The sequence below is a fragment of the Amblyraja radiata genome, chromosome 26 (genome assembly GCF_010909765.2).
Source record: "Amblyraja radiata isolate CabotCenter1 chromosome 26, sAmbRad1.1.pri, whole genome shotgun sequence".
NCBI classification, from domain to species: Eukaryota; Metazoa; Chordata; class Chondrichthyes; order Rajiformes; family Rajidae; genus Amblyraja; species Amblyraja radiata.
In genome coordinates this window covers 2492736-2548622 of record NC_045981.1, presented here as the reverse complement: position 1 = coordinate 2548622, position 55887 = coordinate 2492736, and the positions used below count along the sequence as shown (strand labels likewise).

The 55887-nt window shown below is 42.4% G+C and overlaps 2 long non-coding RNA genes across 2 annotated transcripts; both read right to left on the bottom strand.

The window, feature by feature from the left end:
• Positions 1–20017: 20017 nt before the first annotated feature.
• LOC116987809 lies at positions 20018–48523 on the bottom strand. The gene is made up of 3 exons (XR_004415800.1): positions 48434–48523; positions 44143–44203; positions 20018–20190 (listed from the first exon to the last, which is right to left on the bottom strand). It is a non-coding gene; the product is annotated as an uncharacterized LOC116987809 (long non-coding RNA).
• Positions 28976–39159, bottom strand: LOC116987810. The gene is made up of 3 exons (XR_004415801.1): positions 39033–39159; positions 32249–32251; positions 28976–28986 (listed from the first exon to the last, which is right to left on the bottom strand). It is a non-coding gene; the product is annotated as an uncharacterized LOC116987810 (long non-coding RNA).
• Positions 48524–55887: the final 7364 nt, after the last annotated feature.

Sequence of the window (55887 nt, the reverse complement as noted above, 5' to 3'; positions counted from 1 at the left end):
CTCAGTATTTTAACACATAGATTTAGACGTAAATACATTATACAATAAATTAGATTGGAATATACAGGTATCCAGAGGCCTGATTGAGAAATGATTGCGAAACATAGAACATAGAAACATAGAAAATAGGTGCAGGAGTAGGCTATTTGGCCCTTCGAGCCTGCACCGTCATTCAATATGATCATGGCTGATCCAACTCAGTATCCTGTACCTGCCTTCTCTCCATACCCGCTGATCCCTTTAGCCACAAGGGCCACATCTAACTCCCTCTTAAATATAGCCAATTAACTGGCCTCAACTACCTTCTGTGGCAGAGAATTCCACAGATTCACCACTCTCTGTGTAAAAAATGTTTTTCTCATCTCGGTCCTAAAAGACTTCCCCCTTATCCTTAAACTGTGTGACCCCTTGTTCTGGACTTCCCCAACATCGGGAACAATCTTCCTGCATCTAGCCTGTCCAACCCCTTAAGAATGTTGTAAGTTTCTATAAGATCCCCCCTCAATCTTCTAAATTCTAGCGAGTACAAGCTGAGTCTATCCAGTCTTTCATCATATGAAAGTCCTGACATCCCAGGAGAAACCTCACCTTTGAATGCGTGCTGAGTTTTATTTTGAAAGTATGGCAATCATGACTGACCAGAGGAAGAAGGCTCTCTTGTGTTCTTCAATGTCTCCAGAAGCTTTTGCACTGCTTCAACATTTACTTACAGAAGAAGTAACTGAAGCCTCATATGCTGAAATCACAACGGCTTTGTAGCTGCATTTCGCAGAAAGTCGAAATTTCCTCGCCGCTCGCTTTGATTTCTACAGGACGGTGGAACAGGAAGGCAATCGATTACTGAATTTCTTGCCGAACTTCACACCAAGGCAAAAGCATGTGATTTTAAAACTCTTTGCTGCATAAAGTGCCAAGACAATGCGTTGGTGGATAGACTGGTCATGGGCTACAGGCACGGATTCATCCAGCAGGCGATTCTCAACGAATCGGACGCCTCATTGAAGAATGTGCTACAGTGTGTTAAGATGGCTGAGCGACTGAGTAAAGAACTACACAAAATGGCCGGCGAAACAGCGTCGAAGCTCCCTCAGGAGGTGCATACAGTTCGTCAGACTCGTCCGCAACGCCAGAATCCAGTTGATCAACCCAGAGCAAACCCGGAGAAGGTGGGACAGTTTTAGAAGAGCTGTTCCCCTGTGGGGGGAGGATTGAAACCCTGCTACCGGTGCGGCTCGACTGCTCATCATCACCGTGAGTGCCCGTATATCAAGTCCGTTTGTTATGTCTGTTACCGAAAAGGTCATCTCCAGGCAGTGTGTCAATCCGTAGGACAGCGGAGAAAGGGCAAGAAAGCGTAAAACACAGTCGACCAAATCGCGGAGACCATTTCTATTGACGTGCTCGGTGTGGCCACGATCACCGACAAGCCGAGGATTTCGCTGCCGGTCTCGATCGTCGATCTACGGTTCCAGGGGGACACTGGTGCGGCTGTGTCGCTAGTGGGTCAGGACATCTGGGAGAGGATTGGATTGCCGAAACTGAAACCGGCCAACATCCGCCTTTTCGGATACAGACGACAGCCCATTCCCACTGTCACCGTTTCCTGAAATGGTTTGACACAGATGTTGCCGCTGATCGTCGTTGGTAAAGAAGGTACATCCCTGTGCTCCATCGAATGGATCCATGCTTTCAACTTGACATGAGGCAACAGCTCTAGCAGCTGTACAACTGTGCCACCCGATCCACTGAGTATTGAGAGGCCTTTCATTGAGGCTGAGCCTGAAACTATATCTGATCATGTCTTCATCTTTTCACTCCATATAATAATAATAATAATAATAATATAATAATAATAAGCTTTATTTATATAGCGCATTTTAGGACAATTTGCATTGACCCCAAAGCGCTTCACATAATTTAAATAATAATAAGTTCCATAGAAAAAGGTTTTAAAAAAAAAAATGAATAAAAATGGACACAACATATTAAAGAGTTCAACACAAACATCCCCCCACAGCAGAATCAAAACATTTCCACTGCGGGGGAAAGGCACCAGAAAGTCAAGTCCTCTTCCTCTGTGAAACATCCCGAGGTCAGGGCCCATCCGTGGCCGTGCAGCCAGTCCGATGAACTTCAGGGCCCTCTTGCCGTAAAGATGAAACATCGGCGTCGGGTGAAACACTCCTCAGCGGCTTGGAAAAGTCTGGAGCGGCTGTCCCCTCCCCGGAGACCGGAGACCGCGGCACTCGTAGTCCTCCGGCCGCGCCGGCTGGAGCTCCGACCCCGGCGAACTCGAACCCCGGCTCTGCGGCGCTCCAAATCCAAATCCAGCGCCGCCCGCGGCCGAACGCCCGCTGCCACAGCTCCGCGATGTTGGAAGTCGGCGACCAAAGCGCTCCGGAGCTTACCGCACGGCGACCCGGTAGGCATCGCCCGCTCCTTGTTGGTATCCCAGCGCTGCGCCACCGCCGCCGAAGCTGTAGTCCCAGCCGGTCCCGACAGGAAAACGCCGCTCCCCTTTCGGTGGTAGGCCGCGAGGACGGGGCGAAGAAACAGCACGGAGGGATGCTGCCTCTCCGACCAGGTAGGGGACTAAGAATAAAGTTTCCCCCTTCCCCACCCCCACCCCCCACACAGAAGACCTCCACTAACACAAAACAAAATAAAGAAAGGTGTAGAGGCGGACTGCGGGCAGGCTGCCATACACAGACGGCGCCCACTCCCGCACATCCGCCATAATGAATGAATGAATGATACTGTATTATCACATGTGACATGTCACAGTGAAATTCTTTGTTTTGCGTACAAGTATGCAAAGGGCCATGTGAAGGCCGTTGACAACGTTATGAAGTGTTCAATGAAGCTCCAGTGGTTCCTCTTTGTTCTTGGCGGCCCCATCCACGACAGGTCTCCCCTTGTTTTCGGCCCCCCCCCCCCCCCCCCCCATGCCTGGTACCTTGGACAATGATGTAGATAGGTAACGCAGACCCCTTTTCCCCATCCCAAGTGCCAAACAGTAGATCGTATTGTGGCTCAGCTGACAATAAGCTCAAGACTGAATGCAGCATCTTTGGATAGACCTCTAGTAGTCTATCCAGTTCACCTGCACTCCAGTTGCATCACTCCCCAACTGCTTAGTAATATGGGAGCATATATCTAAAAGCCAGGACTGAAGCTGAGGTTGAAGGCAAGTTTCAATGCACTAACATATGCTTTAACAAAGACAGTTCTATCGAATGTAGATGAAGTCAAACCTTTAAAAACATTTCTGAAGCCCAGTTGAACTTACACCAGTTTGTATAAAGTGGTCGGCCTCCTATACAAATAAATTAAGTTTAATATAAGAATGCCACTGTTGAGAATGTGGGTTTCAGCATACACTGACTCCTTCCATCTATGTATTTGTAATTGAAATGGATACCAGCTGTAATATCTCATCAATATACATTGCACGCAGTTCCTGGCTGGTGCAACGGTAAAATGTCAAGTGTAGGTTTCAAAGAAATCCGGATTTATAAAATGGTTTTAACAAAAATATTTATAGACTTTCGGTTAATAATGACATCATCACATGCATCAGACAGGGCAAGGAGGAAACCATTATGACATCATTGATTTAGCAAGAAGGAAAGACCTGCTAAGTGATATAATCTGTTTTAGGAGGCAAACCAGCCATTTAGCAATATTGGTGTTAGAGGAAAGCTCTCCAACACAAGGCGAGCATTGTCAGACTGCTCACTAATAGTTGTAAAACCACCTATGGCTAAACTGCACCAAGATTATCGACCTCTTCGATTCTATGCACTTAAGTCAGGAGCACCAAAAATAAGCAACAACAACGATGTCCGCCCGTAATATAAGTGACCTAAATAATGCCAAAGTTCCAGATTTGGAACTTAATGCTACCCCCACATGTTCTGGTAATTGTTGAAAGCTGCCACTAATAACTGCAGATTAACCATTAATCATTTAAAAAAATGTATTCCTTTTGACAGATTTTTCATGTTTTACAAAATCCCTTTTGTAAAAATATTTTCCTTTCATCAAAGGAAATTATACTTTCTTTCACTTCATGCCTTTTCGCTACCTGTTTCCAGATTTTCATACGGTTAATTTAACTCGACCAACTTCTACGACATTCACAGTACTTGAAAAATGCAGGTTCTTATGTTAGGTAACTTGACCCTTGCATCATCACTGGAGGATGTTTGAATAAATCACAGCTACTTTTTAAAACATTAATTAATTGTAGTTATTAATATAATCAACCTCCAGCTCAATCCTGACAAGTGTAAGTTCCGGGATCCAGCGGTTTCCTACGCTGGCCACATCTTTACTCCTGATGGCCTTAAACCCGATCAGAAGAAAGCTGCTGCCATCACAGAGATGCCTGCCCCCACAGACATGAAAGGCCTGCAACGTTTTCTGGGCATGGTAAACTATCCCGGAAAGTTCATACCAAACCTCAGCGAATGATGCTCCACACTGCGGCAGCTGACCAAAAAGGACACTGCATGGTCATGGTTCCTGCAACATCAGGTTGCCTTTGATGTTTTAAAATCCAAACTGACCAGTGCACCGACCCTGACTTTCTTCGACCTGAAACGTCCGGTGACGATCACCTGCGATGCCTCAAAATTTGGGCTCGGCGCATCCTACTTGCAACCATCTGCTGATGGCACCCTACTACCCGTCGCATATGCCTCCCGCACCATCAATCTACAATTATTATTAGCATTTAATAATTATTTGTATAGGGTTGGGTCATATCTGGTTAAGATCTACATTTTGTGTCAGAATATATCCTTCAAGCCCTTATTCATTCATAGACAAGTTACAAAATGTAGTTAAGTTTATTTCAGAGATACAGCACGGGCTCGGTGGGCCATTTAGCCCACTGAGTCCGCACCAACAAGCGATCTACACACGACAAGCGATCCGCACCGCACACTAGCGCTATCCGACACACACTAGGGACAGTTTACAATGACACCAAGCCAATTAACCCACAAACCTGTACGTCTTTGGAGTGTGGGAGGAAACTGGAGATCCCGGAGGAAACCCACGCAGGTCATGGGGAGAAAGTACAAACTCCGTACAGACAGCGCCCGTAGTCAGGATTGAACCCGGGCATCTGGCGCTGTAAGGCAGCAACTCTACCACGGCGCCACCGTACCGCACGTGGTAAGTAGTAGGTAGAAAAATATTTCCCTGTCAGTGATGAACAAACCGTGGGTTTACTTCTTGATCCAATTCACATTAGAACTGTTTGCTTGTCATTTAAACATAATTCCGAGCCTAACATACCATAACATATCTACCGCAACAAACTACCTCGAGTTTCCCTCAATCTAAAAAATAAAAACTCTCCTATTTTATATTATTTTCATTCCATTGCTTAACACACCTCAAGTGTGGTTCAACACTTTAGCACCCTTTTCAGTTCTCTGACTCGAAAAGGTCGCAGTGAAAACTAAAGGGTTCATAGAGAGAAGGTAGGTACAGGATACTGAGTTGGATGATCAGCCATGATCATATTGAATGGCGGTGCAGGCTCGAAGGGCCGAATGGCCTACTCCTGCACCTATTTTCTATGTTTCTACAGTGTAAGGTGTATTGATACCAACATACCAAAGAATACAACATGATTATCCACTGCCATACCCTGTTGATTATGTTCACAAGACATAGGAGCAGAATTAGGCCATTCGGCCCATCGAGTCTGTTCTGTTGTTCGACCACTGGGGATACATTTTTTCTCTCAACAATATTCTCCTGCCTTCTCCCGATAACCCATACTAATCAAGAGCCTATCAATCTCCAACTTGGCCTCCGCCACCACCTATGGCAATGAAGTCCACAGATTCATTACCTTCTGGCTAAAGAAATTCCTCCTCATCTCCATTCTAAAGGTACACCCTTTTATTTTGAGGTTACACCCTCTGCCCCCTTTCCCAATGACGGACTCAGGAGGTTAGCCACAGATTGTGGTGGGGGAGGGGGTGTTTCTTGGAAGTTGCAGGAAGGCACAGGTAGGAGGTTGAATCTACGGTCTTAAAGACCAGCGTCTCTCAAAGTTTCTCCATAATTTGTAATATTAAATTAGTCTGACACTTGCCACACGCACTGCACGTTAGATAAAAGACAGAACTACTCTCACTGAGAATTTGAGAGTTCAGCTATAGTTGTTATCAAGGGACATAAATACTACACAAATATATAAAACCAAGACATTAACCAAAGAGTAATCAACATTTTGTTGATTTAATCTCAATTGCCATGTAACGGCTCAGATTTTCATTGAATAATCAATGCAGAGAAAACATGTTCCTAATTATACGTCGATGTTTACTTACAGCCAACTTGCCCATTTCTTTTGCCCTCCCCACTTGTTGAAGGTGCAAACCCATGCAAAAGGTAATGTTCTATGGCTAATGGTATCTCAAACATCTGCTCCCACCCCAACCACGGATGCAAGTTGTTCGCCTTTCCTAAAATGTGTTGTACAAAACAATTTTAATCTTTTCTTTATCAGACCCAGAAATAAATTCAAATGAAAAAACGGAGTCTGGAGAAACTCAGAGGGTTTTGCTCCGATCACTTATAACCGTATGACCTGATGACATGTGTAAGCTACTTGGGACATAGTAAACGTGATGCTGTTGGGGCCAGAGGGATGGAGGATGGATCTGAGTGGTGGAGGGGCCTTGGTGAGCTTGCGTTTCCTCATATTCAATGACGTTTTAACTTTCTGTATTAGGAAGGAAGGACTCCATGGCACACCATGGAAACAACTAGGGGGCCACTAATGCATCTCAAGGCACTAAATGACATGCCTGAATGCATCAAAAATGCTGTTACAATACCAAAAACATAATGTCCGAAGGTATCTTAGAAAGTGGAAGATTCTTCCAGCTCTTGAGAAATCAACAATTCTAGAAGCGAATCCCTTTGATCTTACCAAAGGGGCTGACGAAACAGACTACAATTCAATTCCAGTTGAAGCCTTGTGTTGGCAACACTTTAATCGTGCTGCAACAGACGATTCTCTTCAGAAGCAATTGGATTATCTGGGTAAGTCTGGCTGGGTTCAACTCAGGTCTGCCTGAGTGCCTCCATCTTCACTTTGAATTTTGAGACGAACAACAAGGGAGGTTGATGTTCAAAGGATATCAATGTGGTAGCAGCTGCATTGCATTAGGCATTAATGTCAGCAGCTTATTCAGGGAATATTGGCATCGACGCTCGTATCTGGAGAGACTGTGACCGCATTTATTGGTCCAGGATTCCAGAGGAGTTTAAACAAATCATTGCGAAGTGTGATATCTGTCTGGATTATTGCAGCAATCTCGATGAGATTGGAGTCAGGCCTTTTCACAGTTTGGGCTTGGCCTTGTGAGGCAAATAGACATAACCTTCATGTTGCGTGTGACCATTGGAGAAACTTTATCAAAGTTACTGGCCTCACTAAATGCGTAGTGTTACATGGGATTATAGAGATGTTTGTAAGATGTGTGATACCCAGTGAAGGGCAAAGGTCCAGTCTTTGCATTGTCAGGACATGCCATATTGGCCAAGAATTGGGCATTGAGCCAAATGGGGTGATTCCTCACTAACTGCAAAACAAAGAATACCCGCAGAAGGGTTAAATGATGCTTCACAACATCCCAGGAGCTGTAGATTGATGCAGCTCCTCGAGTAATAGCGTAGTTAAAAGTTTTACTCAGCTACATATGTGTCAAAGATGTAAGACTTTACTTTCCAGAGCAGAAGACTATCACATCATTGATAATTGCTTTGGGGACACCCCTTGGTGCTCTTTGGTGCCATCGGTTTTATGGGGCAATGTTAATCAGGAATCACAATGTTCGTTCAATATAATGGGATAAGTTTTAATAATGAAAAGTAGGCTTTTGGAGTAGGTGGATTTTAACGTAGGTGAAATTATCATGGAGGGATTTCCAGTTAAATTTCCTAAGCTGGTGGTATGCAAAGCAGTGTGGGCATACTTTCCCCAACATTTCCTTGGGAATAGTGGGTTGCCACATGGAAATGCCTTGATTAGATTAAGTTGGACACACTGTTTTCACTTTAAAATTATGTCTAAGACCTCCTCAAGCTTGGCTGTACCAAGTCAAGTCAAGTCAAGTTTATTTGCCACCAATTGTATCAGCGAATTGGTTCCTTTCAAAACCTTGATGGCTTGGTCAATGATGCTCCGGTTACTTCCTGATAGACGCCAGTAATTGTGCCCAAAGTAACGGCTGCTATAGAGAAAGAAACAACAGTAGGGACAAATGTTACATTATGCCTTCACCAGGATCTGTTCTATCCTTTAGTAAAATGCTCGTATTCACATTAGGTTCATTGGTACTTTAGTTGTCACATGTACCGAGGTACAGAGTTCAGGGCAAGTATCACTAGGCATATGCATTTAGATATATCTTAGATAAGCATATCAGATACAGTACAAGTGTACAGCAGTAGTACAGAGATACTGTACAGAGTCGCCACAATTTCAAGTCCCAGTTTGAAGAGCAGGGTTCTTGACCTGGCCTTGAAGGCATATTGTCCTTGCAGCGTTGCAGGGTTGGCCTGGCCAAGCGTTACCGTTGGTGTCCTCCACCGCTGTTGGCCGTGTGCGCGTGGCTTCGTTCTGAGTCGTGTTATAACGAGTCATGGAGTGGTACCATTTCTGAGCTAATCCGGAGCATGCACTGTGGCCAGCCTACATCTTGACAACATCCTCAGACCCAGAAATACTTGCTGCTAAAATTGTCGTGTCACCCTAAAGGGGCAAAAAAACACTTGTATTCTTCCTTTTACATTTAGGAAATGTAATTGAATTGAAATTTTACCACCCGGTTTAAGGGGTGATAGCTCCAGCTTTAGTAAGAGGCTTGCAGTTTCTTCTCTCTCCATTTATCCAGTCCATCCAGTTAGAATTTTATCTAAACACCTTGCAGCAATTGTTAGCGGCACAGTTTCTTGGCTCGGCTGGAAATATTCCCAGAAAATGAACAAAATACTGGTTCCATCTGCTTTCATCAGATTATATTTGTATGCATTTATAAGTATATTTGCTAATACAAAAAAAGGACCATGACATCATAAGACAGTAGAAAAAAGCTAAGATGTAACCAGAGTGAAGTGGTCGTGGTCTAGCACGATATCACACGATATAACGGGGTGTAGATAAAGAGTTCCCACGGTACTCAGCATTTCCGTTATTTGTGCGAGTGACTTGTCCGTCTCCCGAGCTTTCCCGTTAAATCTTGAATGAACATTGTGAACTACACGTGGCACAAATGATGTCACTTTTTTTTTCACACACTATAAATATCCTCCCTTGGTTGAATTGGCTCATTTGGAGACATGCCTATACTAAGTAGTTTCGAGTACAGGATGGTGGGTTTTTTCATTGACGCGCTGTATGCAGCAGCCCACTATGTGCATCGAGGACGCTTGCGTGAAGGCAGAAGGGAGAGATTAATTAAAAAGAGAATTAAGAGGAAGTCTCACTGGGTGTGAAAGAGCAAAGAGGCCATCTCTGCGCTTACTACAATTCACAATTGGGGAGTGTGCCGTGGCAGAACAGCTCTATTGATGGGTAGCCGACCACAGGAACACTACTGCATGTTAGCAGAAATGCATAGCAAATAAGCTGACTTTCTAGTGTTGTCCTCTGGAAAGTGCTTCCTATAAGATGTTCGTCCGCAAAACCTGCCATTCAGCACATTGCATTGTCCCTTTTAATGCCTGAGTTTAGGCTTGTTGCGGAGGTTAATGAATATAATGTGTTTAAAATGATCTAGCGTGCCTCATTTGTTGATTTTCGTGTTTGCGAGGCCCTTTTATAGACTAATGTTTGGTGTGATGCACTTTCTCTCAATATGTGCAAGAAGTCGTCTTTTTATATTGTCAAATAGGAATAAAGACTTTGTCTCACATTTACCGTGCTGATTGGCTTATTTTATTTTCTACCGAGAGGTGAAACTTTCAAACGTTTAAATAGCTCAACAATTGATGGACCTGAACACTCAAAAATGAAACTTAATGAAAATGTGATTATATCACCTCCCTTCAACTATTTTGTGTTTCAGCATGAGAGGGATTATAACATTCGAGACATTCATCTTGTAGTGATGTGTTAATGAAGAATTGCAGACATCAAGCTGATAGTAAAAAATATATTTATTAAACAATGAGGTAAACAAGCACTGACAATCAAACTGCTGAGGTAAAAGCTTTATCACACTTCAGGCTATCATAAAATGTGGAGCCACCAACAGAAACAAAGTAATGCCCAAGAGGAAAAGACACACATATTAACATAGACATTTATAAAGGATATTGAGAACACCTTTTTTACTCACCTTCTGTCCCCTCTGTCCAGCTTCCGGGTTTACCGTTCGCAGGAGTTCCCACGGTAACCGCAAGAGTTATTACGGATATCGCACTGGCCACTACGTTCATATAATGTTGCAATGCTCAACCACAAGTGTACAAGTCACTCTTGGAGAAATTCAAACTTGCTTGAATTTTATCCCGAGTCACCAAGTTACACGATTACCTGCCGTTAGCGCCACGGTGGTCCACGGTGGTCCACGAATGCCGTACTGTTATCGCACGAGGTTCCCACGATGTTAAACTCTGGTTAACTCATGCGTCAAGTCGCCCCGTGAAAATGCCCCATAATTCACACAGCAATTAAAATATTCATGCAGTTTAAGATCATTTGAAGCCATTAAAATCTAATGTATTCATCTGTTGTGCAATCTAGCCCAATGGAATAATGACAAGTCACATATGTAATTCTTTGTAGGTAAGTACTGTTTGTTTCCTTTGAGTCAAACATTTATCTGCCTTATTGTCAGGTATTTCTCTGAGAGATCTTTGTTAATCTGGCATTAAATGTAACATAGTGGAAGATTGCTTAATACATAACATTTCAAATTGTTTTTCTTCACGTATTACAAATTATGCAAATGATCTTGAAAGGCACTTGGGGCTTAGCAGAGATTGAATGAAGTTGCTGTGGTCTACTTGTGGTGTTGCAGTATCATATTACAACCTGTTGTTACAAACCTTGCTCTCAAATTACCACTTATTGCGTTCCTGATGGATGACCCATTATAATCAATGGAAACAATCAAATCTTCAAGAGATTGACTCTCAAGACTCAGTTAGTTATAATGAAGCTTCTCTCCTTCAATGCATTAACATTGTGGAAATTTTTCCTCTCCAAGTATCTATATGCAAATGGTGGTACTTGCAATTCATCCTATTTACATTGCATAGATCACAACAACATCAATAAGATTGTCACGTTTATTGCTTCAGTTTAAGCAGAATGGCTCATTCCCATTATACTGCTTTCTGATGCAGGAAAGCAAAACACATTGAAAAGCAAAGAGTATGTTACCTCTTTGTAATTTATACAGCTTTACACAATGTTTCATACAAATTAAAGCACAAACGTTTCCAAACTGGATTTAAGCGACACACAAATCTCTTTGAATGCTGTTTCAACTAATCCCATCAACTAAGCCGTGTGTTTCTTTTAGCTTCACATTTTTACCTATCTTATAAACCCACAGTGGTGCAGCAGTAGAGTTTCTGCCTTACAGCGCCGGAGACCCGGTTCAATCCTGTTCACGGGTGCTGTCTGTGCAGAATGTGTACGTTCTTCCCGTGTGCTGTGTGGGTTTTCAAGAAAGTACATCATGCTTCGGCGTCCGAGAAGATTTGGCACGTCCACAAGTATTCTCTCAAACAACCACAGAAGTGCTGCAGAATGTATTCCGTGGGATGCATCTCAGCCTGGTATGGCAACTGACAGTCTGAACATGCAGAGAGTGGTGAACACAGCCCAGTCCATCACAGGCTCGTCACCTCCTGCCATCCTGTCCATCTTCACAGTAGGCTGCGTCAGGAAGACTGAAAGTATTGTCCCATCCCCCAAAGATGTGCGGGTTTGTCGGCTATTTGCCCTCTGTGAATTGCCTCTAGTGTGTAGATTAGATTAGATTAGACTTTATTAATCCCCTTATTCGGGGGAAATTCAGATATCCTTGGAGCGCACTAATAAAAATACACCATAGCATTCAAGAAGTTCAACACCAAAACACAAAAACATCCCCCCACAGTGGTTCCCACTGTGGGGGAAGGCACAAAGTCCAGTCCCCATCCTCTTGTCCACCCAGAGTCGGGCCTATTGAGGCCTCCACAGTCGCCGCCACGGCGCCCGATGTTCTCCGATGATGATACTCCGGCGTCGGGAGAACCCCCAGCGGCTTGGGGTGCCAGGAACGGCCGCCTTCCCACCGGAGACCGCAGCTTCCAAGCCAACAGACCGCGCCGGACGGAGCTCCGCACACTGGCGATCTCAGCAAGAGATCCCAGGCTCCGGGATGTAACGTTCAGCGTCGCAGCTGGCCGCTCCACAGAACCACGGCTCCACAATGTTCTTATCGGCCGTCCCAGCATACTGGAGTTCCAGCGCGGCGACCCAGGAAAGGCATCGCCCGCTCCGCAATAGCGCTCCAGCGCTGCGCCGCCGCCAAAGCCGATGTTCTGGCCAGGTCCCCTATAATGGTTCATTTACATTTAATACCAGCACCAAGCTCTCGCTGATGTTTCCTTCAAATATCCACGTTAATTTGATGATCATTGGTCATTATAATGCACTGCCAATTTTGTTCATCTCTCTAGTTCAAATTGCGAGTAAATAGAACATAGAACATAGAAAAGCACAGCTCAGGAACAGGTCCTTCTGCTGACAATGTCGAACATGACAAAATAAACTAATCTCATCTGCCTACACATTATCCATAACCCTGTATTTTCTGTATATCCATATGCCTGTCTAAATGCCACTTAAACGGCACGATCATATCTGCCTCCGCCAACACCACTGGCAGTGCGTTCAAGGCACCCACCATCCTCTGTGTAAAAATCTACCCCATACATCTCCTTGAAACTTTGCCCCTCTTACCTTAAAGCTAAACACCTCTAGTCTTTGACATCTCCACCCTCGAATAAAGGTTCCGTCTACTCTATCAATGCTTTTCATAATTTTATATATCTCTGTCAGGTCCCCCCTCCGACACACCTTCTTGATTAGTACAGGTGTCAGGGGTTATGGGGAGAAGACAGGAGAATGGGATTAGGAGGGAGAGATAGATCAGCCATGATTGAATGACAGAGGAGACTTGATGGGGCCGAATGGCCTTAATTCTACTCCTATCACTTATGACCTTATGACCAGGGAAAATAATCCAAGTTTATCCAACCTTTTCTTGTAGCCAAGACTCCCAAATATAGGCAGCATAAAAACAAAAAGTTACTAACTATTTCAAAACTTCTCTGTTCACCTAACAGAGAGATTCATCGGTATTTCTCAGTAAAATTAAATTATCGTTCTAGCGACTATTGCCCCATCAGAAAAAAAGACACAAAGTGCTGGAGTAATTCAACAGATCAGGCACTATCTCTGGAGAACATGGGTAGGTGAAGTTTTGGGTACCTAAAGACTCTTATTTGCCATCAGAGTGTGTTCTTCGGCTGATGTGTACCTCCTTTTTTACCTCTTTACTAAAAAGTATTTGTCAGAAGCAACAAGGATTATTAAGTGTGTCAGTGCTGTAACAATATCATCTGGGTTCAGGTGACGTCCTAAACAGCCAAACTAAAGTTTAAGCAGTTTACAAAGTTATCCGAGCCTCCTGCTTGTGTTTCAGGCTTATGTTATACACTTGACTACCTGCTGTTTGGTGCAAAGTGTACAATGAAAGGTTAATGAGATCATAACCTGCTGATTGTTGCAAGATGTGCAGTGAAAGGTTAAAGAGATCACAGCTTTGAGATAGAACCAGGCTGTTATTAAAGCAAAACAGCATCTTGCCTTTAGTGTTACCCTCATTGTATTAATCGGATAAAAGATTAAAATAAAGACTTGGTAAATTGACCCTGCAATGCAACTTGACATTGAGTTCTGGGTGTCCATTAGTAAATTAATAATACATTATACTAATTATAAACATTGAATAAAAATACGGGATAGAATTTCATTCACAAAACTCCAATAAATAAATTAGTGTGCCATTGAAATCCAGTTTAACCTGGACTAGAAGAAGATTACACACGTAATCAAGACCATTGAAAAGTCTCCTCCGCTTCAGATAGGCTTTAGTTACACTACCACAGGTGAAGTGGCAAACATAGCATTTGCTTGATATTAGATTTCCATTCTCACAAGGAGGAAACATTACATGACTTATTTATTTACCAAGTTCACGTACCTTGCTTTCCTCCAGCCACACTGTTTGAAGTCCAACGCTGAAACTATAGACTGCTGGGTATATGGAACGAGCTGCCACAGGAGGTAGGTAGTTGGGGCAGGTACTATAACAACATTTATCCAAATTATACTGCATCTGCCATGCATCTGCCCACTCACCCAACCTATCCAAGTCACCCTGCATCCTCAATGCATCCTCTTCACACTGTCACCCAGCTTTGTCATCTGCAGATTTGCTAATGTTACTTTTAATTCCTTCATCTAAATCATTAATGTGTAATGTAACTAGCTGTATGTATAATAGTTATATATATATATATATATATATATAACTTCCGCTGCGCCACTGATGGCCCTTTTGAACCATATTAACTTCTCCTTACGTATGGTGTGCACAGCCTAAAGTTGTAGGACAACTTGTTCTATTTGATCTTATTTGATTGTGCACGCCGGGTTGATTGCATTCGTCAAAACAGGGTGGACCACGTGAAGGTTGCAATCTTCCACCTCACCTTATTGACTGAATAACTGCAGGTCTGACTCATTGATTAGGTACATCACTAGTAATTGAAAGTGCAAAATCTGTTCTCTCATGATGATATGGCACCCGGGCTAAAAGTCATTTCAAGTACTGGTCCATAACGACACGCTGTAGTGTTAGAATATTAACTTGGAATAGTAAAAATGGTAATATTTCTTCAAATGTTGCCTACTTCACATGCTCTTTCAAATGACAGTGGTATTTCCACACAATATTCCACAAAGCTGACCCACATCACGGGATGGGGAGAGTTTTCTCTACAGATCATGAAATAATCTGGTAAGCAATAAATCACAATACTTAAAAACACAGCTTGCGGCTGTGGGAAATTAAAATCACCTCCCTTGAGCTGACTAAAATCATACCATTGTCTCAATTTGTAGAAGTCAAACAACTTACACTGACATTATATGTGGTTGATTGGAAAGTAATTTGGGTTCAAATAAGGTACAATGTACCCAGGAGTTAACATGAGTCGCAATGGTTAGCTGCTAAATTGGTTATGAGTAATAAATGAAACAGGTCTATTGCTTGTTTGCAGATAATGACCATACGTTCCAACCAGTTTTGAGAAAAGAACAAAAACATTCTTTTATATGTGCAGTCCCTTCAGGAAATTACAACATAGTGTAAAAGCCCACGTATAATTTAGTCGGTAATTGACCTATTTAGTACAAGGATCATTAATTTTCATTCAGGACAGTAAATGCCTGGTTTGCAGAAACGTTTCAGCTGTCGTAGTATTAAATGTGAGACCCTCAGAAGCAAAGTTATGCCAAGTTATGACTAATCAAGGTGTTTTAGAAAGAACTGCAGATGCTGGAAAAATCGAAGGTAGACAAAATTGCTGGGGAAACTCAGCGGGTGAGGCAGCATCTATGGAGCGAAGGAATAGGTGACGTTTTGGGTTGAGACTGACCTGAAACGTCACCTATTACTTCACTCCATAGATGCTGACTTATCAAGATGATCAACTTTAATAGTGGCTAGCTTTAATTTTGATATTATTTTCAATTGGTTACGTTTTAGTTTTAGTTTGGGAGATACAGCGCGGAAACAGGCCCTTTCGGCCCACCGGGTCCGCGCCGACCAGCGATCTCCGCACATTGACACTATCCAATACCCACTAGGAACAATTTTTTTTTAACATTTAACAAGCCAATCAACCTACTTACATGTCCGTCCTTGGAGTGTGGAAGGAAGGCGAAGATCTCTGAGAAAACCCACAAAGGTCACAGGGAGAACGTACAAACTCTGTACAGTCGGGATCGAACCCTTAAGGCAGCAACTCTACCCCTGGCGCCATCGTGCCGCCCGTGTTTGCAATTTTCATAAGAAATTATGGTAAAACATCTTTGTGGAGAGGTAGAAGCCCCAAAATGCTTAAAAACCATAACTGATACAATCAGTTATAAAATATAAGAGCATCCAGTAACGTCGTTAGTCAAGACATTGTTTTAGAGATATAGCATGAACACAGGGTCTCTTTGGCTCACACAGTCCACTTCGACCAGCACTCAATTATACACAAAACCTACAAATCTGCACATCTTTGGAGTGTGGGAGGAAACGGGAGCACCCGAAGAAAACCCACGTGGTCACGGGGAGAATGTACAAATTCTGTACAGACAGTATCTGTAGTCAGGATCGAACCTGTGTCTCTAGCACTGTAATGCCCCTGTCCCACTTAGGAAACCTGAACGGAAACCTCTGGAGACTTTGCGCCCCACCCAAGGTTTCCGTGCGGTTCCCGGAGGTGTTTGTCAGTCTCCCTACCTGCTTCCACTACCTGCAACCTCCGGAAACCACCTGCAACCTCTGGGAACCGCACGGAAACCTTGGGTGGGGCGCAAAGTCTCCAGAGGTTTCCGTTCAGGTTTCCTAAGTGGGACAGGGGCATAATAAGGCAGCAACTCTACTGTTGCGCTATTTGATATTGAGGTTTATCTTCGAGTGGTAATTTATTTTCCCCTACTGTGACAGTAGGGTGCCGCTCTGATCCCTATCACTGGCTGACAGGCCAGGAGAGGCCAATTGGTAGCAGTTGGGTCCAATTAGCTAACATCAGATTACATTTAACCTCATCAGCCTAGTCCTTACAAGCCTGAGACACCAGTGCCTCTTCCTGCCCACAGGCAATGTGGGATTGTGCCACACACAGAGGCAAAGACAGACTGAGCCGTCAGGACAACGCAGAGACCACCAGCGCCACCACTTCAAGCCCAAAACTGAGCTACCAGGGTAAACCTGAGACCATCAGTGTCCTGTCTCGAGACAAGGGTGAACTGCATGGAGAAGACAGAAATTGCCACGCCTCCTTCATTGAAGACCAGGACTGAGCTACTGGGACAAGCCCAAGATCGCCAGCTCCACAGTACATGCTCCCTGACGCCACTGACAGTGCCCCATGCAGTCTTCGACTTTCTTACCATCGTAAATAATATAATAATATATATCATGCGAGCTCACCCTATTGTGAGTCTCTGGCTCTGTCTACCAGCTGACTGTCTCATTCTCATTTACATTTCGGGGTTACATATCGGGGTTTAGTTTAGAGATACAGAACACAAACAGGCCCTTCAGCTCACCGAGTCTGCACTGACCAGCGATCCCCGCACATTAACACTATCCTACACACACAAGGGACAATTTACAATTAGGAGAAGGCAATTAACCTGCAAAGACCTACAAGGAAAACTGGTGCATCCGGAGAAAACACATACAGGTCACAGGGAGAACGTACAAAATCTGTACAGACAGCACCTGTAGTCAGGATCGAACCCGGGTCTCTGGCGCTGTAAGGCAGCAGCTCTGCTGCTGTGCCATCATGCCTCCCATGATATAACAAATTCTGTAAGTAACATTGGAACTTGTATATAAAATAAATCAATGTTTGTAAATTACTAACATAGGCCTTGTGATAAAAATTGTGAACCATGCCTCGTCTATCTTTGACCACCTTGCTGCAACTCTGGGGTATTGTTTGATAATAATGTTCTGCTAGATTGTCTTTTTGGATATCCTGATAGATTATACATCTGTTGTTTTGCCTTTTCACAATGGACTGTTGGTTTTATTGCAATCAATGAGCTGATGTTAGCAAACTACAAACTAAATGCTCTATGCAGAGACAATTTATGCCCAAGTCTATTTCCTTAACTACTGGAAGAATTCAAACATTACTTCATTATAAAATGTTATTGGTTTAAAATTACTCTTTGGCAATTTAATCTCACATTTGTTTTTCTGCCATCTTCTAACATCAACGATTGAGCAACAAGCGCTTGGGATACTTTAAGAAACAAAGCACAAAATGTGATGGTTCATCATAGTACATGGTACAGCACAGGAACAGTTCATTTAGACCACAATGCCTTTACTGAACATAATGCCATCTCCTGTGCCTGCACCCCCTGTATGTGCCTAACCAGAGGCTTCTCAAATGCCCCTGTTGTATCTGACTCCATCACCATGCCAGGCAGCATGCTCCAGGCACCCACCAATCTCGACCTTAAAAAAAAATCTTACCTGGACATCTCCTTTTGACTTTGCCTCTCATATCTTAAAGCTATCCCCACCAGTCTTTGACATTTCCACCATGAGGAATAATATTCTATCTATGCCTCTCATAGAGTTTACATCTGAGAATCCTGGGAGGATCAACTATAGGAGCTCTGGAATATAATCTTCCAAATTAAATCAAAGAGAAAAATTGCCCGAGACTTTGGCGTGCACGACAACATCCTTCCTCGACCATCAGTATATTTCACGAGTTTTCAGAACCAAGGATAACCGACCGGTGATGTTAAATGCCCGACAAACGTCACAGTTGTGTATCTCTGGCTCATTGAAAGTTGTCTGGCTTCTTAAAAGTGTCTCCACTCCTTCTCCCCCCTTCTACCCCCTCCCCCCTCTTCTCCCCTCCACTCCCCTTTTAAAGGACTTACCGTACACTATGCTAGCTGTCTTAACCTTCCTGTTCATTGCGGTGTGTGTCTGTATCACCTTGGCTTTGCACCGTGTGAATTTCAGACAGCGCTCCCCCGCAATTCCCTGCCCCCCCCCCCCTTGCGGTGTGTGTGCGGTGTGTGTGCATGTGCGTGTGTGTGCGTGTGTGTGTGTGTGCGCGTGTGTTCCACTCTGACAGTCGCAGTTTCAGTTCCCGGTTTTTCAGGCGAGTGCCGCGAACTTGACAGTCGCTGACAGTCTGCTGAAAAATCACCTAAGTGGGACAGGTCCTTCATTGTTCTTTATCCCTCCACATCACCGTCTATAACTCTGGTTTCCCTTATCCGTTACCAGTCTGAACAAGGGTCTCAACCTGAAACGTCACCCATTCCTTCTCTCCAGAGATGACTGCCTGTCCCGCTAAGTTACTCCAGTTTTTTGTTTCTATCTTCAAATTTTATCAATAGGTATATCAACAGTATTTTTTTTTTTACTGCAACAAAACATCTCATCCAGGCAAGTGGAGAATATTCTATCATAATCCTGCCATGCATCTTGTAAATGGTGGAAATGGTAGATTTAATTTGCAAATCTAATTTGCAAATAAGGCTGTATAACTAATTGACATTTAAGAATATCTTGTAACCAAGTGACATGCCACCACAGGGGGATTGTTAGTGTTGAACATCATTAGTGCTAACCCATTAAATAATGTGATGCTATTGGAAAGCAGACAAGGAAGGATAACATGTCAATGTCTTGGCAATGATAAATCTTCACTGATGAATGATTTGGGGCTTGATAATCAGAACAGAACTATTTTTCATGTTATTTACAAATTGCCAAGTTGCAAAAATTCTGGGCAGACTTGTTTGAAAGTAAAATAAATAGACTAAATGAGGCTCCAAAGTTTTTTGCATTCCAAATGTAAATAAAGCCGTTTCAAATAAGATATGGCTGGTATTTGAGCCTCTATGAGGTTCAAGTGACAAATAAATTGTATTGTGTATTGTGTATGTTGTACTCACATACAATGTCACATAGTGGTGAGTTATAGTTTGCAGTTGTAGTTTAGATCAGTTTAGACATACAGCGTGGACAAGGTCCTTCTGCCCACCAAGTCCGCGCCGACCAGCGCTCCCTGTACAAAACGCTATCCTACACATTCGGAACAGTTAACAATTTTTTTTACTGAAGCCAATTAACCAACATACCTGCACGTCTTTGGAAAGTGGGAGGAAACCGGAGCACCCAGAGAAAACCCACGTGGTCACAGGGAGAATGTACAGATTCCATTCAGGCAGCACCAGTTTTCAGATATCCTGCACCTGCAGTTCTTTGCTTGTGGATTCTTGTTTGGTTGAGGAGATCTGCTCTTTCCGATATTGACATCTTCCTGCTAAGAAACAGCAAAATGGAAATACGTATTTTTCTTGGGACTAATTCATTGATAGACATGTCTAATTTAGTTCCTATTTTACTTTTAACTGGATGTTTATAATGAGAAAGATCATTTGTCAAAGACCAGCTAATCTTCCCTGTCACTGGGTATCAAATAATGATTCATATATTTCTTAAAACAGTGCCTCTGCAAGCCTTCCTTGTAACAAAGAAATTCAATCAGAGGAATAAATCTTCAATCCTGCATTCTTAGTGCAGTTTTAAATGAATGACTCCACATCACTGGCTGCCAACCAGAGTAAACCATCACTTCCTCTCATTATATTCATTCAAAATGCTTAATTTAAAAAAACACTTCAATCAAATCTTGTCCCTGGGTGCATCTGGGCATAAGCCCCCAGCTATTTACCAATACCTTCCTGAGAAATTTAAATTCCCGGACTGCATAATATATGTATGTCTATAATATTAAATTATAGAACATTATTGTTTGCTCTTTAATGTAAGAGATCTTTGAGCTCCAATTTTGGGAGCTATCACCCAGATTCATGATGATCAGGGCTCATACGCAAACACAATGTGCGTCGCTGGATGTCTGAAATATATGTAATGTTGCTTTAACAACAGAGATGTCATTTTGGAGTTCAATGTTGTTCCAACTAGAAAAACATCTCTTAATCGTTTGTGCCTTAACATTAATTTACTGACACGATGATATCCATCTCAGCACCATTTAAAGGGATTATTAACGAATTAAAGTTTAGTGAAAGGCAAATAAAATTGTGGATGCTGTAAATGTGAAATAAAAACATAACGTACTTAAGTCTGTCAGCATCTGTGGAGAGACAAACTCAACAAGACTGGCAGCATCTGTGGAGAGACAAACTCAGCAAGACTGGCAGCATCTTTGATGACACAATTTCAACCCTCAGGCGATCTTTAATCGGACTTTACTGGATTTTATCTTGCAATAAATGTCATTCCCTTTATCCTGTATCTGTACACAATGGCTTAATAGTAATCATGTATAGTCTTTCCACTGACTGGTTAGCAGGCAATAAAAGCCTCTGTACCTCGCTACATGTGACAATAAACAAATTACCTAACCTTTGCTATTGTTTTGTTGTTTTCTTCCAATTGCACTGGATTTGCTTATAAGATTATACGAGTGATATTGCCTTTATTTAAGGTAAATCCATTAAATACATGCAGCAAAAAAAACACTTTTCTTACTACACATTTAGATATTAATCTAGGTTTAATAACAAGACCATTTCGACCCATTTACTTATTCAATCTTCCCCCTGAAAACAAAAATGTGTCTAATTCTTGAGCTATTCCACATGGCAGAGTTGCTGGCATTTTATTCAATATATTTGTAATGTTTAGAAGTTAAGCCTTAAGTAACATCCACCATGTGATTTTTCTAATCTTATAATCACGCTCACTGCCTTGTCACTCTCTCTGCTTCTCCGGCTTTGCACAAAGAAGCATCCGGTTTCCACCTTATTAATTCCCTTCATAATTTGAAACTGTTGAATCGAACCCTCACCTCAATCTTCTTTCCTGTAATGAGAACAAGTTTGGATTCTCTGCGCTGTTATTCACAGCTCCCTGATCTAAGCTCTGCGACCCTCAATGTTACCTTTTGTGCCGTTTCCACTGACCCTGGGTATTATCCGCAGTAGCCAAACCTGGATGCAAAACTCTAATTGCAATTTCATTGATTCTGTATGTAGCATCAATATACTTGATGGGGTAGGACTGGTCCATATTATGGAAGTTAGTTATTGCAGGACTGGATAAAGATGTACTGATTATATAAATGAAGGCAGACACCTTCTAGGACTTTGTGGACTATAATCCAATCTGGGAGTTCAGACAGGCTATATAATCCTCTGATCCATGTCTGCTGTGCTGAACAGTATCATTTGAACCTAATAATTGGATTAAGGTTGTGAAACACACTTTCAGGTATCTGTCATTCCATTTAATTTTTTATGGAAGCAAGCTCACGTGTTAAACAATGTCAGAAGATATTAATATTTCAGGGGCGCTGTGGAAATGGTGAACCGTTTGCAAGCTCCCGGTGAGTTTCTTTTCTGTTTCACATGCTTCACTGTTTCACTACCTTATCTAAAGAAGATCTTCTATCCCTGCAAATAAGGAACTTTGACAGGCAATTTTAATTTCAAATGGAAGCCCAAAGCTCCAAGAAAGCCACAAAGATAATCAAATCTGTTTGCTCAGTGGCCAACAGCAGGGAACAATGTATTTGCTATCCACTGTTCTATCAAAGTAACATATTATCAGTGGAATAAATCATTGTCATGCAGCAGTTTTAACTTTGATCACTTATTTAAAGATCACATAGTACGTTGGCAAAATAGTGCTAAATTAACTCAAGGCAGCATGGTACAGTAAAAGTAACCATTTGAGTCAAGCAGTGACATGAAACTTGTGTTTCAGCTTTAGTCATTTATTTAATATCAGCCATCTAACATACTCATCCCAATGCCATGCTTCATCAATCAGTGAATCTTTCTTTTTCCTGATCAGCGCAATTAAAGCCGTTCAAACAGTATATAGTACAAAACCATTGTTAAAAAAAAAAGAAAAATACTGCAGGGAACCAGGCCCTTTGGTCCACCGAGTTCAATGTTATCCCACTCACGCACCCAATCCCTACACATTGGAGGAACATTAAATAGAATGTATAATCTACAAAGATAGACACAAAATGCTGGAGTAACTCAGAGGGACGGGCAGTATCTCTGGATAGAAAGTCCCTGTAATCTCTTCAGAAGGGTCTCAACCCAAAACATCACCCATTCCTTCTCTCTGCCTGTCCTGCAGTTACTCCAGCATTTTATGTTTATCTTTGGTGTAAACCAGCATTTACAGTTCCTTCCTACGTTTAACCTACAAACCCGAACATCTTTAGGATGTGGGAGGAAACCAGGAACCCACAACATCACATGGAGAACGTGCAAACTCCACAAAGGCAGCACTGGAAATTAGGATGGGATCTGGTTCTCTGGCACTGTGGGGGTGTAAATGGACTGGGCATCCATGATAAAGATGAGGCGATGGGGCCCTAGTAATTGAAAGTCCTGACCTGCTGAGTTACTCCGGCACTCTGTGTTCTGTGGTGTAAGTTGGAACAGTTCTCCTTCAGCTCCTTTTCATATGAATCTTTGATGCCTTATGGATTGTTTTCTTTCAATGAAGGCAGGTTGCAACTAAGTTGTATACATCTAAGACATGGAATTAAGAAAAGTTAAGGATTGTCCTGAAATTTCAAGGAAAGTTAAGAGCTCTGTGTCTTAAGAATAGAGCAGCAGCAGTTTAATATTGAAGTTGATTCTCTGCCTTCTGAATTCGTTAGTTCTCCGGTGCTCTGCAAGGATGTGTTCTCAGTCCCCTTCTTTACTCCTTGTACACCACCACTGTGCAGCCATGTGCAAATCTAATTCAATTTTCAAATTTGTACACAACACCACTATTGTGGGCCAGATATCAAACAATGATGGGATGGAGTATAGGAAGGAGTTCGAGAACCTTGTGTCCTGATGTCGCGACAACAACCTTTCTCTCAATGTCAGCAAGATAGGGGAGATAGTGATCGACTTTACATGCCCCAGTTTGCATTGACGGCGCTGAAGTAGAGGTGGTTGAAAGCTTCAAATTCCTAGAAGTCAATATCACCAACAACTTCTCCTGGATTATCCATTTAAAGCAATGGCCAATAAAGCACACCATTCCTTAGAAGGCTTAGGAAGTCTGGCATGTCCCCTACACTGCTCACCAACCTACAGATGCATCATAGAAAGCATTTTATTAGGTTGCATCACGGCTTGGTTTGGGAAAAGCTCCATCCCAAACTGCAAACAATTGCAGTGAATTGTGGATGCAGCCCAGACCATCACACAAACCAGCCTCCCCTCCATTGACTCCATTTATACCTCACGCTGCCTCGGCAAGGCCAGTAGCGTAATCAAGGACGAGTCGCATCCTGGCCACTTCCTCTTATCCCCTCTCCCATCAGGAAAAAGGTATAGAATTGTGAAAACGCACACCTCCAGATTCAGGGACAGTTTCTTCCCAGCTGTTATCTGGCAGCTGAATCATCCTACCACAAACAGAGAGCTGTCCTGAACGACTATCTACCTCTTTGGTGATCCTCAGACTATCCTTGACCGGACTTTACTGGCTTTACCTCGCACTAAACGATATTCTCTTATCATGTATCTATAACCTGTAAATATCTTGATTGTAATCATGTATTGTCTTTCTGCTGACAGGATAGCACCCAACAAAACCTCGGTACACGTGACAATAATAATCTAACCTATCGAAAGGTTAAATTATTTCCTTTGATTTAACAGGCTCACCATTTGCCCAGCATAGATAACATTAAATTCAGTATTTTTATTATAGTATAAAAAGGGAACAAATTCTCACATTCAATTCAAATTAATGGCCAGCCATTTTCCTCAACAAATGGAATGAAACACCATCAACTATGTAACGATATGCATATTGGCCTCTTCAAGAGATTAGAATTAGTACTCTTTGAAGAATGAAAGATAAAACACTTGATTTAATTCCAATGACATATGATGTTCAAAGGAACTGCTAATAATGGCCGCCAGTGAGTTATGAGTGTTTAACAAGGAATACACTGCACTGACAAACTATTAATGGCTCCCATTTATATCCAGGTTCTCATAAGTATGAAATTCAGACAATTTGCTGCTGCTATTTAATTTGAAATTCATTTTGTGATGGTAAGATTTGCAAGGTTAATTGGAGTAATTTTAATTTCCTCTGATTATGCTATTTAGTGCTGTAGGGAATATTCTGTACAATATGTGAATGGTGTTTAACTGCAGCTATTAAATGAGCACATCTTAATGTTACTGATTTTTGTGAAGTTTTATCAGCAATCCTTGTTTCAGCTCCTCATCATAAGTTTGTCTGACTCAGCCAGGGCTTTGAATAACCTACCATTGCCCACCGCTTGCATTTTTAATAATAGAACTGTTTACATTCTTTGGCTTCTTCTGGTTGGAATAGAGACATCAGAGGGTCCTGTGGGATTTCTGCCTATCTTAGCTGCTTACTATTGGGATTTGGAATTATCTGTGGGTTGATTGCCATGGAGAAGCAGCTTGGGTCAGATCTCGCAATGTCACAGCTTTATAAGCTTCGTCCCCACTGTAGACGAGGAAACAGCTGCAACACAAATGAAAAAGAAATAAGTAAAATTAAAGCACTGATTTTCAAGACGGATGACACAATCACAATGATGTCTGTCTGTATTAAGTTGTTGCTTTTTGTTGCATTGCTGTGACAGATTCAGTATTTAGGAATAACCCACATAGTGGTACAGCGGTAGAGTTGCTGCCTCACAGCGCCAGAGACCCGGGTTCGATCCTGACTATGGGTGCTGTCTTTATGGAGTATGCACGTTCTTCCTGTGCCCACGTGGGTTTTCTCCGGGTGCTCCGGATTTCTCTGACATTCTAAAGACGTGTCGGTTTGGAGGTTAATTGGCTTTGGTAAAAATTGTCCCTAGTGTGTGGAATAGAACTGGTGTACGGTTAATTGTTGGTCGGCGTAGATTTGCACCAGTTCCAGAGACAAAGTCTAACGTCTGTAATGAGGTAGAGGTAAATCAGACAGTACCCGAGCTTATTGAACCATTCAGAAGACTGATAATGGAGAAGGAGAATTGTTCCTGAGTCTGGTGTTGCGTGCTTTCAAGCTTCTGCACCTTCTGCTGGACTGGAGCAGGGAGAGGAAGGAATGTTTGATGTTTCCAACATACACATAACAATCATTGTTAGCTGGTTGGTCGACAACTGAATTGTGTAACGCAAGTTATGAACCACATTTGGGGCGCTACATTTGGAGAGATTCACTGTGACACTAAAATATAGAAACCTTGCACTGACGTGATCCTGAATAAAGGAAGTGATTTTATTTCCCTCGTAGCTTTGTGTGACAGCTGTTATACAAATACCTATCAGTTAGTCTCATTTCTGAATTAGAGGAGTTGCTAATTGCCAAGTTAAATGGGAACACAGTTACTCTGACGTAGAGGTCTTACTCCAAATCAAATCCCCACAGAAATACTACAATGCTAGGTGAGAGGGCAACTTTGCATTTCAATAGGTGCTACATCTGTTGCTGAGATTTTTTAATGTCCTTCGCAAATTAAATTGGACCATGCCTGCACAATTTGTAGGTGATGCAACCTTTAAAGAAATATTTCCTTTGACAAAATGTATAAACATTGGGGAAAAAAAATCATACAATTATCCTGACATTTAGGATAAGTTTTGTGAAAATTAATTCAGGACTTTATTAGGATTATTAGTACAAAATGTTGATAATTTGATGAAAGTGTGCCTTCCGTACAAGAATGGAAGCAGATACAATAGACACATAAATTTCATAGCTTTAAATATCCAAACTTTAACATCCAGGTTCAGGAACAGTTTCTTCCTGACAAGCATCAGGCAATTGAACACTACAAACTGCAACTAAACTCCGAACTACAAATACTCTGCCACAGAAGGCAGTGGAGGCCAATTCACTGGATGTTTTCAAGAGATAGTTGGAGCAGGTCCTAGGCTACCTACACTAGGCAACTCAAAACACTGCAGAGGTACCACAGAATCCTCCGATTCACTAGCACAATAGGTGACCAACATCAGCATTCGTGCCCAGTCCAAAAACCCAGGCACTGAAGCCCTAAAGATGACTTCGATTTAGCTGTTAGAGGTAACGGAATCACTGGATATGGGGAATAAGCAGGAACGGGGTACTGATTTTTGATGATCAGCCATCATCATATTGAATGGCGGTGCTGGTTCGGAGGGCAGAATGACCTACTCCTGCACCTGTTTTCTATGTTTTTATGACCTGTCTGGGTTGCACTGGGAACTTCAAGGTTTCAAGGTCAGCTTATTGTCACGTACCAATTAAGCTGGAGTGAAATGGGCTTTGGCTTTGCATTTCATTGTTATTTTTAATTTTGTTTCTTTTCTTTTTGAGTTTTGATCGTGTTATCTATTGAAGTACTGTGTTTACTGTGTTTCGGCACGGACTTGTAGGGCCGAGATGGCCTGTTTCCGTGCTGCAATTGTTATATGGTTGTTATATGGTTTACAACCTGCTGCGCTGCTCCTGCAAGTGAGATTTAATTTGTTCAGTTTTGAGACATTTGGCAATAAAACATTCTTGACACTTGATTCAAAGAGAGTTGGTTCAGATTTAGACTTTAGATTTTACAGATACAGCGTGTAAAGAGGCCCTTCGGCCCACCTAGTCCGGGCTGACCAACGATTATCCCGTACACTAACACTATCCTACACACTAGGGACAATTTACAATTTGCAGCTGCCAATTAACCTACAAACCTGTACGTCTTTGGGGTGTGGGAGTAAACCGGAGCACCCGGAGTAAACCCACGTGGTCACAGGTAGAACATACAAATTCTGTACAGACAGCGCCCGTAGTTAGGATCAAACCCACTTCCCTGGAGATGTAAGGCAACAACTCTAACGTTGCACCACTGTGCTGCCACAGATGGGAACAAAATGGCTTCAGGTCAAAATTATGGCTCATTTTCAAGAACTTGTCCCATGCCATTCTTTGTAGGCACTCCAGTTCACTTGTGAAACTTGAACAAAGTGACGGACCATTAAATGCTTGGTTCATGAACAGCATTGTTGGGCTTCGCTGTGTAACATTGAACTGTGAATGATATGGATGATTTTTCAGTGCTGCATTCCTTAATGACGTGTTGCCAGTTCTCTGAAAAATAGCCTGGCAAATGCGTTCTTTGCTGCCAGAACTTGGAAAGACACTGTGTAATTCAAGTAACATTTTTCCAGCTACTCGATCCTTGGGGGAATGCGGGATTCTCTCAGGCACTCATAAGATAACTTTATAAGCTCATAAGTTATAGGAGCAGAATGAGGCCATTCGGCCCATCAAGGCTACTCTGCCATCTTTCCCTCTCAACCCCATGCTCTTTCTCCCCATAACCCCTGACACCCTTAAGGGGCTGTCCCACTGCGGCGACCTAATCCGCAAGTTCGGAAGAGGGTCTTCGACCTTCAAGCTCAAGGGCACTCGCCTGGAAAACCTCGAGCTGGATCGACCGTCAGCGTTGAAATCGCGAGCTGGATCGACCGACCGCACATACACACACACAAACACATCGCAAAGGCGGGGGCCAGGGAAAGCGGGGGAGCGCTGTCTGAAATTCGCACCCGCGATGAAGAGGGAGGTAAAAGACGGCTGCACAGTGTATGGTAAGTCCTTTAGAGAGTGCGGTGGGGGGGGGGGGGGGGAAGTGAAGGAGAGAGAAGGGGAGAGAAGGTGGGAGAAGGAGTGGAGACACTTTTAAGAAGCCAGACAACTTATAATAAAGTTTAGCGGGCATTTTACCTACCGGTCGGTTTTCCTTGGTCCTGAAAACTCCAATGAGCCAAATAAAATGTCCGGTCAGCGAAGGAGATTGCCTATGGCTGCCCTCGACTGCCTGTAACAAAATAGTGGCCCCACTCCGCTGCATTACGAGTTAAAAAGAACCATGCCGACCAATTTTTATTTGCGGAAAAATGTCCACCATTCTGAAATTTTTTTCGCAACCTAGCTGAGGCCGCGTGTATGCGGGAACTTCCCTCGAGCATGAAGGAGAGTACCAGTGACCTCATAGGACCTCTTAGGACCACGTGTCGACCATGCTGCGAGTTTGAGTCGAGGGCAAACTCTTCTATACAGATTAGGTCGCCGCGGTGGGACAGCCCCTGTACTAATCAAAAATCTATCCATCTCCACTTTAAAGATATCCATTCACTTGGCCTCCACTGCCTTCTGTGGCAATGAATTACACGCTGTAAAAAATTACCGCTGGTCCCACCTACTCTTTGTGTTGCCTTTCTGGTCCTATTCATCCTGTATCCCTAACACTTCTCTGGATTAAATTCCATCTGCCTTTTTTCTGCCCTTAATATTGGACCATTCACGTCCTTCTGATGTAAGATTGATATGGTTTACATGTTTAGTATTTTGTTGCATATCCTTTGCATGCAATGACTGCTTGGTCTGCGATTCATCAACATCACCAGTTGCTGGGTGACTTCTCTGGTGATGCTCTCAGGCCTGTATTGCAGCCATCTTTAGTTTATGCTTGTTTTGGAGGCTAGTCCCCTTCAGTTTTCTCTTCAACATATAAAAGACATGCTCAATTGGGTTCAGATCGGGTGGTTGACTTGGCCACTCAAGAATTGACAATTTTCTAGCTTTGAAAAACTCCTTTGTTGCTTTAGCAGTATGTTTGGGATCATTGTTTGGGATCATTGTCTTGCTGTAGAATGAACCGCCGGCCAATGACTCTAGAGGCGTTTGTTTGGACTTGAGCAGGTAGGATGTGTCTCTACACTTCAGAATTCATTATGCTACCACCATCAGCAGTCGTATCATCAATGACGATAAGTGAGCCAATACCTTCAGCAGCCATAACACCCTCACCGCCGTGTGTCACAGATGAGGTTTGAATCTCCTCCAGACTTTGCTCTTGCCATCACTGACATAAGTTAATCTTCGTCTCATCTGTCCAAAAGATCTTTTTCCAGAACTGTTTTTTTAGTTTTTTAAGTACTTCTTGGCAAACTTTATTATAGAGAGAATTCTTCTGTCATCAGTCCCTTTGCGATTAGTAAGCTCACCAGTGCCCTCTTTCTTCTTAATTATGTTCCAAAGTTGATTTTTGTAAGCCTAAGGTTTGCTTGATGTCTCTTACAGTTCTATTCTTGTTTTTCAGTCTCATAATGGTTTATTTGACTTTCATTGGCACAACATTGGTCCTCATGTTGATAAACAGCAATAAAAGTTTCCAAAGGTGATGGAAAGACTGGAGGAAAGACTAGGTGCTGAGAGCTCTCTTATACCTGCATTAAGGAGGCATTTAAACACACCTGAGCAACCACAAACACCTGTAAAGCCATGTGTCCCAAACATTATGGTGCCTGAAATGGGGGGACTATGTATAAACACAGCTGTAATTTCCACATGGTGAAACCAAAATGTATAAAAATACCTTTTAATAAAATTTGACAATGTGCACTTTAACCACATGTGATGTTTTTCTTTTACAAATCACAAATTGTGGAGTACCGAGGCAAATAAATAAATGATGGGTCTTTGTCCCAAATATGGAGGGCACTGTAGGTTTAGCTCTTCATTTAGCACTTAAAAACACTCCAGCTGAGGAGTATCACTTTTTGAAACAGACTGGTACATCACATAACACATTTTGTGGCATTATTTTCATAGGCATATCATAAAGATGGTAAGTAAGTAAGTAAGTAAGTAAGTTTATTGGCCAAGTATTCACATACAAGGAATTTGCCTTGGTGCTCCGCCCACAAGTAACAACATGACATACAGTGACAATTACGAATGACTCAGAAAACACTAAACATTAATAATAATAAAACAATAATGATAAAACACCATTGATCAAGCATGTGAACCAACAAAATACCAGGAAATCAGGAAGATAGCGGTGTTTAAATGTGAACAATTGCCTTTTAGTTTCTGATTAAACCTTAACTAAATGAACCTTTCAAGCAGGCAGCTGCTGTTAGTTCATGTGTTAACTATTTTGTTGGTAGATTTTAAAAAGAGTAGTAAGTTCAAATGTTCCATTATCTATGCCAAGATAATTAATTATTGCTAAAGTACACACCGACGTCAAATCTAACCTTATCCATCTTCTTGAGTTGTTCCAACTGTGATAAGTTTATGTTATTTAATTCCAAATAGCTGCAAGTCTTTCAACTATGTTCTGCATCTGTGATGAGACCACTGTTATCTATACAAGTTCTTCAAATCTGACAAGGAGACTCAGGAAGAAGTGTGATAATTGAAAGAAAAAAATCATCAACATACAGATACAGGACGCAGGATCAAAATATAGATCGGCAAGGTGAGAAAATAAAATGATTAAAAGAAACGATATTTGGAGCTTCATGTCTATCTACAAGATGAAAACGTGCAACGTATATTGGCTATTTGCAGAGATTGGTGTTAAATCTGGGTTCAGTTTTTTACCAGGATTCTCAGCATGTCATGGATGCCTGGCTGACCCATAGTTTTCTCACTCCTGCCGATGTTAACCGGCCTCTTTCCAGACCCCTTTGTTCCAGCCTGATTAAGCTGCAAATCCACTGGCTTCCCTGTGCCTCCGTCAGCCCGAGTATTATGATCCCTCGGAAGGAACACCTGCCTTAGGACAGACGTGACGGCCCTCTGCCACTTTGCTCTCTCACTCCACGGAGCAGCCCAGCCTAGTAATGAAACTCATCAAAAGTATAACTGCCGCATTTGGGACTCCAGAGCCACAACCCCAGGGCTGTGAAGTGAATATCTTAACCTTTCCCAACGCTGTCATTTTCTGGTGTCATGAACTGGAAAGCCACCACAGGTTTTCTCTGCATTTTATTTTAATCTTGATGTTTCAACCACTGTGCACAAACCCCCCCCATGGTCACCATTCTACTACCCCACATGGTCCTTTCTCCCCCTTCCATTTTATTTTCTTCAAAGCTTTACTCAGTACATGTTTACACATCAGATTTTCAGATGACTCATGCAGTCATTTAGCCCGCATGATCAGCTTGGAAAAATGAGTCGGGTGAGGTTGCATTTTATTAAAATGACATTATTCACCTCGTTTTCTCCTTTCATCACCATGGATGCCCCCAGCGTCTTTAAACAGGGGAGGCAACCCCCCCTGTGGTGAAAGCTGCCACTTTATGCATCCTATGGAGAAGGAATCGCAAGGAGCGCTTATTGAATTTCACGTATGTGCACTTCTCACGCAATACCTCTTAGTGATCAAGAGTAAAAATCTTGGTTTGTTTACACTAATCCTTTTCATCTGGTGACATTGTGGTTCATCATAGAGCTCTGATTCAAACTCTGGCATAGACCCACCGAACATAGAACATAGAACAGTACAGCACAAGAACGATCTTTTCGGCCACAAAACGTGGCTTTGCTTATTGATGGAACTCACATTGGAGCCAATTGCTTTTTAATCATTTAAACATGATTGTGAGCCTAACACACCATAACATATTTACCACAACTAACTATCTCAAAGGGCAGACATTTTTGCACCTCACAATCCACAGCTTCCCTCGATCTAAAAACTCTCCTGTTAGGTAATAAATGTAATTCCATTGCTTAACACACGTCAATTTAAGTACGGTTCAAAACTTTTGCATTCTTTTCTGTTCTCTGACTTGCAAATGTCCTGAAATGGCCCCAGTGAAAACTAGTGGCTTCACAGTGTAGAGTGTATTGATACCAACATACCAAAGAACACAACATGATTGTCCACTACCATACCCTGCTGTTCATGAGTTCATAAGACATAGGAGCAGAATTAGGCCATTCGGCCCATCGGCTTTGCTCCATCATTCAACCAGGGCTGATATATTTTTCCTTCTCCACCCCATTCTCTTGCCTGCTCCCCATAAACTTTGACATCCTTACTAATCAAGAACCTGTCAATTTACGACTTGGGGAGAAAACTCTGAATATCTATCTGTTTTCTGTTTTGCATAATTTGATATGCTTCATTTGATCACTCCTTTGCTTCCAGCAAAACAATCCAAGTTTGTCCAACCTTTCCTTATAGCTTTCCAATACATTCCAATGGAGGAAACAAGGTGGCATACTTCTTCTGCACCCACTCCAAAACTTCCAGATCGTTTTTGTAATGAGAATTGCACACAATACTCTATATACAGTATGACCTAGCTAAAGATTTATTCAACTGCAACATGACTTCACTATTTCAATACTCAAAACCATGACCAATGAAGGCAACCATGTCTTATGCCTTCTTTAACACCCTATCTCCTTGTGTTGCAACTTTCAGGGAATAGGGACTTCAACCCCAAGATCCCTCTGTCCCTCTGGTCCAAAGGGTACTGTAATTTGCAGTATACTTTCCTCTTGCATTTGACTTCCCAATACGGAACACCTCTCACCTATCTGGATTAAACTCCATTTGCCATTTCTCTGCCCAAATTTCCAGCTGGTCTACATCAGCATGTTCATTTGCCAACTTTCCTCACTGCCCATAATTCCATCAAATTTTGTGTCATCTGGTGTTATTAATTTTCATCCAGGTCATTTATATCGTGGCCACATAACAGTGGTCACACAACAGATCCTTACAGAACATTACTGGTCACAGACCTCCAGTCAAAGAACACCTCTCCATTATGATCAAAAACAGACACAAAGTGCTGGATTTTCTCAATGGGTCAGGCAACAACTCTGGAGAAGATGGATAGGAGATGGTTCAGGTTAAGACCCGACTTTAGACTGATTGTGGTGGGGAGGAGAGAGGAAACTGGTAGAGAGGAAGGGCAGGACAAAGCCTAGTGAGTGATAGGTGGTAACCAAAGGGCTATTGAACATTACAAACTCCGGTGAGACTCTGAACTACAAACTTCCTGGGTTGCACTAGGATCTTTGGGCTTTGTATTTGTGTTATGTTGGCTTTTTTTAAATTCATTGAACTTTTTCTGTTTATTATATTAGCTATTGAGTACCGTGTTTACAAACCTGTTGTCCTGCTCCAGTGACAATAAAACACTCTTGACTCTTAACTCTTCTCATGTAATATGCTGCAAGGGGTACAAGGATATGAGGAGAGATAGAATGAGACTTTTGAGATTGCACCCTTGTGAACCAGCATGGGAGCAATGGGCTGAATAGCCTCCTTCTTTGTAATTGCAAGCATAAGAACAGGCATGTAGGTAGAGGCAGTGACAAGTGAAGCCTAATGATAATGAAGTTTTCTGTCACTGTGGATCTGCCTCAAATTCTTTCCCTGAGCTGAGATAGAGTCTGAAAACACAACAGGCTCCCAGTGAGATATTCCTGCCAGGAGGAGTTTGGGAGGGAAAAGGAAGTCAACTGCCAGTGTCTCAGAGTGTGTGTGTGCTGAATGAGAGTCAAGGTTTTGACTGAAGACTCTGATGCATCACTGGGTAAATATTTCATTGCCATCTAGAGGATGACAATATTGCCACAAAGACAAGGTGGTTATCCCATGCCCCTTACTGACACTCTCAAGAACGTTATGCCCCCACTGCAAAACATCTGAATTGTATTCTCTCCTCTAGTTACCAAGCAGGACAAATGGTCAACAATGGTTCTGCTAGAATGAGGGGACGTGAATTCGAGCAGAAAATGCTGGAAATACTCGACAGGGTGTCGGTAGAGGGAGATACGACAGTGCCATTTAAACTTCTGAATGGGCACATGCATATGCAGGGAATGGAGGGATATGGATTATGTGCAGGCAGATAAGAGTTAGTCTTGGCATCATGTTCAGTATGAACATTGTAGGCCTAAGAGCCTGTTCCTGTACTGTCCTGTTCTATGTTCTTGGTCACAGCATAACTGGTGCAAATCTGTCCTTAACTTCACAGCACTTTGTCCAACATCCAATGCAGGTGAAGTATTCTTTCCAGGTGGCCAAACAAGCCTTGTTACGTTGAAGCTATATGTGGTGTCCAGTGTCAAGGTCTGAACAGTGGATACTTTCCTGGGACAACTGATGGGAGTGCAAGGATCCTGGGTCCTCCATTGTTTATTCCAGAAAGCATATGGATGATATTAGTTAATGAGGAGAAATCATGTCATAATTATGCACTGTCTAGTCCAATTCAACCCAAGTGCAAATCCAATTCAATTTACAAATTTGCGGATATCAAATGATGAGTAGGTGGAGTGCAGGATGGTGATTGAGAACCTCGTAACCTGTTGATAAGACAACACGTTTCTCAATGGCAGCAAGACAAAGAGATAGCGATCGACTTCACAAAGTGAAGCCTTACACATACCCCAGTATGTAATGACGGGGCCCAAATAGAGATGGTTGACAGCTTTAAGTTCCCAGTAGTAAATATCACCAGCAATTTGTCTCAGACTACCCATATCAAAGCAATGGCCAAGGAAACACACCAATGCCTCTACTTCCTTCGAAGGCTTTGGAAGTTCAGAACAACCCTCATTAATTTCTACAGATGCGCCATAGAAAGCATTTTATCACGATACATCACAGCATGGTCTGGGAACAGTCTCATCCAAGTGCAAGAAATTGCAGAGAATTGTGGCCGCAGCCCAGACCATCACACAAACCAATCTCCCTTCCATTGACTATAGACACAAAGTGCTGGATTAACTCAGGCAGCAACTGTGGAGAGAAGGAATGGGTGATGTTTCGAGCCAAGACTTCCCTTCCATTTACTCCATTTACACTTCACGCTGCCTCGGCAAGGCCACCAGCATAATCAAGGACGAGTCTCACCCCAGTCACTCCCTCTTCTTCCCTCTCCCATCAGGCAAGAGGTATAGAAGTGTGAAAACCCAGATTCAGGGACAGTTTCGGTTACCTGGCAACTGAACCATTCTATCAATAGGAATGGTCCTGATCTATCTATCTCAGTCAGATCTTTAATCAGACTTTACTGGACTTTATTTTGCATTAAATATTAAACACCTAAACATTAAACATACATGTGACTAAACTAATAAACTAAGCTAAACTAGTCTTCAACACACTCAACACTGCCAACACATTCAAGCTAACTACAAACCCATTGGAAGTTCAGCTTGGACAGGGATGGGGGAGGAACAATACACATAGTGGCCAACAAACATCCAGAAAATAGTCGGTGAGTTTGAACAAGCAGCTCGAAGGATAAAGAATGTAATCCTCTTTGTCCTTTGAGCTACTTTTTTTTCATTTTTTAAGACAACAGGCAATATTTATTGTAAAGCCAACATCAGCTTCAGCTGTTAATTTTAGAATGTGTTCATAAATTAAAAATGAGCAATGTGCTAACTAATTCTAATTTAAGTGAATGCCTCATGTTTATTACAGAAGCTTCGAGTATATAAGTAGCTTTTAGCATGAAATAATTATGCACCTGCCTAATTCCCTTTGCTGTCGGCAGGATTTCCTTGTAGTGCCGTTGAAGTCGTTTGTTTTCACATCCTTCTTTTCAAACAGCTCCGATATATTTAGTGTCTTGTAACATTTGAAATTCACCGACCTTTCAAATGTCATACTTAAAGCATCAATCTGTTCTCTCTTTCCAAGGATAGTCACCCCTCGTGTTTTGCTGGATGTGCAACTTACTTTCTCTCTCAATATTTCAAAGTGGTTTTTGCTCATTATTGGTGAGCGCTAATTCATAGTTTCCACTGCTCATTTACATTAATGGTGCTTGTAGTCCTGGGCATGTTTTGGAAGTCCAAACTTCATGGAATCGTACAGGAAGCCATTCAGCCCACCTTGTCCTTCACAAGAGGAACTATCACGATCAATCCCATTTTCCAGGCCTTGGTTTGTTGCATTTTAAGGCACAGCAAATCACTTCTATTTTGCTTAAACTTTTAGAGATACAGAGTGGAAACAGGCCCTTCGGCCCACCAAGCCCGCTCTGACCCGCTACTCTAGCACTATTCAACACACTAGGGACAATTTTACAACTTACAGAAGTTGATTAACCCCAAAACCTGTACGTCATTGGCATTTGTGGGGGGAAACCGGAGCACCCGGAGAAAACCCACAAGGTCACAGGAGATCGTCTAAACTCTATACAGACAGCACCAGTAGTTAAGTTTGAACCTGGGTCTGCTGCGTTAAGGCAGCAACTCTACCGCTGCACCACTGTGCCGCTGTTCTCCCGAGATGCTGCCTGACCCACTGAGTTACTCCAGCACTTTGTGTTTTACTTTGTTAACCAGCATCTCAGCAGGTCGTCTCTGGAGATCATGGATTGGGGACATTTCGGGATTCTTCCTCAGACTGAAGAAGGGTTCCGACCTGAAACGCTGCCTACCCAAGGTTTTTGTGGGAATGGATTACAGAGTTTTTCTGGTTAAAGGGTTTGGATAATAATAATACAACACAGTAGGCCAGGTTGTGCTAATGGGGAGAGAACTATGAGAGGCCTATAGATGGGGTAGATTGTCAGAGTCTTTCCCTGGAGCGTGGCTATCTAAAACTGGAGAACATTGGGTTAAGGAGTGATGGGAAAAAGTTAAAGGAGATCTGAGGGACAATTTCCTCACATAAATGGTGATGGTCTCATGGGATGAACTACCAGAGGAAGCTGTAGAGGCAGATACAATTACAACCTTTAGAAGGTATTTGGACAGGTACTTCGATAATAAAGGAGTAGAGGGATATGGGTGTAATGTGTGTAAATGGGATCAGCGTAGGTATGAAGTTTGGTTGACATGGATGAATTGGGCCAGAGCACCTGATGTTCTGTGATATAACACTATGACTTCAATTTTCCAATTCCATGTAATATCCTCCTCTGCCATCACCCCCCCCCCTCTCTTTCCACTGCTCCCATTCCCCACCCAGTGTGCCCATGTTTCTACCATTGTCTCCCAATCCCCCCAGACCCCCTCTCCTTTCTCCTCCTCGACAATCCCATAGTCGCCTGCTTCGCCCCTCATCTTTGCCCTCCCTCATCCTTTCCCGCCCACATCCCTCACTTCAGCTTTACATTTTGTTCCTCTTCTCTCCTTATCTGCCACACTTTTGTCTCCTTTTCACTTCTAACCTTCGTCACTTACTCCAAGCATCTGCCGGTGAAATCCTCCTCACCTGTATCCACATATCACTAGCCAGGCTTTACCCCAGTCCCACCTCTCTTTTGAATGAATGAATGAATGAATGAAAACTTTGAATGAAAACTTTATTGTCATTCAGATATACACCTAGACACAGTGCACCTTGAACGAAATTTCGTTGCATTTGACTCTCCAAATCAGGTAATAGTAAAAGTGCTAGGTGCGTCCATAAAAATGCCTCATGTGCATGGTTCTGTAAAATAAATATATATAAAAAGTTTTTAAAAAGTGTCGATATTTAAAAAGTTCTAGCCTCGGTTTTGTTGATTGTTCAGTAATCTTATGGCCTGGGGGATGAAGCTGTTGCAGAACCTGGTTGTCCCGCTCTTCATGCTGCGGTACCTCCTCCCAGAGTTAAGCAGTATAAACAGTCCGAATTGTGGGTGTGTGGGGGCTCTGGTAATGCCCTTAGCTCTAATCAGGCAGCGCTTGTACCCCATGTCCATGATGGAAGGAAGAGAAGTCCCAATGATTTTTTCCGCTGTCCTCACCACTCTCTGAAGGCTCTTCCAGTCCGCAGCTGTACAGCTGCCGCACCACGTAGAGATGCAGCTGGTCATGACCGACTCAATTGTGCTTCTGTAGAAGGTGGCGAGGATGGGAGGGTGGAGGTGTAAACTTCTCAACCTGCGGAGGAAGTACAACCGCTGCTGTGCCCGTTTTGCCAGAGATGTAATGTTTGTGGACCAGTTTAAGGTGTCCGTTATATGCACCCCCAGGAACTTGATGCTTTTCACCTGCTCCACTGCTGAGTTGTTGATGCAAAGTGGAGTGTGACTGGGCTGAATTTTCCTTCTGAAATCGACGACAATCTCCTTGGTTTTGTTCACATTTAGGAGCTTTCTCCCTTCTACTCCATCAGTCTGAAGAAGGGTCCTGATCTGAAATGTAGTCTGACTATTCCCTCCACAAATGCTGCCTTTCCCATTCAGTTCCTTCCAGCACTATGTGATTTGTTCTGTGACTCAAAGACTCTGTCATCTAAGCTCACCAATGCATGACCCAGAGCAGTAATGGCAAGTTCTGTAACATCTCCCAGGTATTACTCTCAACTCAACCAATTGACTGGAGAACTAGTAAGGGTGCCAGGGGTTGTAGGGAGAAGGCAGGAGAATGGGGTTGAGAGGGAAAGACAGACCAGCCATGATTGAATGGTGGAGTAGACTTGATGGGCCGAATGGCCTAATTCTGCATCTAGAACTTTTCAACTTCTGCAACACACTCCAAATATAACCCAGGCCTCACCCTTTCACACATATCTGCTTTTCCTGTCCACTTACCTTCTCTGAAATTACAATATAACCCGTTTTCTATCTTTCCTAGTTCTGACAAAGTATCTCAGAACAGAAACATTAAATCTATTTCTCCATCCACATCCTCCACCTGACCCACATTCCATGCATTTTCTCTTGTTATCCAATGTTTGCATGTAACGAAACCCCAGCCCTATTGTTTTTGGCATTTAGATTAAAAAATGGTGGCTATTGTGATGCCAATCAGAAAATATTTTGTCTTGAGGATGTTTATTCCCCATGCAAGATGTACAGCAGGATCTTGGGGTCCAAAGCCATAACTCCGTGAAAGTGGCAACACAAGTAGATAGAGTGGGAACAAGGCATATGGTAGCTTACTTTTGTCGGTCGGGGGGCATGATGTGGCTTTATAGGACTTTGGTTAGGTTACATTTAGAGTCTTGTGTGCAGTTCTGGTCACCCCGTTACAGGAAGGATACAGATACAGGAACCACAAATAGCCAAGGTTAAATTTCATACCTTTATCATGTCAACTAGTACAGTTTAACTCTTGAATTCAACCTGAAACTTACTTTAATGCAAGCTAATAGAAGAGCCCCATGTAAAAAGAACTGCTGAAGATAGCCACAAAATGCTGGAATAACTCAGCATCTTTGGAGAGAAGGAATGGTCTCGACCCGAAACGTCACCCATTACTTCTCTCCCGAGATGCTGAGGTACCCCAGCATTTTGAGTCCATCTTACATCCTGTGTATATTTCTGTTGCCTGAATGCTATTCCACTGAACTACAACAAAACCATTTTCTTGAATGTGAAGTTAATTTTCCATTTTTAAGGAAAGCTCAAAGTGCACAAAATGCTAAGATTTTTTAAACCAATACTATTTATAAAATCAATACCATCAGAGAGGTGACTATTTAACATAAGGGAGTAACATAATTCACAACATTGCCTCTGCTGCCTGTTATTGTCCCTGAGCTTAGTTTAGATTAGAAATACAGTGTGGAAACAGGCCCTTCGGCCCAACGTGTACATCCCAACAAACGATCACCCGTACACTAGTTCTATCCTAGACACCAGGGACAATTCACAGAAGCCAATTAACCTACAAACCCGCACGTCTTTGGAATGTGGAAAAAAACTGGTGAATCCAGTTGAAACCCAAGCGGTCAGCACCCGTGGTAAGGATTGAAGCCGGGTCTCTGGCGCTGTAACACAGCAGCTCTACCACTGCCCCATTGTGCTGCCCGGTTGAAGTCCATTGAAAACTGAGTAGCACATATTGAATGGGGCTGATGCACTGTGTAAGTGGATCTGATGCACAGAAGTGGCCATTCTGTCAGTTGTGCTGTCAAGGAAACAAGTTTAAAGGAGATGTACGGGCAAGTTGTTTTGCACACAGTGTGGTGGATGCCTGGAACATGCTGCCAGGGATGGTGGTGGAGACGGATATGGTAGTTGCATTTACGAGGCTTTAGAGCAATGGATATACAGGGAATGGATGGATTTGGATCATGTACAGGCAGATGAGATGTATTTATCTTGTTTACCACAGATATTGTGGCTAAAGGTCCTATTCCTGTGTTTTATTGTTCTATGTTCTATGTACTATGTTCTATTTACTGTACTATGTTCTATATTCTGTGTACTGTAGTATGTTCTATGTTATATGTTGTATGTTATATGTTCTATGTTCTATGTACTGTACTGTGTTCTATGTTATATGTTGTATGTTATATGTTCTATGTTCAATGCTCTATGTTCTGTGTACTGTACTATGTTCTATGTACTATGTTTAAGGATAAGGATAAGAGGGAAGTCTTTTAGGACCGAGATGAGAAAATCATTTTTTACACAGAGAGTGGTGAATCTGTGGAATTCTCTGCCACAGAAGGTAGTTGAGGCCAGTTCATTGGCTATATTTAAGAGGGAGTTAGATATGGCCCTTGTGGCTAAAGGGATCATGCGGTATGGAGAGAAGGCAGGGATGGGATACTGAGTTGGATGATCAGCCATGATCATATCGAATGGCGGTGCAGGCTCAAAGAGCCGAATGGCCTACTCCTGCACCTATTTTCTATGTTTCTATGTTTCTATGTTCTGTTTACTCCGGTCTACTCCCCTGTTCCTTTCCCCCATCATTTGTTTTTTTCCCCTCTCCCATCCAATACCTCTCTATTTTGTTTCATATTTTCTGCTTCCCTCACTGTTTTTGTTAGATCCTTTCACGGCTGAACAACAAAACAACTGTTCTGTCCCATTCGTCCTTTTGGTGAATTTACTCCGATTAGCTCGGTAATCAATGAAGATATCATTTCCCTGATTTACCTTCGCCAAATGTTCCCAAATTTGAATGTTTACCACCTAGGAAGAAAGCAGCAGGGGCTACATTAGAACATGTTTTTTAGTGATATATGAAAAGGATTTGAGAAGAAATATAAATTGTTGTGACCTTCACAGCATAGTCGATTATTTACATGGAGGCTATCGTGCGGCAATGCTAATTTCTCGACAGCTGTTTTAATATCATTTATAATTTTCTGAACCTTCATGTCTCATCTTATTAGCTGACCTGCAGTAACGTAATCTGGTATTTGTTCTATTAGCTGCGTGGAACACCTTGTTTGTACATGCAAATCTACTCCTCCAGTGAAAAGAAATCATGGACTTCTTTTGTAAAAGCAACAAACAATGATTAATGTGTTGGTTTTAATTAACATGCAGTGACAGATTAATGGTGCACTTGGTGTGTCTTCCCCTCCCTGTGGGATGTGAGCACTGATAGGACAGGTGGTGAGAAGGGACACACAATTCAATTTTCTTCCCATTTGCATGCATATGACAACCATCTGTGCTAATAACAGCATCACATCTCTATCAGGTACAGCAGCATTAACAAAGCTCAGTCTCAGTCCAGTTATTTCACAGAAATGGTCAACATTTGCAACCCAGCATACCAAAATATGTTTGTTTTTTCCAAATGCTCTCTCCTTTCTGCAGGAGAACAAAGCAGATGCTTTGCCAAACAGGAAAGCTTACCTTTCAATTACAAAACATTAATGTGTCATTGCATTGGTTGTCATTCATTCCCAATAATAACTTCTTGTGAGCAAAATGTATTTTATTCAATGACCCACTGTCAGTTCAACCATCCTAAATCTGAAAGCTGGTTTTCAATGTCAAATAGCTTAGTTTAGTTTAGTTTGTTATAGTCACATGTACCCAGGTACAATGACACGCTTTTTTTGCACGCTATCCAGTTAAATAAAGAACTATGTGCTAAACCCTCGCAGTAACGAACGACGGTGGGGTGGATGGTGTCTGTTATTGCCGATTGTCTGCTATAACCGAATGAGGGGGTTAAGGTTTAACCCAAGGCTGTGAGGGAAGAAACGCAGTGTTTGGAGGGTTTAAACAAGTGGGAATTCCCAGGCGGAGGAGCCACAGAGCCCCTGGCTCCACATGCCGTGCGTCGGGGACGGGCCTGGTTCTCACGCCGCCTTCGTACTGCTCGCTCTCTCCGCTCCTGCAACTGGAAGCTCCCGCTACATGACGCCAGCTCACTGGGTAACTGGCGGAGGTGGAGGATGGTGCAACGGGAGCCTTGTTCCGCTATACCAGAAATCTGCCTTATGCCACTGACCTGGGCCTCCTCCATTGATAGAGTGAGGCCAAATGCAAATTGGAGGAACTGAACCTCATATTTTGCTTTAGCAGTTTATAACTCAGCGGTATGAATATTGATTTCTATACAGTAACTTCAAGTAACCCTAGCATCCACTCTTTCTCTGTCCCTACCGATGGTACGATGTTCGATGGTACGGCATCTAGTGTTACCTCAATATCGTATTAATTTGGATAAACAATTGATTTATGAAATTTAATTCCATCAATCCCATTCTATTCAATGCCATTGTATAGAATTTGTTATTTAAACATTATTTAAAGCAACATTGCAGTATTAAAACACTTTATTAAATATGGGTCTTTTGCTCAAAGTTTGTAATTACATTTCTAAAGGTGATGTTAATAACTGATCATAATAGAAATATTCTGCAGATTGAAAGATTATCAAAATTGTCAAGCAAGCTAAACATTTTCACTCTGGGAAAGTAATCTTGGCAAGCGAAATGCATCCAGTTTAGATTCACCTTTATCATGGTTGGAATTAAAAATATGTGCAAAAACACATAATATTTCTTAACAACTAAACCAGAGTTTAATGAAACAATCTGAAATGTGTAAGAAGGAACTGCATTTGCTCGTTTAAACTGAAGATAGACACAAAAAGCTGGAGTAACTCAGCGGGACAGGCAGCATCTCTGAAGAGAAGGAATGGGTGACGTTTCGGGTCAAGACCCTTCTTCAGACCCTTCTTCAGTCAAAAATGGTCATTTTGGGGGGTTAATTTTTGACCTAAATATTAATAATTCAATCTATAAGGAACATTGCTGTATAACCATGGGTATTAGTTGAAACACTCACCATGTATGTAGAGCTTCTGATACTGAAGTGTGGGATGGAACTCTATTATGGATGTGATATGGTTCCACAAATATTAATTCTCAGCTTTACTTAATAGCCCTAATAATAGAAACATTCATTGGAACACAATATCACCAAATGAAATTACATAGCTGAGATGTCTTTTTCTGAAAGACTCACTGAGCTGAATTGAAATATGGCCACCAGTTTGCCTGCCATCTGTCTCTTGTCAGCTAGATTTTCCAAAATATGTTTTTTCTTGGTCCCGATGTAGGTACCTTCGTGCAGCAATGATGCAGGATCTCGTTTTGATTTGCTTGGTGGCTTTATTGTTACCTCGGTTCATTTATCTTGAAGGGGAACGTGAGCAGCCCCAGGGAACTCCCTCTGCGCAGAAAATTGCACGGTGTAATACAAACTACATCTCCAAATCATTCCTAAGTTACCTTTTTTTCTTTGTTGTTGCTGGGGGCCATAATTCAGCAGTTTTGTTGCTGGGGTAGTCACCTGTCCAAATTTAAAAAAATCAAAGTGAAGTCAAGCACAGGATGGAGTAATAGCTGTGAGTGTTGACAGTAACAGATGTGTAGAGGTATTGGACAAAGAACCTCAGCATCAACATCTTGCCACTGGCCTGATCGCTGTTCACCATAATGGAGTAGCAATTTTCCAATTCACATGAGGCACAAATGCTGGGGCAACCTGGTAAGTTTGAGCCTCATGAACTCGTGGATCAATCACGCAGCTCATATCCCTCTAAATCTGTCCTATCCATGTACCTGTCTAAATGTTTCATAAAGTTTGCAATAGCACCTGCCTCAGCTACCTCCTCAGGCAGCTCGTTCCATACACCCACCACCCTTTGTATAAAAAAGTTACCCATCAGTTCCCTATTAAATCTTTCCCCCCTCACCTTAAACCTGTCCTCTGGGCAAGAGACTCTATCCGTTCCATGATTTTGTACACGTCTATAAGATCACCCCTCATCCTCTTGCGCTCCAAGGTATAGAGTCCTAGCCTCATCAAACTCTCCTTATAGCTCAGGCCCTGAACCCCTGGCAACATGCTCATAAATCTTTTCTGGTCTTCTCAAATCTTCCCAATAGATCTGGAAAAACCGCTTGTATTAGTAATAATAATCGTTAACTTTCGAAGATCCATCAGGTATATTAATGTCCTTCTGGGGAAATTAATATACCGCCCCTACGTGTAAGAAGGAACTGCAGATGCTGGTTTAAACCAAAGTTTAAACTGTCCTTACTTTGTCTGGTCGATATATGATTCATGTTGCAGATCATGTTGCAGTTGTGTAAGACATTGGTGAGGCCGCATTTATAGTATTGTGTTCAGTTTTGGGCACCATGTTATGGGAAAGATCTTGTCAAGCTGGAAAGGGTGCTGAGAAGGTTTACGAGGATATTGCCAGGGCTAGAGGCTAGATAGGGAGAGGTTGAGTAGGTTGGGACTCTATTCCTTGGAGTGCAGGAGGAAGAGGGGTGATCTTATAGAGGTGTATAAATCATGAGAGGAATAGATTGGGTCGATGCACAGAGCCTCTTGCCCAAAGTAAGTGAATCGAGGACCAGAGGACATGGGTTTAACGTGAGGGAAAAGATTTTATAGGAATCTGAGGGATAACTTTTTTACACGAATGGTGGTGGGTGTATGGAACAACCTGCCAGAGGAGGTAGTTGAGGCTGGGACTATCCCAACGAACCAAACATTTTCAGTTTTAATATCTTCCCGGCTTTGTGACAGTTAGGGATGAACAATAAATGTTGATTATTTTTTTAAGTGAAGTCCACTTCCTGTGAAAGAATAAATGACAAAAAATGCCCTTCTAAGTAATCCCACAATGAATGAGCTGAAATACATTATTGATCTTTATTAACAAGCTGAGGGCATTGCTGGTGGAGCCAGCATTTACGGCTCATTCCTACTTGGTGGTGGTGAGACAGCTTCATAAACTGGCTGGCCCCAATGGTAATCAGATATTGATGTTGGATAGGGAAATCAGGCCTTTCATCCACAGTGATATATTTCTATCATTCCACACCAGTAAGTTTAATGGAGATACAGTAACTACCTAAAGTACCATAAGTGGATGAGTTAACGAACTGATCTAAGATATATTACCTAGTCATTGTTGTATTGTCTATTGCAGACTGCTATACTGTATACTGTATACGCATCAAGGCATTTTATTGTCTATAAACCAACTTGGACAATCTAGAGTACATGGAACATGCCCTGCAAATGCTAGTTCATTCATTCTTGTTTAATACTTGAGACTTCAAATGATTAAGTATTGAACCATGCAGTTGAATGTTTTTGTATTTCTACCCTAGCTTGCACTAACCTTCCACTTTGCCAGTTGTTCCTCTGGCAGCTAAGCACAGAGCACTACAGAGCCCTCTAATCTACTGCCAACATGCATCACATGAATGCATTGATTAATCTTCTTGGCTGCCAGCAATGACTAAATGTGCAAAGATAATTTGGCAACACCCTGGACTTCTGCTTCGAAAAGTATAAATATGCACTCCAATTATTCATTGGAAACCAGCGTCAGTTTTTTGTTGAGATTATTTCAGAAAACACCCATTGTTGCTCCTATATTTAGAACATACAGCCATGCAAAATAATCAGTCGAGACCAGCTCATAGCTTGCAGCTGGTTTATTTCTTGCACTCCATGCCAGGGATAAAGGAGGAGCACACTCTGATGGCTAAAAGTGAAAGGGAGAAGGAGTGGAGACAACTTTTAAGAAGCCAGAGATACACGGCTGTGAAGCTCGGCGGACATTCACATTACCGGTCGGTTATCCTCCGTTCTGAAAACTACTGCTTACGTTTTTTTTCTCCCCAATGAGCCAATGAAATTCACCAGTCAGCACCGGCTACAACCTAAGGGAACCTAAGAGAACCTTCGACCTCCAGGAAACCCACCTTCGGCACGAGAATTCTCGCTACTCTCCATGGCGGCTTCATTCTAGTCGCCGCTAATTTCTCAACATGTTGAAAATTTTGCGGTGACCATAATGAGGCCGCGACTAGTTCTCAGAATGTGGGAACTCCTCATGACCATGAAGGCGACTCCCCGGCAACCCCCCGCGAACATGTAGCGACTGCATAGTCTCCTGCAGTCGCCTGAAAAGTCGCTTAAGTGGGACAGCCCATTAAACATGTTCCATCTTCATCCTTTTAGCTTCATATCTCCATTGTGGCTCTGCACAATTATTACTCCATTAGCACCGATTCAAGGCTGTGATCCCGTTGGCCTTGTTTTCCCTTGTGTTGTACTTGAAGTCTTCCTAATGTGAGTCATCATGAAGATCCATGAATCTTCTGTGTAGTATTACCCATCCTCCTTCCATCTCAAATCCTTTTACATGCCAATATTATTTTCAAAGGTGGCCCTATGCACTCTCCTTGCAGCTGCTCTTCATCTTACTAACTAAATTTGCAAAACATACTTGGCGAATAAAGTGTGATTCTGATTCTGATTCAGATTCTGATAACTAGATGACTTTTGGGCCAAAGCAATCAATTCAAAATCCATATCTTAGTCTTGAAATCTTTTTACAACCTGATATCACAATTCCCACATGCAATTTCTCCAATTCATAAGTGATAGGAGCAGAATTAGACCATTCAGCCCATCAAGTCTATTCCGCTATTTAATCATTGCTGATCTATCTTTCCCTCTTAACCCCATAACCCCTGCCTTCTCCCGATAACCCCTGACACCTAATTCCATCTTTCCTATAATTTTCATCGCATTATTAAGTATATTCCATGTTCTGTGAAGCTTCATCCCTGACTCATATTAATGTTTCCATCTCCATCATTGTAGTCTAGAGAAGGCCTGTCTGTTTCTTTAAGCTTTCAATCACCCTAACTACGAGGCTTTGTCCCACCCCCATGTCGTTCCTGCTTTCTCTCCCCACTACGATCAATCGGCAGAAGGTCCTGACCTAAAATGTTACCTATCCATGTCCTCCAGCGTTACTGCCTGACCCATTGAGTTATTCCAGCACTTTGTGTGTTTTTTATTTAGTAAACCTGCATCTGCAGTTCCTTGTGTCGCCAACTAATCTCTTGTCTGGTTTGCTACCACTTTTCCTTACAAATATTTGAGAAGTATAAAAGACAGCCTTCACTTTGTAAACTCAAGACCTTGTATCCCAAATAAACACCATAGCCAGAAGAGAAAATCAGAGGTAGTTACAAGGAACTGCAGATGCTGGTTTACTGCTGGTTTACTCTCTGGAGAAAATGTATAGATGATGTTTTGGGTTGATTGATTCAGACTGATTGTAAGGGGGTGAGATGAGGGAGGGCAATTCATTATGTTCCTCTGTCCCATCAGAGAATCTGCAAGGAAGCATTACAATTTTGGTAGGTTTACCACATTGAATCTCACAGCAAAATCCCACATGCTGCTAGGATAAATTAAGATGGGCTGAATGGCCTTGAATATCTTTGAACAGCCTGCAAATAATATTGTAGATCAAAGCTGTACTTTTTCATTATATTAGTAACTGTAAATTGTTTTATAATTGACTAGCTATGTGTATATGTGTATACGTCTTACAATATTCACTATCTGTAGTATAGAGTTCTGCTAGAATAACTCAGTTCAATAACTCACATTGGAAAATGCTTCTTGAGTAGTTGACATACTAGCATTTAATTGCAAAGCTGTACTAAATTTGTGAACAGAATGGCAGATTACCTCTGCATTCACTGTTCTTGTATAACTCAGAAGTCTGCTCATGTGGTCCTCATTATCTTCAGTGTATACCATTAGGTCTTCTCACCTGTCAATGTAAGTGGAACCGGTAATGAGAAATAACTCGCAGTCGAAACACGTTATAAAGATCTATCTTATCAAAGCTGCCAGAAACCTCTAAACATCCTTAAGGCATTAATCTATTGTTTTAACTCCAGTGCTGCGATATAATTTGAAAGGCTAAATGTAATTATTGTATTTGGTTCATTTCAGCTATCCACTATCCTCTATTGACCAACCAGAAAGGTCAGAGGAAGATCACTGTCATTTTTGTTACCTTTGGAGGGTTGAAATCATCCAGCAAAATAAAGTGGGAGCTCACTACAGTCCCACCACCAATTTTCCAGCCCCCTTGGTTCCAGAGCCTTTATGGATTATCCATTTTGCCGGACCAACATTGGTGACGGTCTGGATGGACTGGGATATTGGCCCGCTAAATCGGCCGTGGAAGCTGGCCACGGGAACGGATCTGTTGCTCCCGCCGGGCCCGATGGGGGGGGGGGGGATTTTGTCTGGATTAAAGGAGGGACCAGACTCCAAGTTGCCGGAAAATCGGTGGTGGACCTTTCCAGAATTAATCTGAAGTGCACGAGATTCAAGGTTGGTTTTAAAATGTGATTTGAGACAGAGGTGGGGAATTGCAAAGATATAATTCACGTTCCCAATGTGAGGCCCGTAATGACAAATGAATACCTAATACATGTCAAAAGGAGACGTGAAGCAGATGTTGAGATGCAAGTGGGCCAGTGGTGGGTGTAATTAATCGTGCAAAGATACATGATCCAAGGAAAGCATCTGACAGGAACAAAGCGATGGCCATATATGGGTCTTTGCACAACCTTTAAAATGCAAAGTGATATTTGAAATAAGGTGTTAAGTTTCCCTCTTGGAATCACTGATTAAATAAATGAGATTCAGTAGAGGGGAAACAAGTGTCCAATGGGACTTTGCTACTGCCACTTTCAACTTCTGGAAAGGATTAGTGATAATATTTTAATAGAATCCACACGAATTCACAGATGGCCTTGTCTACGTTGGTTGCTCTGCATTAGATAAAGCTTTCAGTATTGAATACAATCGGAAGCTGTGACAACATCAGGTGTAGGAGATGCAGGAAACAACGGTGGTGCAAAAAGAGATAGCACTAATGCTCCCATGTCTATATAGTTCAGAGCTCATTTAGAGGTTGGAATATTCAATAGCCTGATGGTTGTCGGGAAAAAACTGTTCCTGTACCTGGACGTTACAGTTTTTAGGCTCCTGACCTTCTGCCTGATGGCAGGAGTGAAATGAGAGTGTGGCCAGGGTGGTGTGGGTCTCTGATGATGCCGGCTGCCTATTTGAGGCAGCGACTACTGTAGATCCCTTCGATGGCGTGAACCTGGTCTCAGTCAGGCCCTTCGATGAACCACTGCCATTCCTCAAATGAGATGTTAATAGCGAGTTCCGATATGCTTTTATCATGGTTGAAGTTGACATTAAAGAATCCCGTGACACATCCAAGGCAGCCACATCCACATCCATCTTTGGCCCTCTGGTTAATATATCAGCCCATGTTGCAACAGCAAAACAAGATGCTAGTTAATGGTGCAGAATTACATAACAACAAAGTCCACACTTCAAAATAATTTATGTCCCACTGTTGGGGATATTTGTGAAATTCAATACAATTTAAGTTTTCCTTTTATCGTGTTCCTATTCCAGAATATTGAGTTTGAGAATCCTGCAGATATATTGCTTACAATATATATTAAAACCAACAAATATTTTTGTTTAAGTTTGGTTAATTTTAACTGGAGGATTAAAAGTGTATCAGTGGAACTTTGAGAAGGAAGAGTGGTGGGGGGAGGGGAACAGAGACCCCCTCACTCATTACATCTTCACCGCATGAGTGTGGCAAATACTATTTCTCATTTGTCAGAGCTGGCAGGTATCCAATTAGTTCATTTTACATTTCCCTTTCTTTCTGATTTTTTTCCTCCCGGTGATTTATGGAACACGCTGATGTCACATGACTCTATCTCCTCTTTGTTTCAAGGTTCAATCTACAAACTCATTTGATGGTTGTGAGAGGAAGTATTTTTTTTAATCAAAAAACATAATGTTATTCTAAAAGGGTGCAGAACCAGCCACTTTATCTCCAATTTAACAAGATCCACTTGCACACTCTGTCAATGCTTTCTCATTTTTGACTCACATTTCTTCAGTGTTTACGATTGCTCATTTTGTTTTATTTTAATTCCAAAGAAGTTATTTTACTCCTGATTTCACACTACTGGAACCGCAATAAAAATCTATAATGTTGCTCTAATACTTGGGTCTTTTTTCACTCAAAATTGTTTGCAGCTCAAAAGGAGTCCATGTCCATTGACACAGCATGATGAACATATCACCTGTAGTAAACACTTAGACTTGGCTTAAGGGTCTGCCCCACTAATCCACGGGTTCTGGCAAGTTTGCCCTCGACTCATACATGCAGCATGGTCGACACGAGGTCGTAGGAGGTCTTCGTAACTCTCCTTCAGGCTCGAGAGTGGTCTCCGCTTACTCAAGGCCTCAGCTAGGTTGCGGCGTTTTTTTCAATATGTTAAAAAATGCCCGTGAGTAAAAAAAGGTCGCCATGGGAAAAATCGATACTTTTTTTACTCGTAGGTAGGTCGTAGTAGGTCGGCATGTTAGTCGTAGGTAATCGAGGGTAGTCGAAGATAGTCTTCATCATAGTTGAAGCCATGGTCGAAGGAAATCGAAGGAGGTCGTTTTCACTCTCCACTATTCGGTGTACAATTTTCCCAAAGTTAGTCGTAGCTATTCGTAGCTAGTCAAAGCTAGTCTTCAACATAGTTGAAGGAGGTCGAAGGAGGTCTTCAGCATGTCATTTTTTCAAACTCTTCTAAACTCGCCAATTAGGTCGCCCCTTTAGACAAGAATCTGCAAATGCTGGAATCGGGTGCAAGACACAAAATGCTGGAGGAACTCAAGGGTCAGGCAGCATCTGTGAAGGGAATGGACAGGAGACATTTTGGACCCCTTCATGACCCTTCTTCAGCCTGGGGAACAGTCCCGACCTGAAACGTCATCTGTCCATTCCCTCCACAGATGCTGCCTGACCCATTGAGTTATTTTGGATTTGGTTTATATCTTTTGAAACTTCAATTGGGTTTCAGGAGCTACTGAAATCAACTGTGGAGCATATGAGGAGAAATTAATGAGGTTTCAAAAATATATCGTATTTAAGAAGTTCACATTACATAATTCCACTGAAAAACTGCAATGTATCATTCAAATTAAGATAAACAAATATCAAAGGAAGCCATAAAAAGAGTACAGTACCTCCCCAAATCTATTTGTCCTTCAATGCTTGAAAAGAACTGTGAGAACACTTACTAATATCCCAACCAAGAATATGCTCTCAATGTTTACTAGTATTCATGGGCAAATTTTATGAGGTGTTCTTCATCAGCTATTGTGCTAAAACTATTAAATCTCTAAGCATTTTTGGTATTCCTCCCAACACCAACCTCTCTGTTGCGTTGAAGCGGGTCCTGGCTTTTACAACCTTGTTAGCCCGGAGACTGATCTTGCTTAACTGGAGGCTCACCTGTCCCCCGACACACGCCCGCTGGATCAAGGAGGTGCTCTACAATTTAAAGCTTGAAAAACTTAGGTTCTCTCTCAAAGGCTCTACCAAGACATTCCTAGACACATGGAACCCTTTCCTGGAACTTGTTAACTCTCTTAACTTGTCCCCGGATTCGGAAGAGGACTGAGTGCTTGCCATCACTGTCCTGCTTTACTGCAGCTGCTCCCACCTTAGCCCCCCCTCTCCCCACACTTATTTATTTAATCACCTACTTATTTACTGTTATTAGTGACTTTTTTCTTTTTTTTCTTCCCCAGTACATTTTGTTTTGTTTATCTCTACGTATTTGTGTGGATGTGTACGTATGTGAGTGTTGTTTGTCCCCGTTTGGTTCCGACCTGATTCGGGTGGGTTGACGGCGGGTAAGGGTAAGGGCTTTGAGGGCCGCTTACATACTATTGCACAATTATGCTTTGAGTGTCACTGTCTGTTATCATTGTATGTATGCAAATTGATGTGAAATTCAAATAAAATGATTTCAAAATAAATCTCTAAGCTTGCAATATACACTGTTCATTAGCTACCAATTGTATAGATATTCCACTGATGATAGTGAAAACCTCAGGGTCATGAGCCAAGAGTACACAGAAGTCCTGCATGAGCACCATTAGGAGAGCAACATCTCATAAACTACCAGCCACCCACCTACCACACCCACCTCCCCCTGTCCCATCTGTGGAAGAGTCTGCTATTCCTACATTATTTTAATCAGCTATAAAAATGGAGTACATTTACAGTAAATCATCCTTGATTCCCAATGACTACCAGAGGAAACAAGAGATTTGCAACATCTTGGGGGCCAAGTCAATGGAAACTTTAAAGTCAGAGATTGACAGATTCTTGATTAGTAAAAGTGTCAGGGGTTATGGGGTTGAGAGTGAAAGATAGATCAGCAATGATTGAACGGCCGAGTAGACCTGATGGGCCAAATGGCCTAATTCAGCTCCTAAAAATAATGAGCATTAACATTTGGGATATGGAAGGAAACGGGAGCACTCAGAGGAAACCCACACAATTGCAGGGAGAACGTGCGTACTCCACATGGACTGCAGCTGAGGTCAGGATCAAACCCAGGTCACTGGCGTTGTGAGGCAACAGCTCGACCAGCTGTACCACTGGTGGAAGTAAAGTCCATTGATTTTCTGATTTTGGGGGCAAATAATTGTGAAGCAGAGAAATGTGCTGTTTGGGGAGAGTATAAATAATAGCTTTACTTCCAGATTGATTGAGGAAAGATTCTGAACAGTGTATTAGCCACAGTTTTCCTAGTTGTGCTGCTAGTTTCCCTGGTGCTGATCCCAGCCCCCAGATGTGAAAGGCCAATGCTTAAAACACTGCATCAACCCAGCTCTGTAATTACTCTATTCTTGAATCAAATCCCTAATGAAAAGCTTGCCACAACGTAATTATTATTGTCACACTTCATACTGCAACAGCCTCTGGAAAGTTCACACTTCAACACAGCCATGTGAATGTTGAAATATACTGAGTGGAATTTGCATAAGTGAGTGACAAATTTTATTAGTAACAATGACTTTTGTGTGAATGTGCATGTCATCTCTCCCGTATAATCCAAGTGCGCCTCCATATTACAATATCTATTAAAATTGGCAAAATAATCATGTTATAATGAGTCTAAATATATGCACGACCTATGGATAATAATACACTGTTATTGCCCCAGTCAGTCAGGCTAGCTGTCCCAACCTAGTCCACTAGCTATTAGTCGCCAGTATCACCAGTATCTTCAACCTCACTACATTTATTGTATATGTTTAGAATCACCGAACCTTTGCACGCAAATAAAAACAGATTTGTGAATTGCAGCGGTAGAGATGCTGCCATATAGGACCAAAGACCCCGGTTTGATCCTGACTATGGGTGCTGTCTGTCTGGAGTTTGTACGTTTTCCCGTGACCTGAGTGGGTTTTCTCCGGGAGTGACCAGCGATCACCCCATACACTAACACAATCCTACACACTATGAATGAATGAATGAATGAATGAACGTTTATTGGCCAAGTATTCACATACAAGGAATTTGCCTTTGTGCTCCACCCGCAAGGGCCAACATGACATACAGTGACAGTTAGGAATGACACATAAAACATTAAACATTAATAACAAAACATTATCGATTAAACATGTGAATTAAATAAAGTACCAGGGCAAAAGGAGGCTACAGATTTTTGGTTATTGAGTAGAGCTACTACTTGTGGAAAAAAAGCTGTTTTTATGTCTGGCTGTGGCAGCTTTGACAGTCCGGAGTCGCCTTCCAGAGGGAAGTGATTCAAAGAGTTTGTGGCCAGGGTGAGAGGGGTCAGAGATGATATTACCCACTCGCTTGCTGGCCCTTGCAGTGTACAGTTCGTCCGTGGAGAGAAGGTTGCAGCCAATAACCTTCTCAGCTGATCGGACGATTTGCTGCAGCCTCCGGATGTCGTGCTTGGTGGCTGAGCCAAACCAGACCATGATGGAGAAGGTGAGGACAGACTCTACAATGGCCGTATAGAATTGGACCATCATTGCCTGTGGCAGATTGTGCTTCCTCAACTGCCGCAGGAAGTACATCCTCTGTTGTGTCTTTTTGGCTGTGGAGTCTATGGTAGCCCCCCACTTAAGGTCCTTGGAGATGATTGTTCCCAGGAACTTAAAAGATTCCACAGATGTGACTGTGGTGTTGTTGATGGTGACTGGGGGGAGGGGAATGTCAATTTACAATGTTTAGCAAAGCCAATTAACCTACAAACCTGTATGGCTTTGGAGTGTGGGAGGAAACCGGAGCACTTGGAGAAAACCCATGCGGTCACAGGGAGAACGTACAAACTTCATACAAATAGAACCCGTAGTCAGGATTGAACCCGGGTCTCTAGTACTGTAAGGCAGCAACTCTACTGCTGTGTCACTGTGCCACCCCAGGCTGGTCTGAAGAAGGGTCTCGACACAAAACGTCACCCATTCCTTCTCTCCAGAGATGTTGCCTGACTCGCTGAGTTACTCCAGCTTTTTGTGCCTAATTTTGGATTAAACCAGCACCTGCAGTTCCTTCCTACACATTACCCGGCACCAGGTCCTGGGCTACCTACACCAGGCAACACAAAGCACTGCAGAGGTACCACAGAATCCTTCAATTCACGAGCACAATAGCCAACATCAGCTTTCGTGCCCAGTCCAAAACCCCAGCACTGAAGCCCTAAGGATGAGTTAGATTTAGCACTCAGGGGTAACGGAATCAAGGGATATGGGGAGAAAGCAGGAATGGGCTACTGATTTTGGATGATCAGCCACAATCGTATTGAATGGCGGTGCTGGCTCGAAGGACCCGAATGGCCTACACCTGCACCTATTTTCTATGTTTCTATGTCTGTGTTTCTATGTGAATACCTTCAATCAGTAATTTAGGCAGGCCCGCATCACCTACCTCTCAAACAGATGCGCTGGTCCAAGCCGCATCATGGCCAGGGGGTTAGAGAGAATAGACAGAGAGTTATCAGGATGTTTGATAGTCTGCTATCAACCAATGTGACCTGCTCACTGTATCATGCCAAGCAAATCCAGGCCCACCAGCACTCAAAATGAAGAAACAACATTTGGGAATAGATTGACAACTTTGAACCCATTCATCAAGAAACCGAAGTAGAGTTCCTACCTGAAACATCACCTGTTTATTCCCTCCACAGATGCTGCCTGACCCGCTGAGTTCCTCCAATACTTGGTGTTTTTCCCTCAAGATTCCAGTATCTGCAGCTTCTTGTGTC